The 67,310-nt window shown below is 57.9% G+C and overlaps 5 protein-coding genes across 5 annotated transcripts; 2 read left to right on the plus strand and 3 right to left on the minus strand.

Annotated features, from left to right (window-relative positions):
• The first annotated feature begins 12,198 nt into the window (after positions 1-12,198).
• Positions 12,199-27,387, plus strand: LZTS1 (leucine zipper tumor suppressor 1). Its single transcript, XM_079328815.1, has 4 exons — positions 12,199-12,329; positions 23,941-24,341; positions 24,911-25,735; positions 26,451-27,387. The coding sequence occupies exons 2-4, from the start codon at positions 24,000-24,002 to the stop codon at positions 27,108-27,110; spliced, it is 1,827 nt and encodes a 608-aa protein (XP_079184941.1). The 5' UTR covers positions 12,199-12,329; positions 23,941-23,999; the 3' UTR covers positions 27,111-27,387.
• A 6,504-nt stretch (positions 27,388-33,891) lies between these two features.
• On the minus strand, positions 33,892-44,350 carry ATP6V1B2 (ATPase H+ transporting V1 subunit B2). The gene is made up of 14 exons (XM_079328823.1): positions 44,108-44,350; positions 41,240-41,295; positions 40,579-40,677; positions 39,731-39,824; positions 39,557-39,634; positions 38,960-39,099; positions 38,766-38,867; positions 38,213-38,310; positions 36,140-36,263; positions 35,459-35,609; positions 35,070-35,152; positions 34,884-34,988; positions 34,337-34,466; positions 33,892-34,237 (listed from the first exon to the last, which is right to left on the minus strand). Exons 1-14 carry the CDS (start codon positions 44,214-44,216, stop codon positions 34,101-34,103), a joined length of 1,506 nt encoding a protein of 501 aa, XP_079184949.1. The 5' UTR covers positions 44,217-44,350; the 3' UTR covers positions 33,892-34,100.
• A 3,166-nt stretch (positions 44,351-47,516) lies between these two features.
• Positions 47,517-51,511, plus strand: MAK16 (MAK16 homolog). Its single transcript, XM_079328836.1, has 10 exons — positions 47,517-47,677; positions 48,023-48,072; positions 48,175-48,284; positions 48,547-48,611; positions 49,299-49,450; positions 49,951-50,005; positions 50,131-50,205; positions 50,478-50,588; positions 50,709-50,765; positions 50,998-51,511. Exons 1-10 carry the CDS (start codon positions 47,663-47,665, stop codon positions 51,184-51,186), a joined length of 879 nt encoding a protein of 292 aa, XP_079184962.1. The 5' UTR covers positions 47,517-47,662; the 3' UTR covers positions 51,187-51,511.
• TTI2 (TELO2 interacting protein 2) lies at positions 51,487-55,442 on the minus strand. The gene is made up of 7 exons (XM_079328825.1): positions 54,907-55,442; positions 54,139-54,325; positions 53,755-53,847; positions 53,322-53,506; positions 52,717-52,860; positions 52,194-52,356; positions 51,487-51,619 (listed from the first exon to the last, which is right to left on the minus strand). Exons 1-7 carry the CDS (start codon positions 55,422-55,424, stop codon positions 51,539-51,541), a joined length of 1,371 nt encoding a protein of 456 aa, XP_079184951.1. The 5' UTR covers positions 55,425-55,442; the 3' UTR covers positions 51,487-51,538.
• Positions 55,443-57,887: 2,445 nt separating this feature from the next.
• DUSP26 (dual specificity phosphatase 26) lies at positions 57,888-63,212 on the minus strand. Its single transcript, XM_079328846.1, has 4 exons — positions 62,446-63,212; positions 59,924-60,196; positions 58,838-59,046; positions 57,888-58,386 (listed from the first exon to the last, which is right to left on the minus strand). Exons 2-4 carry the CDS (start codon positions 60,100-60,102, stop codon positions 58,187-58,189), a joined length of 588 nt encoding a protein of 195 aa, XP_079184972.1. The 5' UTR covers positions 60,103-60,196; positions 62,446-63,212; the 3' UTR covers positions 57,888-58,186.
• Positions 63,213-67,310: the final 4,098 nt, after the last annotated feature.

The raw sequence follows: 67,310 nt of genomic DNA on the forward strand, positions 1-67,310 counted from the left end.
ATCCTGTGTCAGATCCAGGCGGGTCCGGCCAAGTCCAGGGGACGAGCAGCGTCTCCTGGTGCTTCACGGAACACAAAAACAGCCTCTTCCCTAATTATCCCCCCTGGGAATGCGCTGGAGTAAACACTCCAAAACTACACACGGTAATTTATGCCGGCTGCTGCCTTTGTGTTTCAGAACAAGCTGGGCCCTTTTTTGTCTCTCTCTTTTTTTTTCTTTTTTTTCTTTTTTTTTTTTTTAATTTAATTGCTTGATGAAAAGTCCCATCAGTGCTGTCAGCAGGAATAATGTCCCCAAATAAGGGACGCCCACCTGGCACCCAAATGGCACAGAGGGAACTGGAGCTCACAAAGGGGCAGGGGGAGGGTGGGGGGCATGAGGTGACCCCCCAAAATCCACTTCCAGGGCTGGTGGCAAATGATGTTGACCCTCCCCTTGGCAGCAATTCCCAGACATTCCCCAGGTCCCCCTGGATCTGTTTCAGCCCAGCCATGGGGCTGAGTCCTTCCAGGATGTCACAAATGTCACACAAATGTCCCAGCAGCCTCCCAGCCCCTCCCCAGCTCCCCAAAACCGAGCCCCAGCTCTAGGCTGAGCTCTGTGTGCTGGGAACAGATCCTGGCCCAAATCTCGCTTCCCAGTCTGGCTCTTGCCAAAAAGAAAAAAAAAAAAGGCAGAAAAAACTGTCAAGAAAAGCAAAATTTCTTAATAAACCTCTTAATAAACCCCGGGAAGGATTCTGGGTTTGTTTCCCTTTTGTGCTGCACCAGCAGCAGGATGAGGATTCATTAATTCACTGTCTCTGTGCTTGGATAATTCCCCAGGTTTGGGTTTTTTTGGGGTTTTTTTTTGGCTGCATTGCTACAGGTGATTTTTGGAGCAGGAGGATCCTCCTCGCGAGCACCACCGATAATTAATTTGTCATTATTAGGGAGATAATTTACTTAAACTCGGTATCAGGACCCAATTCCATCCTGGGATTAGTGAAGCCTGCTCAGATTAGTGAGGACTCTGCCAGGTCTGGATGCTCCAGGCCATGAGGAGCCTTGGAACAAAACGGTTTTCTGTAAAAAAAACTGGGATGGAATGATCTCAAAAACCATCCTGGAGTTCGGGACAGTTCCCAGCTCTTCCCTCCCTCCCTGGGTGCCTGCTGGGAGGATTCCTCCTTGAACCGAGCGCCCACGGGCTTCTTCAAGGCTCCAAATCCCAAATGATCCGTCAAAAATTGAGTTTTGCAGAGTTTTGTTCAATTCTCGTCATTTTGGAGCTCCCTCGCAGGACCGGCCGGTGCCTGCAGCCCCCTCTCATCACCCCGACCCCCAGCGCGGCTCCAGCTCCACCCGAGGCCGATTTCATCCCTTGGGCTCTTCCAAAATCCTTCGGAAGGGGCAGGAGGGGCAGGAGGGGCTGCTCGGGAGAGGCAGCGCGGGCAGGGGGGGATGCTCAGAGGAAACAACCTCCTTCTCTTCATCCTTCTCCATCTCCTCCTCCTCCTCCTCCTTCTCTTGCTCTTCCTCCTTCTCCTCCTTTTTCTCTATCTCCTCCTTCTCCTCCTCCTCCATCTCTTCCTTCTTCTCCATCTCCTCCTTCTCTTCCTCCTTCTTCATCTCCTCCTCTTCTTCCTCCTCCCCTCTCTCATCTTCTCCTCCATCTCCTTCTCTTCCTCCTCCTCATTCTCCTTCTCCATTTACATGTCCTTCTCTTCCTCCTCCTCTTCTTTCTCTTTCTCCTCCTTCTCCTCCATCCCGTCTTCTTCCTCCTCCTCCTCCTCCTCACCTGTGCCTCCCCCGCCACCCTGGCAGAGCCCCGGGCCGCCCGGCGCTAACAAAGACGTTGTTTAGCAGCTTGTCAGAGCTGTAAATTGGCCGAGCCGCGGAGCCGTTTGCATTCTCCACGGGGCTTGAACTGAGAATTAAACAGTGGCAGCAACTGCTGCTGCTGCCTGATGGAGCAAATCAATTCTCCCTCGCTCCCTCCTCCTCCTCGCGGCCCGGAGTCAGCGCCGCGGAGCCCGCGGAAGGCAGGATTTGCCAGACAGTCCTTGAGGGGCCGGCGCAAAAAGGCAGAGAGAGATCAGGGCAATTAACCTGAAAGGCCCCTGGAGAGCGAGAGAGGAGGAGACCGGGGGGGAAATTGAGGATCCGAGCCCTCCATCTGTCCGCGCGCTGCTTTAATTGATCCGCGAGTCAATCAAAGCAGCGGCGGCTTCTCCTGGGCTGCGCCGGGCTCGGCGAGCACGGGCAGGGCGGAGCGGGGTCCCGGCACGGCTGGGGGCGACACGGTGGCAGCAGGGCACAGCCAGGGGACCCCTGCGGGGTTTTGGGGTGCGGAACAATCCGGGCAGCGGAGCTGCTGAGGGTCCGGAGCTGCTGTCCCTGCCATGGGGACGCTGGGGGATGTTACTCGCTCTGGGAATTGGGAATATCTTGGTTTGCCATCACCAGACACCCGACAGCATCCAAAGGGGACGGAGCAGGGCTTTGAGCCGGGACTGGGAGCACTGGGATATCTCCATTCGCAGGGATGGATCTGACTGGGAGCACTGGGATATCTCCATTCCCAGGGCTGGGACGAGAGGCTGGATCTGATCCCGAGAGAATGGGATATCTCCTCTTATTTATGCGGCTGGGAGGAGAGGCTAGATCCATCCTGAGTGATTGGGAGCTCTGGGATATCTCCCATCATTCCCAGTGATGGATCCGACTGGGAGCACTGGGATATCTGTGTTCCCAGTGATGGATCCGACTGGGAGCACTGGGATGTCTCCATTCCCGAGGATGGATCCAATTGGGAGCGCTGGGATATCTCCATTCCCAGTGATGGATCCGACTGGAAGCACTGGGATGTCTCCATTCCCAGTGATGGATCCGACTGGGAGCACTGGGATGTCTCCATTCCCAGTGATGGATCCGACTGGGAGCACTGGGATGTCTCCATTCCCGAGGATGGATCCAGTTGGGAGCTCTGGGATGTCTCCATTCCCAGTGATGGATCTGACTGGGAGCACTGGGATGTCTCCATTCCCAGTGATGGATCCGACTGGGAGCACTGGGATGTCTCCATTCCCAGTGATGGATCCGACTGGGAGCACTGGGATGTCTCCATTCCCGAGGATGGATCCAATTGGGAGCTCTGGGATGTCTCCCGTCGTTCCCGGGCCGGGAGCAGAGGCTGGACCCGTGCCGCCTGTGCGGCGATGAAAGCAGCAATCAGCGGCTGAAAGGAGCAATCACCGCCTGCTGCCTCCTCTGCGCCTTCCCTGTGGGATCGCAGCCTCCCCTCTGCGGGCTTTGTTCTGCCCCAAATCCCGGCCTGATCCCTCTCCCTGTTTCCAATCTCGGCCTCTCCCCATCTCCGCGCCAGGAGAGATTCCCAAGGCGAGGAATCGGAGCGGGAATCGTTCCTCGTGTTGTCGCTACAAGGTTTGGCACCGATCTCCTCTCCCTTTCAGGTGTTCCAGCATTGATTTTGCATCAGCTGCCTCTCGCTCGGCGCTGGGGCCCGATAATTCCGCACAGAAACCTCGGAGAGCTCCGGGGGAGCCCCATTAGAGCCGGGAGAAGTGAGAGCTGCTGCCAGCAGTCCTAAAAGCCGAGCCTAAGCCAAGGAAAAGTTTTAACAAGGCTCGGAGTGATGGAAATGTTTCCCTGTGCCTCTGAAATGGAGGGAAGGGAAGAAGCTGGAGATGCTTCAGGTGAACTCAGCGCCTCTGGCTCTGGGCTCTTCTCCCTCTTGGAGGGGGCATGATGGATTCCCTTTTCCCAATAAATTCCCAATTTGTTGGGTAGGTATGGAATGATGGCTCAGTGCAGGCTGGGGCTGTGTGTGAGAATTTCTGTAATTCCAGCACTCAGGAATGCCCAGGTGAGGTTATCCAGGGATTCCCAACCACAGATCTGGACTAAAACCGACCCAGAGAAACCCCACAGATCCCAAACCTCACAGATCCCAAACCCCACAGATCTCAAACTCCACTGATCCCAAACCCCATTGATCCCAAACCCCACAGATCCCAAATCCCACAGATCCCAAACCTCACAGATCCCAAACCCCACAGATCCCAAATCCCACACCCCCCACCCCAAGCAGCCGCCCGAGCAGGTCCCGGACCCGTCCCGGCTTTCAAAGCTCCCAAATGCCCCATCCTCGGGGCAGGATTGCGGGAAGGGCGGGATGCGGGGTCCGGGGGTCTCCCAGGAAGGGATTTTGGCCCCCTGAGCGCACCCTGGGGGCGCCTGGGCAGAATTCCAGCCCTGAGCGCGATTCCAGGGCCGGGAGCTCATCCCTCCCTCCCGCGACTGACTCCTGCCACCTAGCGCTGCTCCGGGCCCGGATCCCGCAATTCCCGAAATTCCCGCAATTCCCGCAATCCCTGGCTGCCCAAAAACCTCGCTGCCCCCCAAAAACGCCCCCAAAGATCGCGGGAAAGGCTCGTCCTGACGGGGCACGTGCGGGGGGAATTCGGGGAGGGAGGAGGGAGAGGGGAGAGGGGAGGGGAATGAGGGTCCTGCTCTGCCCGGCACGGGGACCCCAAACCCGGCTGGGTGACCCCAAACCAACCTGGGTGACCCCAAACACATGGGGATGACCCCAAATCTATCAGGGTGACCCTCAAACCTGGCTAGATGACCCCAAATCCACCTGTGTGACCCCCAAACCAACCTGGGTGACCCCGAATCCATCGAGGTGACCCCAAACCCAGCTGGGTGACCCCACTGAAGCCCCCACCCTCGGGATGCTCCTCCCCACCCCTACAAATCCCTTCCCAGGTGCTTTTTCCAGGATAAGTGGGACCATTAGGCAAATTTGTTATTGACTGCATCACATTAGGCCGCGGTTTTTTCGGACTTTCATGGCAACAGGAATAATAAAAATGCACTTTATCCTGGTGGATTTATGGGTTTGTAAAGCAGCTTTGGTGCCCCCCTGGGAATGAGGGGATTAGAGGGGCATTAAACACCTCCAGCGAAAATTCCACTCAGGTGAAAAGGGGGGAATTCAAGGGCGAGGAGTGAGCAGGAGCGAAAATAGGAGTTTAATTTATTATAGAAGGAATAAAAGCCTCATAAAAAAGTAAAAAGAATTGGAAAAAAACCTTCTCGCCAGGCAGGAGGAATCCATAATCTCACTGCTCGTGGATTCCGCCTGGGAATTTCTGGAGATCGGGGAGGAAAAGAGAGATCAGGATGTGCGGGATGGAGAGGGGAGGGAGGAAAATCGGGGGGAAACTCAGGGGCACCAATCCCTCCTCCTTCCGCAGCAAAATTGATGTTGGGGACACAATTCCAGCCGGGAAATTCCCGGATTTCCAGGAGAGAGGGGTGTCAAATGGCCGCAGGTGTCCCCAGAGCCTTGTCCAGCACCGCCATGGTTCTGCTGTTAGGAACATCCCAATTTCGGGAATTTGGGGTGAAAATATCAGGCTGAGAACAAAGCTGCGGGGTTTGTTCCCGTGAGGAGTCGCTGATCCATAAATCCCCGGGATCTGCACGGAATCCCCGTCCCTGCAGCCGCTGATCCCGCCCCAAATCCTGGGGAGTTATCGCGGATTTCTGGAGCAGCCAGAGCCGAATCCTCAGCGCTCCTTAAAAAAATCCTCCAGGATCCGCCTTTTCCACCCGAGCCCGGGCGCTCAGTGCAATTCCCCATGGATTTCAGCTAAAGGAGTGAATTTATGGGATGGTTTTTTCATCCATCCTTTCCAGGACTGAGTCCTGCTGCTGTCACAGCCTGGAATTCCTCCCTCATTCCCCCTGGATGCGTTCTGGTCCCGTTTTTCCCCTCTCCTTTGGCCCTCGGAGAAGTTTTCCCAGAACAAACCCACGCCTGGTTTACAAAGCCTTGGCTCGAGCCCTAATTAATCCTCGGAGGGCGTTAATGGCGCAGGAAGCCTCGGGAGCAGCTTGAGTTATCCGAGGAAAAGCCAATAAACACCGCGGGATGGGGAGAGCTGAAAACACCCCATAAATCTCCCGGCAGGAGCATCCCCGGCTTGGGAATTCCTTCCTTCCTTCCTTCCTTCCTTCCTTCCTTCCTTCCTTCCTTCCTTCCTTCCTTCCTTCCTTCCTTCCTTCCTTCCTTCCTTCCTTCCTTCCTTCCTTCCTTTCCTTCCTTCCTTCCTTCCTTCCTTCCCTTCCTTCCTTCCTTCCTTTCCTTCCTTCCTTCCTTCCTTCCGTTCCTTCCCTTCCTTCCTTCCTTCCTTCCTTCCTTCCTTCCTTCCTTCCTTCCTTCCTTCCTTCCTTCCTCCTTCCTTCCTTCCTTCCTTCCTTCCTTCCTTCCTTCCTTCCTTCCTTCCTTCCTTCCTTCCTTCCTTCCTTCCTTCCTTCCTTCCTTCCTTCCTTCCTTCCTTCCTTCCTCCCTCCTTCCCTCCTTCCCTCCCTCCTTCCCTCCTCCTTCCTCCCTTTTATTAGGATTTAAATCCCACCCAAACCATTCCATGATTTCAGGGCTGCTCTGAGCTCCTCCCAGCACCTTTTCCCAGCTCTCCATCTCCATCCTTTTCCCTCCATCTCCCCTTTTCCCCTCCCTCGCCGGCCAGGGAACATTTCCATTATCGAGGTTTAATCGCGGGTCGTGAAAGGTTTATTGGGAGTGAAACCTCCGCCGGTGCCGATAAAACCGCGGAGCTGGAAATCCGATCCTGCGGGAGACAGGAGGAGGAGGAGGAAATTGGGAGAGTTGGGTTCTGAGGGAACCCGCCTGGAATTTTCAGGGAGATTCCGGGATCTGGGAGTTTCCTCCGTGATCTCCAGGGAAGGGAGGCTCTGCTGGTCTCTCCTGGATCAGGATGGAATCCCTGAGAATGGGAAAGAATTCCAAAATCATCAAACCAGGCTTTGGATCCCGGCCTTGTCCCCAGCCCAGGGCAGGGAGTGTCACATCCAGGGAATCCTTGGACACATCCAGGATCCTGGAATCCTGGGCAAGATGAATTCCTGGCAGGGTAGATCCCGGGCAGGATGGATCCCGGGCAGGATGGATCCCTGGAATCCCGGGCAGGATGGATCCCGGGCAGGATGAATCCCGGGCAGGATGAATCCTGGGAAGAATGGATCCCGGGCAGGATGGATCCCTGGAATCCTGGGCAGGATTAATCACAGGCAGGATGGATTCTGTCGGGATGAATCCCTGGAATCCCGGGCAGGATGGATCCCGGGCAGGATGGATCCCTGGAATCCCGGGCAGGATGGATCCAGCAATTCGCGGCTGAATTTCCATGAGAAGGGGAGCTGGGAGTCGGTCCCTCTGCTCGGGAGCAGAGCGCGCTGTAACTATGGCGATGCATCAATCGCATCCGCTGATTCCAGCCCCGGCCCCGCGGCTTTTGGGATTCTCCAGGTTCCCCTTCCCTGTTTTACATCCAGGGGTTGCCATGGCGAGCCCTGCCCTGGGGAATTTGAGGGGTTTTACCTGGGGGGGGTCAGAATCCCCCCCACGCCGTGCCCAGGTGGGGTTTGGGTGCTGGTTTGGGCTCTTCCCGGGAAACGGGAATCCCAAATTTGTGCCATTGCCACCAAGCCCCTCCAGGCGCACTCCCAAAAGAGGACAGGAGGTGACAGAGCCACAGAACCCTCAGGAAAGGAGCAGGACACGGCCTGGGGACCCTGAGGCTGGGAAGGGACAACGGGGACATTGCTGAGGTCACTGCTCCAAACCTGTCCTGGAAAGGGATGGGGGATCCTGGGATTGACAGGATGCTGGAAAGGGATCAGGGAGATCCTGAAAAGGGATTAGGGGACCCTGGAAAGGGACCGGGAGATCTTGGAAAGGGATCAGGAAATCAGGATGGAGCTGGGATTCGGATGAGGTTGGAATTCTGGATAGGATGAGGCTGAAATTCGGGAGAGGATGAGCTGGAATACAGGAGAGGATGAGCTGGAATACAGGAGAGGATGGAGCTGGAATTCTGGGAAGGATGGAGCTGGAATTCGGGAGAGGATGAGCTAGAATTCGGGAGGGATGAAGCTGGAATTCAGGAGAGGATGAGCTGGAATACAGGAGAGGATGGAGCTGGAATTCTGGGAAGGATGAGCTGGAATTCGGGAGAGGATGAGCTGGAATTCTGGGAAGGATGGAGCTGGAATTCGGGAGAGGATGAGCTAGAATTCGGGAGGGATGAAGCTGGAATTCAGGAGAGGATGAGCTGGAATACAGGAGAGGATGGAGCTGGAATTCTGGGAAGGATGGAGCTGGAATTCGGGAGAGGATGAGCTGGAATTCTGGGAAGGATGGAGCTGGAATTCGGGAGAGGATGAGCTAGAATTCGGGAGGGATGAAGCTGGAATTCAGGAGAGGATGAGCTGGAATACAGGAGAGGATGGAGCTGGAATTCTGGGAAGGATGGAGCTGGAATTCGGGCCGGTTCCAAACGGCACCAGCAGCCTCTGGCGGGCACGGCGGGTCCTGCAGCGGAGCCGGGAGTTGCGTCCCGGCTCATTCCAGCCGGGAAAAGCCCGGAGAAGGAAAAGCAGCGAGGGCAGACCCTGAGCTCTGCCCCTTCCAGACGTAGAGGGGAAAAACCCGCTTATCCAGAGTGAAAAAATTCACTTTTCCGAAATAAAACCCACTTTCCCTGAGTTTCTCCCTGCTCAGAAGGGAAATTCCTGTCCCTGCGGTTTTGGGAATCAAAGCCCAGCAGGGCTGTGCCACCCCCGTGTGACCCCAGGAATGTCCCCGCCCTGTCCCCACAGCGCTTCCCACCCCACCTCCAGCACCTGGAGCAGTTTAAAATTTTAATTCAAGGTACAATTTATTTAATTTATTTCCCCGCCACCCCCGGGTGCTGTCGGAGCCCTCTGACCCCTGGAGCCTTTGGAGGTTTTGTTTCCTTTTCCTCCAATCTTCCTTCACGGCTCTTTGGGGGGGAAAAGTCATTAAACACGCACCTACTTCTTGCTTTTATCACTGATCTGATTATTTTGTAATTCCCTCCCCGAGCAGCAAACGAGTATGAACCGAGTTCTATCCAATTTCAACGGATTTGTAAATAATCTGGTGGTAGTAAAAAAAAAGGGGGGGAAAATAGGAGGGGAGAAAATCGTGTCTTTGTCATTTCTACTTTTCCTTTATACTGAAATAAAAGGGATTTTATTGATGTAGCCATGGAAATTCACTTCGTGCTGGTCCAGGGTGAGGGAGGAAGGAGGGAGGGAAGGGATGAGGGAGGGAAGGGATGAGGGAGGGATTCACTCCCCAAAACCGGAGCTGCACCCGGGAACATTTCCCTGCCCAAATTCTCTCCAGGAAAACAAATCCCGGTGGTTCACCCCCTGTTACAGCCAAAGCACAAAAAGTGGATTTTTGTGAGGTTTGGGGTTTTTTTTAATTTTTAATTCCTGGTTGTGCTTTGTTGGAGGAATTTTTAAGCTCTGCTGGAAGGTGGGAGATGGGAATGTCTGGGGGGGAGCAGCTCCCATCATGGGAAATCCAGGTGGGTTCAGCGGGACATTCCAGCCCCTCACCCCAGGTTCCCCGGGAACCCAAACTCCTCCGGGATCCTTCCCAGCTCCTCCCCGGGGCTGAAAATGAATCACCCGCGTTTTCCTGCGCCTCTCCCGCAGTGCAATCCTCTGAACATCTCCGTGCTCACGAAAGCGAATTCGCTTTTTCCTTCCTCTCCTCCTCCTTCTCCTCCTCATTCCTTCTCCTTCTCCTCCTCATTCCTTCTCCTCCTCATTCCTTCTCCTTCTCCTTCTCCTTCTCCTTCTCCTTCTCCTTCTCCTTCTCCTTCTCCTTCTCCTTCTCCTTCTCCTTCTCCTTCTCCTTCTCCTTCTCCTTCTCCTTCTCCTTCTCCTTCTCCTTCTCCTTCTCCTTCTCCTTCTCCTCCTTCTCCTTCTCCTTCTCCTTCTCCTTCTCCTTCTCCTTCTCCTTCTCCTTCTCCTTCTCCTTCTCCTTCTCCTTCTCCTTCTCCTTCTCCTTCTCCTTCTCCTTCTCCTTCTCCTTCTCCTCTTCTCCTCTTCTCCTCTTCCTCCCTTCACTTTGGATTTCCCAAAATAGCCAATTCTCGCCGCCTGCTCTGGCGGCAGCCGCGGGATTGCGGAGCGCTTCTCAGCTCAGCACAGACCGAGGGAGATGCCAGGAAACGGCATCCAAAAAAAGTCAGGGGGTGGATCCCGACTGCCGAGGGGCAGCGCCAGAAATCACGAAAACCAGCACAGAAACCAGCTCAGAAAATCACAGACATCAGCACGGAAATCGGCACAGAAATCACAGGAATCACAGAAATCACAGGAATCCCAGGAATCCCAGGAATCCCAGGAATCCCAGCCCCGTGATTCCTGCCGGCCCCATCCCCGCTGCCCCATTCCCGCTCCTGTCAAACCCCCGGAGCGAGGGCCGGGATTTGGGGTCGCCTCCCGCCCGTTCCCGCGATGCTGGCCCGGCTGCCACTGGGGGAGCGGAGCAAACCCCAGAGCTGAGCTCCCGGGGCCGTGGGACAGCAGCCCAATCCCACGGGACGTGATCCCAATCCCACGGGACGTGATTCTAATCCCACGGGACATGATCCCAATTCCATGGGACACGATCCCAATCCCACGGGACGTGATCCCAATCCCATGGGACATGATCCCAATCCCACAGGACACCGTGATCCCAATCCCACGGGACATGATCCCAATCCCATGGGACATGATCCCAATCCCACAGGACACCGTGATCCCAATCCCACGGGACATGATCCCAATCCCATGGGCACCCACCAGCCAGTGTGAGACTGGTTTAGTTCCTGTCCCTGAGGCCTGGTGTCCTCTTGTTCCTGGCGGATCCTGTGCTGAACGGGGGCTCCCGTTCCAGCTCGGTGCATCCCGTTTCATCTCAGTGGATCCCGTTCTGGATCAGTGGACCCCATTCCGGCTCAGTAGTTCCCGTTTCAGCTCAGTGGATCCCATTCTGGGTGGGCGGATCCCATTCCAGCTCAGTAGATCCCGATCCATCCCTGTAGATCCCGTTCCATCCCTGTAGATCCCGTTTGGCCTCGGTGGATTCCGTTCCATCCCAGTAGATCACGTTCTGTCTCGGTGGATTCCGTTTCAGCTCGGTGGATCCCATTTTGGATCGGTGGATCCCATCCCGGCTCAGTAGATCCCATTCCATGTCGGTGGATCCCGTTTGGGCTCGGTGGATCCCGTTTGGGCTCGGTGGATCCCGTTCCATCCCAGTAGATCCCGTTCCGTCTCGGTGGATCCCGTTTGGACTCGGTGGATCCCGTTTCATCTCGGAGGATCCCGTTTGGGCTCGGTGGATCCCGTTTGGGCTCGGTGGATCCCATCCTCCCTCCCCGCACACCCGGCCCGGCCGCAGCCGCCGCTCCGTGCCCGGAACAGACCCAGATGTGCCGGGACAGGCCCAGATGTGCCGGGACAGGCCCAGATGTGTCAGGACAGGCCCAGATGTGCCGGCAGCTGCCCGCGGATTCCTGAGCGCTGCGTCAGCGCCGCCAGCGAAACTCCGGGCAGGAGAGATCCCGAGCAGGGGAGGGGAACGGGGCCGGGCGTGCAGGGACGGGAGGGATGCGGATGGAGGCTCCGGGGAGCAGCGGGAGCCACACGGAGCCTGGAAAACGCCGTGGGCAGCAGCAGGACAGACCTCACCTGTGGCCAAGCACAACCTGCTCGGGCTCCAGAAATCGGGGCCCAGCCCGAATTGATTTAGTTCAGGGATTTCCTTTAGAGCGTCCCTCGCTCTCCGGTGAGCCCAGGAGGGTTCGGCTACCCCCGGATCGTGTCCCGGGACCGGCTGTGCCATGAGCCGGGCACACCCCAGGCCGGGATTTTGGAGTCTCGGCTCAAAGCGCTCGCTCCGGATCAAGCAGAACAGGAACTTCAGCCCGGACCTTTCCCGGCCGGGCGCGCTCCCGCTCTGGCTGCTTCCCCCGGGCTCTGGGCTCCGTTCCCGCGGAGATTCCCAAGGCGCCAGACCCAAATCCCAGCGCCGGGAGAGTCCAACTCCACCCCCGCGTGTCCTTCTCCCTTCTCCCTTCTCCCTTCTCCCTTCTCCCTTCTCCCTTCTCCCTTCTCCCTTCTCCCTTCTCCCTTCTCCCTTCTCCCTCCGCATCTGCCCCAGAGCGAGCAGCAATCCTCGCTCCTGCCCCAGCCCCGGCCGGGGGCGCAGAGGAGGGGCCGGGGGCGCAGAGGAGGGGCCGGGGGCGCAGAGGAGGGGCTGGGGGCCGGCACACAAAGCCGGGGGCCGCTCCCGGGGCGGTCCCGGTGCGCGGGCGCGGGGTCCAGGCTCCTCCTCCGCCGCCGCGCCGGGGATGCTGCGGCCGGGCCGGCTCCGGGAGCCCCGCGGAGCCCCGCGCCGCGCCGAGGAGCCAGCGGCCACCCGAGGTGGGCACGGGGGGACAGCGGGGAGCCCCGCCCGGGGGGTCGGGGCAGGGGCAGGGAGGGGACGCGCGGGGAAGCGCTGGGGGCACCTGGAGACGCTGCCCCGGGGACCGAGGGGAGCCGGAGGGGCTGAGATGGGCGGTGGGGGCTCCCCAGAGCGCGATGGTTTTGGGGTGACCCCCACCCCTGCACTGCTCCTCTCCCGGTCCGACACGCTGGGGACAAGGGTCGTGGCTCGGGGACAGAGCTCGGGCTCGGTCACAAAGGGTCGGGAGGGCCCCGGGAGAGCGGCTGGACTCGCCCCCGTTCCCCGCTCCCATCCCTCAGCTCGCTCGGAGCCACCCGCGGCTCCCCCGCGGCTCAGCTCTGGCTTTTCCCTTCCCTCTGAAGTCTGGAAAACTTCTTTTCACACGGCAGCGAGAAAATTCTGCCTGTTCAGCACCTCGGTGCGGTTTGCTTCAGGTTACAGAGCCCCGGAGCGGCCGGGAAGGAGGGGAAGGAAGGGAAAGCGCGGATGCCTTTGGTTTGTTGTCATCACTCGGAGCCATCCCGGGCAGGGGCTGCTGCTCCCGCAGGAATTCTGCGCCGCTGGAGCAGCGCGGGTGGGAGGGAGGGGATGGGTGAAGGAGCGCGGGGGCTGCGCCTGGCGCGGGCAGCGGGGACCCTGCGGGAAATGCCAACCCATCGCCATCCCGGTGCCTCCGGGAGGGTTCGGCCTTTCCTGAGGCCAGCGGGGTCTGGCGGGGCCGGTCCCGCTCCGTGCCGGGCTCCGCAGCCCGGGGGAGGCGTGGGAGGGGGGTCGGAGCTGCCCGGAGGCTGCGCAGCTCCCGCGGCTGCTCCTGGATTAAAATCCCGCCTGGAAAAGCAGCGCCACAGCGCTGGGCTGTCACCGCTCACCGCGGGGACAGATCTGCACAGCCCGGTGCTCCGTTGGGTGTGGGGACAGGTCCTGGCTCGCGACATTCCCGTCCCTGCTCGCGACATTCCCGTCCCGGCTCGGCCACCTGAGCGTTGTTTGTGCCGTGACATCTCCGGACGCTGCCTGCGCTCTCCCTCCTGGTTCAGGGACAGGTTCCGGTGTGGCCGGAGGGTCCCGGGGTCGTGTGGGACCCCCAGGATGCGCCCCCACCCTCGGTCGCGGCTGCAGGGCTGCCACAGCTCCGTCCCTGCTGTGCATCCCTGTCTCCCGGCGGGATCGGGCTGGGTTTCTGCTGTCCCCTTCTGCCACCACCCCCAGGTCCCCGTGGCTGCCCCGTCCAGCGGTGCCGGGCCCTGGACACCCCCTTGGCCGGAGGGGGTTTCACGAGTGGGGCCGTGACCTTCTCCTGCGCCTCGGGGAGCCAGGAGGGAGCAGGGCCAGCCCCGTTTTTGGGAGCAAGAGTTCCCATGGCTGCCCAAACCCCTCCCCAGAGCTCGTTTTCTGCACCAGAGGCTGCGGGGAAAAGAAAACGAGCATGGAAAAAAAACCCAACACCTCCACCATCAACCATCGCTCCAGACACTGATTTACCTTCCCTGGGAAACCCTGCCAGGGATTCCTGTCCAGCCCAGCCTCCCACGCCAGTCCTGGCCAGTGTCACACTCTGTCCCCTGTGTGTCCAGGTCACCTCCCAGTGTCACACTGTGCCCCCTGTGTGTCCAGTTCACCCCTGCACCCCCAGCCAGGTTTTTCCAGTGTCACACTCTGTCCCCTGCACCCCCAGCCAGGTTTTTCCGGGGCAGCGCAGCCGCTCCGCCCGGGCCATTAATCACCGGGCCCATTAATCAGCGGCACAAAGGGCTGGAAGTGCGAAACCCTCGCAAATCGGCGTTGGGGACAATTAATGACAGCTGCCAAAGAGCACTCAGCGACAAAATCGCAGGTTCAGGGATGCTTCTGGCTCCCTCTGCGGGACTGCCCGGCCCTCGGAGCCCCCCCAGTGCCTGGGTGAGCCCAGCCTGGCCCGGCAGGGCTGCGGAACCGGGCCGGAGCCGTTCCGTCCCTCCCACCCGTTAGTCACCGCAGCGCTGCCGAGAGGGGGGAGGCGAAGCAGGCGAGGCTCAGGCAGCAAAGAGAGAGATGGGGAGCAGCCCCCAGAGCTCAGGAGAGATGGGGAACAGCCCCCAGAGCTCAGGAGAGATGGGGAGCAGCCCCCAGAGCTCAGGAGAGATGGGGAACAGCCCCCAGAGCTCAGGAGAGATGGGGAGCAGCCCCCAGAGCTCAGGAGAGATGGGGAACAGCCCCCAGAGCTCAGGAGAGATGGGGAGCAGTCCCCAGAGCTCAGGAGAGATGGGGAACAGCCCCCAGAGCTCAGGAGAGATGGGGAACAGCCCCCAGAGCTCAGGAGAGATGGGGAGCAGTCCCCAGAGCTCAGGAGAGATGGGGAATAGTCCCCAGAGCTCAGGAGAGCCCCGGAACAGCCCCCAGAGCACAGGAGAGATGGGGAGCAGCCCCCAGAGCTCAGGAGAGATGGGGAGCAGCCCCCAGAGCTCAGGAGAGCCCCGGAACAGCCCCCAGAGCACAGGAGAGATGGGGAGCAGCCCCCAGAGCTCAGGAGAGCTCCAGAACAGCCCCTAGAGCTCAGGAGAGATGGGGAGCAGCCCCCAGAGGTCAGGAGAGATGGGGAACAGCCCCCAGAGCTCAGGAGAGATGGGGAACAGCCCCCAGAGCTCAGGAGAGCCCCGGAGCAGCCCCCCAGAGCTCAGGAGAGCCCCGGAGCAGCCCCCCAGAGCACCCCCGGTGTGTGGATGCCAGGGCCGGGGTCCCGTGCCCAGGGGTGGCAGTGGGGGATGCTCTGTTGTGCAGGGCACAAGGGTCTGTCCCAGGGAGCTCCTGCACCCCTCGCTGTGTCCTCGGCCCCAAATCCCTCCTTTTCCCCGCAGAGAGGCTCAGTCTGCAGTGGGCAGGTCCAGTCATGCTCAGGTGAGGCTCAGGTGAGGCATCCACGGCACGCAGAGATGGGCAGCGGAGCCCAGCCGAGGCTGGGGCAGAAATCTGATCCTTGGGACCGAAATCTGATCCTTGGGATCATCCCAAAAATCTCTGCCAACCAGAGCCGAGCTGCCGGGTCCCTTCCCGGGACAGCGAGTCACCCGCGGCCGCCGGCAGAGCTCGGTGCCTGCGCTGCGTGGCCAAGTGTGAATCCGTAGTAGCACTGCAGCTATTCCTGGAGCTGCTGCTAAACCTGCTGCTAAAACTGCTCCCAAAGCTGCTCCTGGAGCAGCCCAGCCTGGCTCAGACGTGGCTGCGGCCCCACGTGGCTTCATGGCACAGCCCTGGCACCTCAATCCTGCATTTCAGGAAAGCTCAGCCCCGACAGGAAACTCGGAGGGGTTTTTTTTCCCTGTCCCCCCTGTCCATGCCTGGCGCGTTTCTAAATATTCCTGTCTCTTGGGAGGTCTCAAGTCCACCCCCTGCCTGATTGATTCGCTGCTCCACGCTCACCAGCTGCCCTTGGGGGGGATTTTTCCAGGAGCTGCAGACTCTGGGTCAGGGAAGGAGTGAGGCTGGGGGTGGGCAGGAGCTCCGAGCAGTTTCCATTTGGGATTAGTTAAAAATAGCAGGGAATGCACAAAGATTGGGCACGTGGCTTTCCTGGGTTTTGTGCTCCTTCCCTTCCCTGGGAGAAGCCTGAGTGAGCAGCAAGGCTCCAGCAATTCCTGTTTGTTTTTTTTGTTTTTGTTTTTGGTTTTTTTTTTTTGTGGGAAGTGCTGAGCACACCCAGACGTGGCCATTCCCTGGGTTTGGGGAGATGAATCCTGGGGAAGGAGCTGTGCTGGGGTTCCTGCAGCAGCCTCTTCCTCCTCTTGCTCCTCTTCCTCATTTTCCTCACAACCAGAACATTTCCTGCTGGGCTGAAATATTCCCATTTATCCCCAGAAGGCAGCTCCTGCCAAAAGGGTGTTTTTAGTCATTTATGGGACAGCCTGACCCCCAACTCTGACTCTGGGAGAAGGGAGAGGATGCAAGAGAAGGAAAAACCTCTCAGGTGTCCCTGCTGCCACCCCAAGGTGCTCCCTGGGAGCTCTCCCAGCTTCCCTGGATGCAGGGCTGTGGATTTGGGCCCAGTCTGAGCTTCCAGCTCAGCATTTGGAGCATTTGGATCTTTAGCTGCCCCTTTTCCCAGCAGCCAGAGCTTCTCCCCTCCCAAACCCTGAGCTCAGTTTTGGAAACAATTAAGTGACATCTCCGTGAGCCACTGAGGGAAGAGCTCCTTTCAAGGTTAATTAAACATTCCCTGCAACTTTGATGTACATTTCCCTGTTGGGAGAGCTGCTCTGTTTGGCAGCCAGGCATTAAAGGGGTGGATTTCACCACGGGCCAAGTCTGGGAAAGGGAGCAAGAGGAAAATTGGAAGTGAGAACTGAATTTGCCTTTTTATTTTTTTTTCCCTCCTCCCTCTGCTGCTGCACTGGAGCTTTGGGATGGGATGTGAAGCTCTGGGAGGCAGGAGAGGAGCTGGGGGTGAGGAGGCAGCAGCAGCAGATGCTCCTCACAGCGAGGACTGAGCTTGGCTCCTCATCAACCAGCTCAAGTTGCCTTTTCTCAGCTCTGAGCACCAGGCTCAGACAAAATTTGGACAAAAATCCCCGAATTCAGACAACCCAGGGTGTGACTGGCACCACAAACAGGGAAGGGCAGCACAGGGGAGAGATTCTCCCTCTGACTCTCAGTTTTCCTCAGGTTGGGGATGGAGACTTGGGGGTTTTAGCTGCTGCCAGGGCTGGTTGTTCCTCCTCCTGTTCCTCAGGCAGTGTCCAAAAAAACCCCCAAACCAGCCCAGTTTCAGCCCCTGTCCCCTTTCCTGGCCATCTGGGAGGAGGGGACAGCAGAGGGTGGCTCCGTGCCCCACGATGCCCATCTGAACTAAAAGGCTGAGTGAGAACAGCCCAAATTTGCTTCAGGCAGGAGGTGCCCAAAGCAGCCCAGAGAGGGGCTGAAGGAGCAGAAAGGGCACCGGGGGGGTGGGATCGGTGCTGTGACCACCAGGAGCAGGGGGGCAGTGCCAGGGTGGCAGTGCCAGTGCCAGCCCTGCTGCTCCTGGCTGCTTTTCAGCCGCTCGGGGAGAGGGGGAGAGACAATAAAAGGCGCGGAGATTGCAAACACGGCCCCGTCTCCATGGCAGCCTGAGCACCGCTTCTAAATTTTGCCTGTACATGGAGAGGATGCTGCTCCCCTCCCTGTGCCCGGGGGAGGCGTGCAGCACAAAGAGCCCGAGCTCAGGTATTTCCTGCAGGGTTTGGGCGAGCTCGGCGGCTCGTGGAAGGAGCAATTGGTGCCCCCACCTCGTCAGACCCTGAGGGAAACGCGTTTGCTGCCCCTCAACCCGGTTTTATCCATAATTCAGGGGATGGAGCCACGTGCGCAGAGCTGCGGAGGAAAAGTATTTCGGGCTCATCTCGAGTTACAGCGAGTCCCTGCTATTTTTAGCCGGGCAGACAAAGCCTCTCCATCAAGCAGAGCCCGGGGACAGCGCGTGGGAGGCGGGTGGGACACGGGCAGGAATTCAGGGATCCATCCCCGAGCGTTGCCGGGCTGAGCCGGGGGTTTCAGCCCGGCAGATTGTGCCGAGCGGGGCCGGGAATGGAGCGGGAGCAGCGGCCTGGCGGCTCCCGAGCGAGAGCCGCGCTCAGCTGGCACCGCCCCGGCACCAGCTGCCAGCCCCAGACGGCTCCCAAAATATCCCAGGCCGGGCAGGAGGGGCGATCCACACCTGCCTCTGAGCAGGGACGGGCTGGGCGCTGGTCAGGACAAACTCAGGTTCTCTGAATTCTGCTGTTGAGGTTTGCAGTTTATTCCACGGGCGTGGGTGAGAAGGGCTGAGCTGGGAGCTGCCAGCGGCTGCTCAAGGCCCAGAGGAGAAAGATAAAGGGGGTAAAAGCAAAGCTGAGGGGTGCAGGGACAAGAGCAAGGGAGCCAGGGAGTGTGAGAGTGAGAGAGTGGTCTCCTTTTACAGCCTTAAATCTTCTATGCTGAATATTCTAATTTCCACAAACCGATCTAACACAAGATACAAATTCTCCAACATTTACATACAACCTATAGGAATGGCTACATTATTGTGTTTTACTGATTTCTTATCGCTAAACCTTATCTGGGACCCTTCCTGCCATGCCTGCAGAGGGTCTCTGCTGCTCTTTGCTGTGTTTGCATCAACTGGAGTTATCTTAACCAAGGGAGAAGATCTTCAAGCATCCACATTGCTGCTCTCAGCCACTCAGTCCAACGCTGCTTTCATTTCAATCTCCTGCAGTTTCGATATTCTCAGCATTTTTCCTCTGCAATCATATCTACAGGGCATTCCTATTTCTCCCTGCCCTGCAGGACCCTTTGGGGATGGGGTGTCCTTGTCCCCCACAGCATCCCCCAAATCTGGGGAGGGCTGCGAATCCCCCAGGCTGGACGTGGTGCCACTGTCACCCTTCAGGTGTCCCCAAACCTGCCAAAGACCAAAGCGCGGGGAGCGCTGCCAATTAGCCAGGCTCTAATTGCCGTCTCGGTCGCTCATTAGTGCGAAAAGCCAGATGCTGGGAGGAATTACAGGAGCTGAAAGGATCTTTCTCCCCGCCCCAGGAATATTTAACGGCGTCTCACACGCGCTCCCTTTGTACCCGGAGCATGACTGATGTGGCTCGTGTGGGTGCCCTGTGAATCACCGAGATTTATCCCAAATCCCGGTGGCAGGAGCGGGGATGGAGCTGGGGGGCTCTGGCACGTGGGGGAGCCGCGGCTGGGAGCTGAGGGGGGCCTGGAGTGGATTTAACCTACAAAAGTGAGAGGAAGGATTCGGTTCTGCTCTCTGGGCATGGCACAGGCAGGGATGAGCGTTGTTCCACAAATAAAAGTGTCAGGAGGATGGGAAGGAGCTGGAGACCGAGCTGAGGGGGATGGGACAGAGATCCCCGAACTCCAGGGATATTCCCGGGCTGCCCCAAACTCCTGCTGCCATTCCACGCCTGAGGATTAATTATTAATGTAATTATTGATTCTAGAATAGCAGAATGTCCTGAGCTGGAAGGGACCCACAGGGATGAGTCCCACCCCTGGCCCTGCATGGACATCCCAAAATCCCCCTCTGGGAGCTCTGTCCAAACTCCCCTGGAGCTCTGTGCCCATTCCCTGCGAGAGGGAAGAACCTTTTCCAATCCCATTCCCTCATTCCCACTTCCCTGAGGGTCCGGGGGGATTAAACAGCTCATGGTGCTGCTTTGGGCATTTCGAGGTTTGTGTCACTGCCCCTTTCTTTTCTTCTCCTTTTTTTCTTTTTTTTTTTCCTTTTTTTTTTCCCCTATTTTTTCCCTTTTCCCCCTTTCTTTGCCCCTTTTTTTTTGCAACTGAGCAATCTCACCTTCACCCTGCCAGGGCACAGCGCGCCTGGCACGGGCACCGCGGGCTCCCCTTGAGGAGCAGCGGATTCTCCTTGAACTCAGCGCGATGTGACGGACTCCGGGCCCGTTCGAGTGCCTGGAACGTGTCACTGAGGCGGGCGATTCTTCTCGATGAGTGTTCCCCCCCTTTCCTCCCCTCTCTAATGGCAAATCGGGGCGGGACGCACGGAGAGCGCTTTGTGCTCCATTCACCGCCGGCCCGCGATCAAAACCAGCGCGGAGAATGTCCCTGAGCGAGCGGGGACAATGGTGGCACTGAATGAAAGGCTCGTTGTGGGGCCCCGAGGCACAAAGCGGCGCCTGCCCGGGCTGAGCTCGGACCCGGCAGCGCCGGGAGGGGCGAGGGAGGGGAGGGCGGGGGTCTGCAGGGATGGGGGCTGCCGGGGGGTGAAAAGAGCGGGGTTTGGAGGGTGGAAATCAGGGTTTGGAGAGTGGAAATCTGGGTTTGGATGTGAAAAGAGCAGGGTTTGGAGAGTGGAAATCAGGGTTTGGAGAGTGGAAATCAGGGTTTGGAGGTGAAAAGAGCAGGGTTTGGAGAGTAGAAGTCAGGGTTTGGAGGTGAAAAGAGCAGGGTTTGGAGAGTGGAAATCAGGGTTTGGAGAGTGGAAATCAGGGTTTGGAGGTGAAAGAGCAGGGTTTGGAGAGTAGAAGTCAGGGTTTGGAGGTGAAAAGAGCAGGGTTTGGGGGTTAGAAATCAGGGTTTGGAGGGTGAAAAGAGCGGGGTTTGGAGAATAAAAGGAGATGGGTTTGGGGATTAAAAGGAGCTGGCTTTGAGGGGTGAAAAGAGCAGGGTTTGGGGAGTAAAAATCGGGGTTTGGAGAGTGAAAGGAGCAGGGTTTGGGGAGTAAAAGGAGCTCGGTTTGGAGTGTAGAAAGAGCAGGATTTGGAGAGTGAAAAGAACAGAGTTTGGGGAGTGAAAAGAGCAGGGTTTGAAGAATAAAAATCGGGGTTTGAAGAGTGAAAGGAACAGAGTTCGGGGAGGAAAAAAGAACGGGGTTTGGAAGGGAAAAGAAGAAGAGTTCGGGGAGTAGAAAGAGCAGGGTTTGGGGAATGAAAATCAAAGTTTGGGGAGTGAAAAGAGCAGGGTTTGTAGGGCAAAAGGAGCAGGGTTTGGAGAGCAAAAGGAAGGAGGTTTGGAGAGTAAAACGAACAGGGTTTGGAGAGTAAAACGAACAGGGTTTGGAGAGTAAAACGAACAGGGTTTGCCGGGCACACAAGAGCAGCAGGAGCTGGAGCAGAGCCGGGCAGAGCTCACACAGCCCAGAGCAGCTTCCTATCCTCAGCCCAGGGGGGTTCAGCAGCGTTTGGGGGTCCTGGGGCCTCAGCCCGGGTTTGGTGCAGCTCCCAGACCCAGCACTGAGCCATCCCCTGCATTAAAGTACAGCTCAGACACTCCAGATAACACTTCTCACCATGGAAATGCCCAGATTTCCCCCCAGGGCCACATTGCCGCTGTCCCCAATCCCCGGGCGGGACAGGGACACAGGGACTGGCAGCGCTCGAGGAAAGAGGAAAGAGGCAGAGCCCTGAGCCGGGCTCTTGGCAGCTGCTCCGTGTTATCTCCCAACAAACACCCAAATGTGTGGGAGCATCTGCACGGCGAGGATGAATAATAAACCAGGAGGGAAAAGGAGTGGGCGAGAGCAGAAGGAAGCGCTGGCATTCCAGAGGGGGGAAGAACAGGATCGGCAGGAGCAGAGCAGCACGGCGAGGGCAGGGGGAAAGCAGGGGCGCTGGGAGGGCGCCCTGCTGGGGAAGGTGCGGGGAAAGCTGCTGGAGGGGGATCAGCCGGAATTCCAGCGGGAAGGAGCCGATGGGAGAGCGGCCGTGAGGAGATGAAATTCATTTCTTATCCCCCCTCTGGTTCTGCACAAGCCCGAGTGGGTGAATCCACGTGTTTTCCCCGATCCTGCGGGAGCAGCCCGTGCTGTTTGTGGGGGTCTGATCCCCAAAACCCCCACGCTGAGATCTCCAGAGAGATTTTCACGCACCCACGGCGCGGCTGGGGCGGTTTGATCCTTTCAAGAGCTCGGAGCTGCTGCCCTGGGGGTGCCAGGCTCCCCTTGCACGTGCCCGTGCATTTTTGGGTGCCTGTGGGAGATGGGGGAGTGAGGAGGCAGCGTTGGAATTTTGCAGCCCCTTGGCAGGAGGCGTTTCCATCACCCCCATCCCTCCCACACACACCCGGCCCGCTTTCCTTCTCCTCCCCTCCTAGAAATGAGCATTGGGAAGCCGTGGAGGAGCTGGAATTGACGGGAAACCATGGCAAAAGGAGGGAGGCTGTGGAGACAGCAGGGCTGGGAGGGGACAGGCTCCGGCTCAGCTGTGGGGAGCTCCAAAAAGGGCCAGACTTGTCCCCTTTCCTTGCCCAGCACCTTCCCTGAGTGAAATGCGGGGATGCTGAGGCTCTGCAGGCAGCCAGAGGGGTTTGCTGAGCCCCCAAAACTCACCACTGGGGACATTCACACGCAAGAATTGCCCGGATATGTCGGGGTTGGGTGTTTTAGGCTCTCTCCACAGCCTCCCTCCTTTTGCCATGGTTTCCCGTCAATTCCAGCTCCTCCACGGCTTCCCAATGCTCATTTCTAGGAGGGGAGGAGAAGGAAAGCGGGCCGGGTGTGTGTGGGAGGGATGGGGGTGATGGAAACGCCTCCTGCCAAGGGGCTGCAAAATTCCAACGCTGCCTCCTCACTCCCCCATCTCCCACAGGCACCCAAAAATGCACGGGCACGTGCAAGGGGAGCCTGGCACCCCCAGGGCAGCAGCTCCGAGCTCTTGAAAGGATCAAACCGCCCCAGCCGCGCCGTGGGTGCGTGAAAATCCCGCTGGGTGTGAAATAAATACACGGGGAGGTGTCACAGCCCGGGGCTGTCACTGTGACACCGCCACCCCCTCCCGGCAGCGTGTGGGGACAATTATTATTATGTGTGGGGACAATTGCGTCCCCCGCAGCCATCCCTCCCCTCCTGCCCTTCCCAAACAGCATCAGCAGCATCCCGGCAGCCGCTCGGGCCTTTCTGGCTTCTCTTAATCTTCCAAAAAAATGGATTTGGGGATTACGGAGGGTTGGCTGTTGTCTTGCCGGGAATTTCCCTGGTGCTTTACCCATCCCAGTCCTCGGGGCACGGGGGAGGAAAACAAATAAAGATGAGAGGGGAGAGCGGAGAGGGTGGAGCCAGGAGCGGGAAAAGAGGAATGGGAAAAGAGAGAAGTGGGAAAAGAGAAGTAGGAAAACAGGAGTGGGAAAAGAGGAATGGGAGAAAAAAATAAAAAAAAGAGGAATAGGAAAACAGAGGACTGAATCTGGGATTGAGGATGGGGCAGCGAGGAGGCCCCAGCAGAGCTTCCTGCACCGCCCAACCCTCTCCCACCCCCAATTTAATTCCCAGATTCCCGCTTGGACCGTGGGAACTCGGTCTGAGGAGTTCTGGAGAGGGTTGGAGCTCCCAGCGCGAGCTCTGAGCTGTTCCAAACGCAGCAAAAGGAGAAAAACGTTCCCTCCCTCCTCCTCCAGTGGGAACAGGATCCTGCTCACTTTATTGACGGCGCCTTCTCCCAGCTCACCCCGAATTGTCGCGATGGATCTGCATCCCCATCAGTGGCACAGAGGCTACCAGGAGCTGGGGCTTTATTTTATTTCTGTTTTTTTTTCCCCCCTCACAACAAGGCGGATGAGCAGAGAGCCCCGCGTGCCTCTGATCGCAGCACTCAGCGCTCCCTCTTGTCCCCTCGAGTGCCGCTCGGCCATTAACGCTAATTGAGCCTCTCGGCGTCTCTTTTCAGGCAGGTTAAGAGGGGCGCTGGAAATTGGAGAGGAATCCGGGAGCGCCAGGGATGAGGGAGAGGTTCGGCTGCGGCTCCTGGCGCGGAGGAGCCAGGAATGGGCAGGATTGTTGGGATTGTTGGGACTGGGGACTTGTTGGGATTACACCTGCCAGGTACCCAAAATCGCCGCAAATCCCTTTTTCCCCCTCTGGCCATTCTGAGACGCTCCTGTAGTGAACTTTCCTGGCTTTATCCAGGATGCTCCCACCACCAGCAGTGCCCGACCACCCTCTGGGGAAGAACTTTCCCCTGATGTTCATCCCGACCCTCCCCGGCTCCAGCCGCTCCCTGGGTGCTGTCCCTGTCACGGACAGCTCAGGAGGAGACTGAATCCCCCCAAATCTCTCATCCCATCTCCCGCCCCCAACGCGGGGAGCCCCAGGTGGTTTCTCCCGCTCACGCCGTGTCCCCGCGTCCCCAGGCTCGGCGCTCCCGGCCGCTGCGAGGGCTCTGCTATGATCTGCGGGCGCCGGGAGCAGCATGGGCAGCGTCAGCAGCCTCATCTCCGGCCACAGCTTCCACAGCAAGCACTGCCGCGCCTCCCAGTACAAGCTCCGCAAGTCCTCGCACCTCAAAAAGCTCAACCGCTACTCGGACGGGCTGCTCCGCTTCGGCTTCTCGCAGGACTCCGGCCACAAGTCCGGCTCCAAGAGCAGCAAGAATGAGGATTTCTTTTACATCAAGGTCAGCCAGAAGGCGCAGCGGCCCGACTACACGGCGCTGGGCGGGGGCGAGCTGGGCGTGCCCGCCGGGGGCGGCGGGCTGGACTTCGGGACGCCCGCGCCGCAGAAAATGATGCCCTTCCCCAGCCAGCTGGAAGTGGTGAGTGGGGAAAAGTGACCCTGAGAATGGGGGATGTCCCGTTAGAGCCCTTCTGTCCTCAGGGGGTCTGCAGGTCCCACAGGGCTGTGCTGGTTGTGGTCCATGAGGAAAACAGGGATAACAGGTGGGGGGCGGCTGGGGGCACCCTCTGCTTTTGGGAGTTTGGATCAGCAGCACGACCAGAAGGATTTGCATCCTTTAATCTCCAAACCCAGCAGTCTGAGCCAGCAGCTCCCCCGTGAGAATCCCCCCGAGCCCTCGGGGGACACGGGAACCGTCCCTGGGGACAAATAAAGGTGAAGGGGGGACAGCAGGGCTGGGAGGAGCAGAGAGGATGGAGCCAGGAGTGGGAAAGAGAAATGGGAAAAGAGAGCAGTGGGGAAAGAGAGGAGTGGGAAAAGAGGAATGGGAAAGCAGAGCAGTGGGGAAAGAGAGGAGTGGGAAAGGAGGAATGGGAAAACAGAGGAGTGGGAAAGGAGGAATGGGAAAGGAGAGCAGTGGGGGCGCTGCCCCGGGGGTGGGAGGACACCCGAGGCGGGGTCGGTGCTGACGGGCTCTGCCCTCTCCAGGCCGGGGAGAAGCCGCTGCCTCGTCCCACGGCCTTCAAGCCGGTGCTGCCCCGCTCTGGAGCCATCCTGCACTCGTCCCCCGAGGGCGGGGGGCCCCTGGCCCAGCAGCTGCACCCCCCGGAGAAGGGCAAGGAGCAGGAGCTGCGGCCGCTGCCCTGCTCGGGGGCTCTGTCCGACTCGGGGCGGAACTCCATGTCCAGCCTGCCCACCCACAGCACCAGCAGCAGCTACCAGCTGGAGCCCCTCGTCACCCCCATGGGCCCCATCAGCCGCTTCGGGGGCTCTGCCCACAACATCCTGCAGTGTGCCATCATCCAGGACAGCAACATGATGAGCCTCAAGGCCATGTCCTTCTCCGACGGTGGCAACAAGATCCTGAACCCCGGCAAGGCTCCCCACCACCGCCCCGGCGCCGAGAAAAGCGCCTGCGTGCGCTCGCCCATCGCCACCGATGAATCCACCATCCAGCAGCTGGAGCAGAAGCTGCTGGAGAGGGAGGGGGAGCTGCAGGAGCTGCAGTCGAGCTTTGAGGAGAAGGAAATCAGCTCCTGCCAGGCCTACGAGGAGAAGCAGCGGCGCTGCAAGGAGGAGCTGGAGGGGCTGAAGCAGAAATGCAACAGCAAACTCAAGCAGACGTCGCAGAAAACGCAGAGGACGCAGCAGGTGCTGCACCTGCAGGTGTTCCAGCTGCAGCAGGAGAAGCAGCAGCTGCGGGAGGAGCTGGAGAAGCTGGTGAAGGAGCAGAACCTGCTGGAGACCAAGCTGAGGTCCTACGAGAAGGAGAAGACCAGCTTTGCCCCGGCGCTGGAGGAGACGCAGTGGGAGGTGAGAGGCAAAGGGGGTGTGGAGTGGAGGGGGAGAGCTCCAAACCACCCAGCCCTTCCCTCCTCTGGGGCTGGGAGCATCTCAGCCTGTAGGAAATGGAGGTAAAATCCCAGGAGAGCTCCAAACCACCCAGCCCTTCCCTCCTCTGGGGCTGGGAGCATCTCAGCCTGTAGGAAATGGAGGTAAAATCCCAGGAGAGCTCCAAACCACCCAGCCCTTCCCTCCTCTGGGGCTGGGAGCATCTCAGGCTGTAGGAAATGGATATGAAACTCCAGGAGAGCCGTGGGGAGCTGGGATTTGGTTCTCACCATCCCTCTGAACCCTTCCCCTCACCCAAGGGAACAAGCACTGCATAAAGCCCTTCAGGCATTAAAATAACTCTGCATTCCTGGCCTCCAGCTCGGGGTTTTCCTGCCCCACAGGAGCTGTAAAGTTCCTTCCCACAAGGAAATAGGAACTCCTTGGGCTTGCTATGGCCATTTGTTAGGGAGCAGTAAAACCTCCCACCCTCTACTTTAGCTTAGTTTACTCACTCTGTGGAATGGCTGAGCAAATACTGTTCATCTGCTAGAAATTCCAGCGTTTCATCTGAGGTGTTTGCAATATTAATTATGAATAATAATTGTAATTGTAAAAAAGTTAAGTTCAGTGTCTCCACGTGCTCACAGGAGGTACCCTGGGCTTTGCCCTAACTCAGGTGTTCACTCCTCCCCAGGTGTGCCAGAAATCCGGGGAGATCTCTCTGCTGAAGCAGCAGCTGAAGGAGTCGCAGACCGAGCTCACCAGCAAGACCACGGAGATCCTGAGCCTGAAGGCGCAGCTGAAGGAGCTGAGGCTGAAGATGGAGGGGCTGGAGATGAAGAGCCAGGAGCTGGAGGTGTCTCTGCGCACCAAGGCCATGGAGCTGGAGGTGTGCGAGAACGAGCTGCAGCGCAAGAAGAACGAGTCGGAGCTGCTGCGGGAGAAGGTGAACCTGCTGGAGCAGGAGATCGTGGAGCTGCGCTCCGAGCTGGCCGCGCTCCGGGAGCAGCTGGGCCAGCCCCGGGAGGGGCCCCGGCCGGGCGGGGACGATGCCCAGGCGCTGCAGGGGCAGCTGGAGAGGCTGCGGGCGGAGCTGAAGGCGGAGCGCGACAACAACGAGCAGATGAGCAGCAGCTTCCAGCACGAGCGGCAGACGTGGAAGGAGGAGAAGGAGAAGGTGATCCACTACCAGAAGCAGCTGCAGCAGAGCTACCTGCACATGTACAAGAGGAACCAGAGCCTGGAGAAGATGCTGCAGCAGCTGGCGGCGGGCGAGGACGGCAAGGAGCCCATCGAGCTGGAGATCCCCGGCGCCGACGTCCCATACGAGGACATCATCGCCACCGAGATCTGAGCCGAGCCTGACCGAGCCTGACCGAGCCTGAGCCGCTGCCCCGTCCCCTCCTCGCTGTTCAGGCCCCCCTGTACAGCCGAGCTGAGCCGTGTCCCCCCCGTCCCTCCGTCGTGTTCCAGAGGTGACCAAGCCACTCTGCCAATGGTGACGTGCCCGCAGCTCCCCCGCCCCGGCACTGCCCCCTCTGCCCCCGAGGGGAGGGCAGGGACCAGGACTCCAGGGAATTCTCTGCCATCCGTGCCCTGAGCCCAGGGGATGCTCTGCTCCCGAGGGAACCCGGCCTAGAAAGCCCCGGGGATGGCACAGCACAGTCCTGCCCGGGACAGGAATCAGCCCCAGTGTATGCCCAGTCCCGGGGATGGCACAGCCCCAGTGTGTGCCCAGTCCCAGGGATGGCACAGCCCCAGTGTGTGCCCAGCTCTGGGGATGGCACTGCCCCAGTGTGTGCCCAGTCCCGGGGATGGCACAGCCCCAGTGTGTGCCCAGTCCCAGGGATGGCACAGCCCCAGTGTGTGCCCAGCTCTGGGGATGGCACAGCCCCAGTGTGTGCCCAGCTCTGGGGATGGCACTGCCCCAGTTTGTGCCCAGTCCCAGGGATGGCACAGCCCCAGTGTGTGCCCAGTCCCGGGGATGGCACAGCCCCAGTGTGTGCCCAGCTCTGGGGATGGCACTGCCCCAGTTTGTGCCCAGTCCCAGGGATGGCACAGCCCCAGTGTGTGCCCAGTCCCGGGGATGGCACAGCCCCAGTGTGTGCCCAGTCCCGGGGATGGCACTGCCCCAGTGTGTGCCCAGTCCTGGGGATGGCACAGCCCCAGTGTGTGCCCAGTCCTGGGGATGGCACAGCCCCAGTGTGTGCCCAGCTCTGGGGATGGCACAGCCCCAGTGTGTGCCCAGCTCTGGGGACAGCCCAGCACAGGACAGGAATCAGCCCCAGCTCCCTGGAGGAAGCTCCCTCACCCAGGGCACTGTGGGGTCACAGAGCCACCTCCTGCTGCTGCCACACGCTCCCCCAGCCCCTGAGGGCCTCAGGAAGGTCCCACCTGCACACACCCACCGAAATCCCTGCTCAGTCTGAGCACAGCCCCTGCTCTGCACCCACACCTTCCCCCTGCCCAGCATTCCCAGCTCCCCCCACCAGGACTCCATCCCCTTTCCTGCTGCTGGACCCAAGAACTCCCAGCAATGTCCCTGCCATGGTCTGACCAAGGAATGGGGTTTGTGTTCACCCCACAGCACTCGCTGGGGCTGTCCCTCCTGGGATCCCTGGCTGCCTTATCTCTTCCCGTGCCCTGATCCCATCAAGGGAAGATAGAAAACCCCAAAACAACCACTTTCACCTTAATTTTTACCCCAGCTCTTAAAATTTCCTCCTGCCACCAGCGAGTGGCTCCATGGATAACGAGGTGTTGCTGCTGGTTCCCCTCGTTCCCCCTGACTGGGAGGGAACCAGCAGGACCCAGTTTGTGGGGTGGGGGCTCCAGCCTGGACCCCTCTGTGCCAGTGCAATGATATTTTTGCTGCAATTATTTACCCACTGCCCCATTCCAGGGGTCTTTGGGGAAGGGGGGGGGAGGGTCTTGCACAATCCCAACGCCGCCAATTCGGCCAAGGGCTCCGAGCTGTGCAAAATTCCACATCCCTCGAGCCATTCCAGCCTGGAAAGGTGACACACAGGAACCAGTCTGTGCCTTCTGCACCCGGCCCTGAGCACCTCAAACCACTGCCCCCCTTCTCCCAGCTGGGCCTGGCACTGACCAGTCAGTTCTGGCACTGACCAGCCAGTTCTGGCACTGACCAGTCAGTTCTGGCACTGACCAGCCATTCATGACATTTACAGCCAGCCCTGGCACTGCCCAGCTGGGCTTAGTATTGCCCAGCCAGTTCTGGCATTTCCTAGCCAACTGTGGCATTTCCTAGCCAGTTCTGGCACTGCCCAGCTGTATCTGGCATTTCCCAGCCATTCATGACATTTGCAGCCAGCCTTGGCTCTGACCAGCCAGCCCTGGCACTGCTCAGCTGGTCCTGGCATTTCCCAGCTATTCATGGCACTGCCCAGCCAGCTGTGGCGTTTCCCAGCTGGTCCTGGCACTGCCCAGCTGGTCCTGGCACTGCCCAGCCATTTATGACATTTACAACCAGCCCTGGCACTGCCCAGCAGGTCCTGGCACAGCCAATCCTCACCCATAGCCCGCTGGAAAAATCCAACCTCAGCTCCTGTGTGCCCATCCCATTCCAATCCCGTTCCCATCCCGTGCCCGTCCCGTGCCCATCCCGTGCCCATCCCGTGCCCAGCCCGTTCCCATCCCATTCCAATCCCATCCCATCCCGTTCCCATCCCGTGCCCATCCCGTGCCCGTCCCATTCCAATCCCGTGCCCATCCCATTCCAATCCCGTGCCCATCCCGTTCCCATCCCGTTCCCATCCCGTGCCCGTCCCGTGCCCATCCCATTCCAATCCCGTTCCCATCCCGTGCCCATCCCATTCCAATCCCGTTCCCAGCCCGTTCCCATCCCGTTCCCATCCCGTGCCCATCCCGTGCCCATCCCGTGCCCAGCCCTGCCCCGCTGCCCTGGCAAACTCCAGGGCTGCCGGTGCCCGCAGGGATCCTGCGCCTCCCGCAGGCACATCCCGAGCCAGGCTCGGCTCCCGAGCCCTCCCGAGCCGGGGGAGCCGCGCCCGCCGCGCCCCCGCCCCATCCCGGCCATTCCCGCTCCTGCTCCCCGGCCTCGGTGGCACCGTCGCTGTCCCCCGCGCCCCCGTGTCCCAGCTGATGATGTGATTTCCAGAGGCCTCGCCGTGCTGCCTTTGCACAACCTTTGCTCCGTGTGCCCGTCGCATTCCAGGTGTGTCCTCCAGGTGGGAGCCGCGGCCCCACCCTGGACAGAGAATTATTTTTCTGCAGGTTGGTTTTTTTTTTTTTTTTTTTTTGGATGTTCTTTCTGGTGACTGATGTAAACTACTGGTTAATTTTATGTTTTTATTTATAAATAAATTTGTAAAAACTTCCCCAGCCTCTCTGGGTGCTCGGCGGCGTTCTGGGGATTTTCCATCAGAATTTATCAGAGCCCACCAGGGTCCCCTCTGGGGACACCCCTGCACCTGGCCCTGCTTTCTGCAGCCCTGACTTATCTCTGCTCTGCAGGTGGGATAACCCGAGCATGGAAAAGCAGGGATTGGGCTCTGGGACCAGGGAGAGTGGGATAATGGGATAATGGGATAATGGGATACTGGGATAATCCACCCAGCCCAGCTGAGCCCCCCAGCTTCACCCCCTGCCCTGCAGGTGAGGTTGATTTCTACCCTCATCCCCATCATCCCTGAGCAGGTCCCAGTCCTGAGGAGAAAATTCCCGAGGGAGATGTGAATTATGACTGCTGTGACAAACCCAAGGTCATATTTTGACTATTTCAGTTGTTTTGCTCCAAACCAAAACAACTCCACAAAAAAAAAAAAAACCCAAAAAAACCAAAAAAACACCCCAAAAAACCCCCCCCAAAAAAATCATTGTGGGAGAAGGCAAAGGAGGATGAGGGAGAGCACCAGTGTGCAAACTGGCATGCACTGGGATGTAAGCTGGGTACTGGGAGAGGAGCAGAAAGCTGCGACCCCGCTCCTGCGGCAGAGCCGAGATAACCCAGGGGGAAAATCGTCCCTGGGGACAGTCCGGGCAGCCGCGGGGACAGCTCAGGATTTGGGGGGCAAAGAGGAGAAGGAGCCCGGGCTGGGGGTCCCCGCCCGCCTGGACTAAGGAGCGCATGAAAGGAGCGGAGAAAAGCTGAGCAGCGACCCCCAAACGCCCCGCGGCACCGCACGCGTCTGGCGGGGTGTGGGGCAGAACCAGACCCGAACCCAAACCCAAATCCAGCCCCGAACCTGAACCCAAATCCAGCCCCGAACCTGAACCCAAATCCAGCCACAAACATGAACCCAAATCCAGCCCCAAACCTGAACCCAAATCCAGCCACAAACATGAACCCAAATCCAGCCCCGAACCTGAACCCAAATCCAGCCCCGAACCTGAACCCAAATCCAGCCACAAACTTGAACCCAAATCCAGACCCAAACCCAAATCCAACCCCGAACCCAAACCGAAACCAGCCCCGAACCCAAACCCAAACCAGCCCCGAACCCAAACCCAAATCTAGCCCCGAACCCGAAGCAGCCCCGAACCCAAACCCAAACCCAAACCCAAACCCGAAGCAGCCCCTCGCCCCCCTGCGCGGCGCCGGCCGGGGGGGGCACGGGCGGTTTTGGGGTCGAAAAGCCCTTTTGATGTGCAGATGAGCCCGGCAGCTCTGCCCGCCCGCCCGAGCCGCGCATCTGCCGCGGCCCCGCCGCGCCGCCCCCTCCCCTCCCGCGGGGACAGCTGGCGAGTGCCAGGGACCGGCTGCAGAGCCCCCGGCCATGCTCGTTACTCATTATGGGATCAAAAAATCGCGATTTAAAAAAGCACCGGCCTGGAAAAGCCCGACGGCGGCAGCTGGGAGAGCAGCACCGCGCTCTGGGGCGGGACGGAGCCGAGGCAGGAGCTGGCACCGCAGTGCCAGGGGCACGGGGACACCCCAAAACAGCGTCTGGGCACCCCGGGGACACCCCAAAACAGCGTCTGGGCATCCCAGGGACACCCCAAAACAGCGTCTGGGCACCCCGGGGACACCCCAAAACAGCGTCTGTGCATCCCAGGGACACGGGGACACCCCAAAACAGCGCCTGGGCATCCCAGGGACACGGGGACACCCCAAAACAGCGTCTGGGCACCCCAGGGACACCCCAAAACAGCGTCTGGGCACCCCAGGGACACGGGGACACCCCAAAACAGCGTCTGTGCATCCCCGGGACACCCCAAAACAGCGTCTGGGCATCCCAGGGACACCCCAAAACAGCCCCTGGGCACCCCACAGCAAGTCTGGGGTAAACCCTGTGCTGAGCTGGGTTTGGGCTCTTCATTCCTGGGTTTGCCATTCCTGGTTTTGCCCATTCCCATGTTTCCATTTCTGCATTTGCCCATTCCTGTTTTGTTCATTCCCATGTTCCCATTTCTGCATTTGCCCATTCCTGGTTTTGTTCATTCCCATGTTTCCATTTCTGCATTTGCCCATTCCTGGTTTTGCCCATTCCCATGTTCCCATTTCTGCATTTGCCCATTCCTGGTTTTGTTCATCCCCATGTTCCCATTTCTGCATTTGCCCATTCCTGGTTTTGTTCATTCCCATGTTCCCATTTCTGCATTTGCCCATTCCTGGTTTTGTTCATTCCCATGTTCCCATTTCTGCATTTGCCCATTCCTGGTTTTGCCCATTCCCATGTTCCCATTTCTGCATTTGCCCATTCCTGCTTTTGCCATTCCCATTTCCAGGGCCCTGGGCCAGGCTCTGTCCTAACCCTGGACCCTGCCCAGGGGAGGGGAAGGCCCTGGGGGTCCCTGGCTGACCCCCTCCCCACTGCTCACATCCAAACCCAACCAAACTGGGGCTAAAGCTCCTTTCCAGCAGTTTCAGGTTTCCAGCTGCCCCTGGAGAGGGAGGGTGTGAGGACACAGGATCACATTCCTGCAAAGCCTTTCCTTGTGACTGCTCTGCTGAGGCTGAAGGTCAGGCCCTCCTCCTCCTCAGCCACCAGCTCCAGTGACCCTCAATCCACACTCAATTCCCATTCCCTGGGGACAGGAACACCCCCAGTGCTTTTTCACCCCCCAGAATCACCAAATCCCCCATTTGTTCAACACCTTCCATATTTAATTTATTTAGAGATTCTCTACATTAAAGTATTTTCATGCCTCCCATCCTGACCTGGGGGGGGAAAGAGACTGGACACAGCTTTGGGTGGAATGCACTGGAATAAAGTTGCTGTTGCAGCCACAGAGAACACAGAGAATTGCACATGGGAGATGTCAGGGAAAGCTGGAATTAGCACATTCCAGTCATGTTAGCACCTTCCCAGACAGGCCTGAAGGCTGCAGGGAGGTGCAACATGCTCTGGTGAGGCAGAGCAGAGCTCAGACTACAGGAAAAGCCTGGGAAAAGCCTGGAATTCTGCCAGCAGCAGAAGCAGCAGCAGCCCCAGAGCCTCAGCTGAACCTGCTGGAAAAGGAACAGCACAGAACTGCCCAGCCAGGACTGCAGAGCTGGGAATGCTGAGCTCAGGCTGAGGCAAATCCGTGCCTGGAGTGCAAACCACAACAGCTCCAGCCTTGGCACGGGCCCAGCACCTCCAGCAGGTGGGAAATATCCTTTCTCAGGTTGAAAGCTGCCTTTTCTATGAGCTCCTCTTGCCTGCTGTAGTACAGGCCATGGTGGAAGAGCTGAGCTCACCTGGGCCAGGTTTTAGGCTGGTTTTCAGCTCTCAGGATCCCCTTCAGCAGCAGCACAAAGCCTTGAAGCACCAACAGCTGTGGTGACACTGCTGAGCTGCTGGCTCTGTTTGGCATCTTCAGAATTCAACCAAAAATAGGGTGAAGGAGGAAATGTACCCTGCAAACTTTAATTTTGAACCTGTAATTCAATATTTAAGCTTTCAGGTAGCACCTCACTGGCCTTTGTCCTCTGAAAGGATGAGGATTTTTCCACCTTTGCTCCCCAGTGTCACCTCCCTGTCTCCAGCTCACACAAACCCTTCAGAATGTGCAGCCCTGCTCAAAACCCTGCATCTTTCACCAAGGAATGTTGTGCTGCAAGTCACATCTCCTGCCTCATGTTTTTGGTTTGAAAGTGAAGATTTGCAATTTCTGGTCATGCCCAACCTTAGAGAACCCCATCAAAGGCTCCTTTCAAAACCCAAACCTCGTGGTGGCTATTGCACATTTTTAAAGCTGGCCTAAACACCCTCCTGGAGAGCCAGGCTTTGGGAGAAGGGATATTTCCAGTGGGAACACTGCCACAGGTGTCACCTGCTGCTGCTCGGAGCTGGGAGGGCGACAGGGAAAAAAACACCAACACATGGAAAAGGAAACCAAACCAGCATCTCAGGCAGCAGGGGAGCAGGGAGCCAGGCTAGTGCTTGGCATCCCGAGGGTAGAACTCAGCCAGGGTGCTCTGGGGGATCCTCTTGAGCATCTCCTTGGGGAAGATCCTGAGCAGCTGCCAGCCGATGTCCAGGGTCTCGTAGACGGTTCTGTTCTCGTAGGGCCCTGCAGGGACAGCCCGGGGTGGGTGGGGAGGGATCAGCTCTGGGATCAGCTCTGGGATCAGCCCTGCTGAGAGCTGCCCAGGGAGCTCTGGGAACTCACCCTGAGCGATGAAGTTCTTCTCAAACTTCTGCAGGAACTCCAGGTAGAGGAGGTCGTCCGAGGTCAGCGCCTCCTCGCCCACCACGGCCTTCATGGCCTGCACGTCCTTGCCGATGGCGTAGCAGGCGTACTGGGGGCAGGGGGACATGGAGGGGCTGCAGGGCCTCCAGCCCCCCCCCCAGCCCAGCCCTGCCAGGCAGGGACACCCCCTGCTGCCCCAGGTTATCCCAGCCTGGCTGTGGGTACTGACAGGCATGGATTCTCTGGGAATTCCTTCCCAATATCCCACCCAGCCCTGCCCTCTGGCAGTGGGAGCCATTCCCTGTGTCCTGTCCCTCCATCCTTGTCCCCAGCCCCTCCCCAGATCTCCTGGAGCCCCTTCAGGCTCTCAGCTCTCTCCTCTCCAGGTGAGCACCCAATCACTCACAACACCTGTTCCAACTCAAAACCTCTCCCTGAACACTCAGCCAAGGCCCTAAAGCAGCTTTAGGAACGTTCTGGATCCCAGCTGATGCTGGCCCCTGCTCCCAGAGGGGTTTGCACCCACCAGCTGGTTGGACACATCGGCGTGGTCCTTCCTGGTCATGCCCTCGCCGATGGCCGACTTCATCAGCCGGGACAGGGAGGGCAGCACGTTGATGGGGGGGTAAATCTGGGGGGAAAAGCACCCAGGAGTTACCAGGAATCCTAAAAACATCAGGATAAGCCCAAGCAGCCTGTGAGCAGCACACACCTGCCTGTTGTGCAGCTGCCTGTCCACGTAGATCTGTCCCTCAGTGATGTACCCAGTCAAGTCAGGGATGGGATGAGTAATATCTGCAAAAAAAAAAAAAAAAAAAAAAAAATTGTTTTGAATTTTTCAGCCCTTTTATATCCATTTCAGCACTGAGCTGCAGCTTTCTGTTGCCAGGTGATTGCAGCAATTGTGACTGCAGCAATTACTCCCTGCACCAATCCCAAGTGCTCCTGCACTGGGGCTGCGAGCACCAAACCCGAGGCTGCAAAGGGCAAAGTGTTTTTACCAGAACGCAGCCAAAACCTGCAAGCTCCAGGGGAGCTGAAGGCCCCAGGAGTGCTGTGTGGGCCAGGGAGAGGAGTGTGGGCCCCCAGGCTGTGGCTCACCGTCGTTGGGCATGGTGAGGATGGGGATCTGGGTGATGGAGCCGTTCCTGCCCTCCACGCGCCCGGCGCGCTCGTAGATGGTGGCCAGGTCTGTGTACATGTAGCCCGGGAAGCCACGGCGACCTGGCACCTCCTCCCTGGCTGCTGACACCTGCCACAGCCAGAAACAGGGCCAGGGAGTCACTGCCTGCCCTGCCCACTGCCCTGCCCACTGCCAGCACCTCTTCCCACTCAAACCCTGCTTGTCAGCACAGCCACGTGTGACAGGACAGGGCAGACCCACAGAGCAAAGTGCTGCTGCATGGAACTGGGGAGTGGTTTGGCTTGGGAGGGAATTTAAATAGCAAAATATCATCCAGTGCCACCCCTGCCATGGTAGGGACACCTCCCACTGCCCCAGGTTGCTTCAAGCTGGCCTTGGACACTGCCAGGGATGGAATAATTAAATGTGAAATAAATCTCAACCAACCAAGGAAAAACAACTAAAATAAATAAATAGTGAAATAAATCCCAGTCAACCAAGGAACAAGTCAAACCCTCTCTGGCTGTTCCCACCCACTCCAATGAATATCAATTCCAACAGCTTGAGCAGCAGCTTAGCTCCTCACTTCACACCAGCCCTTTCTGCCAACACCCAGCCTGGCAATAAACACATTAATTAACCCCTTAACGAGCACACACCTCTCTGAGAGCCTCAGCATAGGAGCTCATGTCTGTCAGGATGACCAGCACGTGCTTCTCACACTGGTAGGCCAAAAACTCAGCTGTGGTCAGGGCCAGGCGGGGAGTGATGATGCGCTCGATGCTGCAACACAGCTGGGTCAGGGGCTGGGCCAGGGGCAGCCAGAGCTGCCAGGGGCACCCAAAACTGCCAGAGACACCCAGAGCCACCACCCAAAACTGCCAGGGACAGCCAAAACTGCCAGGGGCTCCCAAAACTGCCAGGGACACCCAGAGCCACCACCCAAAACTGCCAGGGGCTCCCAAAACTGCCAGGGACACCCAGAGCCACCACCCAAAACTGCCAGGGGCTCCCAAAACTGCCAGAGACAGCCAGAGCCACCACCAAACTGCCAGGGGCTCCCAAAACTGCCAGGGACACCCAGAGCCACCACCCAAAACTGCCAGGGACAGCCAAAACTGCCAGGGACAGCCAGAGCCACCCAGAGCCACCACCCAGAGCTGCCAGGGGCACCCAAAACTGCCAGGGACACCCAGAGCCCTGCAGCAACTGCAGCACCACTGCACCTGGAGCTGCACCAGGACTGTCACCTGCAGCTCCAGCACTGTCACCTGCAGCACTGCTGCCACAACCCAGCACAAGTGACACATGCAGGAGTCCCCACCCCCAGCTGCTCTGTCCCCCCCCAGGCTGCTCTGTCCCCCCCCAGGCTGCTCTGTGTCCCCCCCAAGGCTGCTCTGTCCCCCCCAGGCTGCTCTGTGTCCCCCCAGCTGCTCTGTGTCCCCCCAGCTGCTCTGTGTCCCCCCCAGGCTGCTCTGTGTCCCCCCAGGCTGCTCTGTGTCCCCCCCAGGCTGCTCTGTGTCCCCCCCAGCTGCTCTGTGTCCCCCCCCCAGCTGCTCTGTGTCCCCCCCAGGCTGCTCTGTGTCCCCCCCAGCTGCTCTGTGTCCCCCCCAGGCTGCTCTGTGTCCCCCCCCCAGCTGCTCTGTGTCCCCCCCAGCTGCTCTGTGTCCCCAGGCTGCTCTGTGTCCCCCCCAGCTGCTCTGTCTCCCCCCAGCTGCTCTGTGTCCCCCCCAGCTGCTCTGTCTCCCCCCAGCTGCTCTGTGTCCCCCCCAGGCTGCTCTGTGTCCCCCCCCAGCTGCTCTGGTCCCCCCCCAGCTGCTCTGTCTCCCCCCCAGGCTGCTCTGTGTCCCCCCCCGGCTGCTCTGTGTCCCCCCAGCTGCTCTGTGTCCCCCCCAGGCTGCTCTGTGTCCCCCCCAGCTGCTCTGTGTCCCCCCCAGGCTGCTCTGTGTCCCCCCCAGCTGCTCTGTCTCCCCCCAGCTGCTCTGTCTCCCCCCCAGGCTGCTCTGTGTCCCCCCCAGGCTGCTCTGTGTCCCCCCAGCTGCTCTGTGTCCCCCCCAGGCTGCTCTGTGTCCCCCCAGCTGCTCTGTGTCCCCCCCAGGCTGCTCTGTGTCCCCCCAGCTGCTCTGTGTCCCCCCCAGGCTGCTCTGTGTCCCCCCCCGGCCGCTCTGTGTCCCCCCAGCTGCTCTGTGTCCCCCCCAGGCTGCTCTGTGTCCCCCCAGGCTGCTCTGTGTCCCCCCTGTCCCCCCAGGCTGCTCTGTGTCCCTCCAGGCTGCTCTGTGTCCCCAGGCTGCTCTGTGTCCCCCCAGCTGCTCTGTGTCCCCCAGGCTGCTCTGTGTCCCCCCCCGGCTGCTCTGTCCCCCCCAGGCTGCTCTGTGTCCCCCCAGGCTGCTCTGTGTCCCCCCAGGCTGCTCTGTGTCCCCCCCAGGCTGCTCTGTGTCCCCCCCAGGCTGCTCTGTGTCCCCCCCCAGCTGCTCTGTGTCCCCCCAGCTGCTCTGTGTCCCCCCAGGCTGCTCTGTGTCCCCAGGCTGCTCTGTGTCCCCAGGCTGCTCTGTCCCCCCCAGGCTGCTCTGTGTCCCCAGGCTGCTCTGTGTCCCCAGGCTGCTCTGTGTCCCCCCAGGCTGCTCTGTGTCCCCAGGCTGCTCTGTGTCCCCCCAGGCTGCTCTGTGTCCCCCCAGGCTGCTCTGTGTCCCCCCTGTCCCCCCAGCTGCTGTCCCCCCAGCAGTGGGGCTCACGTGGGGTCGTTGGCCAGGTTCAGGAACAGGCACACGTTGTCCATGGAGCCATTCTCCTCAAAGTCAGACTTGAAGAAACGAGCAGTTTCCATGTTCACCTAAAGCACAGCCCTGGGTTTAACCTGGCACCTTTCACATCCAATTAATTAATGATGAGCTCATTAATAACACACAGCAAAGATCTCCATCCATCAGGCTCCTCTATGAGGAAACCCTGGGATTCCAGGCTGGAGGTGAGCTCTGAGGTGCTTTATCCTGATCAGCCACCTTTGCCAGGATCATGGAACCATGGATGACTCCAACATGGAATCAGAGAAGGGTCTGGGGGTGGGAAGGGACCCCAAATTCCCCCCTCTATCCCAGGGTGCTCCAGCCTCCTCCAACCCTGGGCACTCCCAGCCACAGCTTCTCTGGGCACTCTGCTCTGAGGCAGATCCCAGCACTTCCAGCCTTTGGGATTGTCACCCATTCCTTAATCCCACCCCCACAAAACCTGCTCAGGCTCCAGCCACCCTCAGAATGCCCCTGATTCCCCCCAGCACTGTGGGCTCACCCCCATGGCAGCAAAGACAATGGCAAAGTTCTCCTCACTGTAATCCATCACATCTTTGGATTTCTTCACCAAGCCAGCCTGGCGACAGATCTGAGCTGCAATCTAGGCAAGAAACACCCCAGGCTTTGCATTGATGCTGCTCCAGGGACCAGAATTCAATCCAGTTTTGATTCCCAGCAGCTCTGAGGCCTCACCTCGTTGTGGGGCAGCCCAGCAGCTGAGAAAATGGGGATTTTCTGGCCCCTGGCAATGCTGTTCATGCCATCTATGGCTGAAATTCCAGTCTGGATCATTTCCTCTGGGTAGATCCGACACTGGGGGTTGATGGGCTGGCCTGGGGATTTTGGAGAGAACACAGTGTTACCCCCTGGACATGCTGGGAGCTCCCTCAAACACCCCCTGATAAATGGGGTGTGCAAACCAACCCCAGGGTGACACCAACAAAAAGCTGCAGCTGGTCACAGCTGAGCCTTTGAGACCCCAAGGCTCTGGTGTAAAATGTTCATGTCAGTGCTAAGAATGATTTAAAACCCTCCAGATTATCAGCATTTCACCTTTAGGTGGTGTAGAATAATAAAGAACAGATTCCAAACCCTGCAGAAAATTCTCTGCTCCCTCATCTCCCTGCATTTGGATAATTTAATTGCAATTTGATGCCACATACAAAGTCAAAACTGAGATGAAGCTTCTCCCAAGTTAGATCTTGTGTTCTAAACCAAATATGTAAATTCAGAAAGTTGAAACAACCAGGTTTGACTTTGCTCCCCCTCAGAAAAGGATTAAGAACAAACCCATGATGTCCAGGAAATCCTCAGCCAAGACAATGGGGCCTCTGTCTATGGGTTTTCCTGATCCATTGAACACTCTGCCTGTAGGGAACAACAATAAAAATGAGAATTATTGTGAGAAGCAGCTAATTTGGGATAAAACCTGTTCATTCCTCACATCCATGTGTAAACCCTCACCAAGCATGTCCTCTGAGACTGGGGTTCTCAGGATGTCCCCAGTGAACTCACAGGAGGTTTTCTTGGCATCAATCCCTGAAGTGCCTTCAAACACCTGCAAATGCAGCAAGAAAAAAAATAAAAATGAATCCCAGGACACAAGGTTTGTGCTCCACAAAATAACCCCTGAGTGCTCCACCTGCAGCCCCAGGGCACAAAGCAGGAGCTGGTACACAAAAACCTGCTTAAAAAAAAAATAAAATCATGAATTGTATCAACAACCACCAAACCTGGTGCAATTCCTTTGATCTCAAGAATTTTCTCCTTTTTATCCTTCAGATAAAAATCATATGAACAAGAAACAGCAGCACAGGGCTGAGCTGGAATCCAAAACTGCAAATTCCAGGGGATTCCTTTAATCCAGCAGCAAAGGAATAAACCCAGAGGGGGTGGGAATAAACCCAAAGGGGGTGGGAATAAATAAAATGGGTGGGAATAAATGCAAAGGGGGTGGGAATAAATGCAAAGGGGGTGGGAATAAATTAAATGGGGGTGGGAATAAATGCAAAGGGGGTGGGAATAAATTCAATGGGGTGGGAATAAATGCAAAGGGGGTGGGAATAAATTAAATGGGGGTGGGAATAAATTCAAATGAGGTGGGAATAAATTCAAAGGGGGTGGGAATAAATCCAGAGGGAGTGGAAATAAAATTGTCAGCATGCACTGCCAGGAATCTCCTGCAATTATTGATGCAATAAGCAGGTGATTGGCTGTTTTCAGTGAACAAGAACACATCTCCAGACTGGTTTGGTTTGGCCCAGGGCTCCCCCTGGTTGATAGAGGATGGAAAAGGAGCCTCCTGCTCCTACCTGAACCACAGCTTTGGAGCCACTGACTTCCAGCACCTGCCCACTCCTCCTGGTGCCATCGGGCAGGGTCAGGTGCACGATCTCAGCATACCTGGGGAACTGGGGGGAAAGGGGAGAGGGATTAAAATCCACCCAGCAAAGCTCCAAACCTGCACAGCACTCCCTTCTTAAGGATAACTCAATCATCAGAAGCAAGCTCCTTCCCAGATTGTTGAATTAAAGCAGTTTTTAAGGGAATATTTGTGTGGTTGGAGCTGCCAAAATCAGCTCTTAAAGCTCTGAGCTCCAAATGGGGGCAGAAAGCCCCAGAGGGGAAGAAAAACCTGCAAGTTCTGCCCTTAAGAGCAGCCTGAAAAGAAGCCAGGAGTGTCCACAGCTTCCTTTTCCAGAGCACTGGTGTGGAAACAAAAACTGGGAACAAAAGCAAACAGGTTCATTTCAGCTGGGAGTTTAATCAACATCCCAGTTTGAGTTTTCCCAAACTCAAACTCTGTTTTTTTTCCTTCCCCAGCAACTCTCCCTTTATTTGGAGGGAGGAATTCCCACACTCCCATTTATCCCAGCAGTCAGAAATTTATCCAATTCACCCTGGGGAATTTCCAGCAGCCTGGATTTTACTTTTTCCTGTCAGCTCTCCCTCCAAAAGCAGCTGAGAATTTACCTTGACCTGGTCCAGGATCACCAGGGGTCCATTCACACCTGACACGGTTTTGTAAGCTGGAAAAAACCCACAAGGCACCAGTCAGGAACATCCCACATCCCATTTTCCATTTCACTTCATCTGCAGCCTGATTTCTGTTTATCAGGAGCTCCAAAAGAAGGCTCAGGGATAGCACTGGGTGTCCAGGATTTTTCCTGCTCCCTGGAAGTGACTCTGACACAATCCCAGTGTTTTCCTCTCCATGAGAGGAATTCTTGGAGCATTTTTCCTGCTCCCTGGAAGTGACTCTGACACAATCCCAATGTTTTCCTCTCCATGACAGGAATTCATGGAACATTTTTCCTAATCTCTGGAAGTGACTCTGACACAATCCCAGTGTTTTCCTCTCCATGAGAGGAATTCTTGGAGCATTTTTCCTAATCTCTGGAAGTGACTCTGACACAATCCCAGTGTTTTCCTCTCCATGAGAGGAATTCTTGGAGCATTTTTCCTAATCTCTGGAAGTGACTCTGACACAATCCCAGTGTTTTCCTCTCCATGAGAGGAATTCTTGGAGCATTTTTCCTAATCTCTGGAAGTGACTCTGGCACAATCCCAGTGTTTTCCTCTCCATGAGAGGAATTCTTGGAGCATTTTTCCTGCTCCCTGGAAGTGACTCTGACACAATCCCAGTGTTTTCCTCTCCACAGCAGGAATTCCCTGCTCAGGTTGAAGGTGTCCCCATGCCAGGGGTGGCACTGGATGGGCTCTGAGTCCCTTCCAGCCCAAACCATCCCATGACTGTGATTCCAAGGGAGGATTTTGCTGTCAGCCCAGGGGAAAAAGCATCACCTGACCCTCAGATGGAGGAAATCCTGAGTCAGAGCTCCCTGAGGGTCACGAGGAGCAGCTGGGGCTGTTCCTCCCTGGAGCAGGAGGGGGAATGGGGCCATGCAGAGCCCAAGCAGGATCCCAAATTCTGCAGCAGAAATGAGCAGGGCCAGCCCAGGCCTGGCAGCTCCCCAGGGCTGTGGAAACTGTCAACACTCCGTGTTTACCCTGCAATAAAACTGCTGAAACTGTTGCAAAGTCAGAGCTTAACAGGCAATAATCAAACTGCCCCGGGTCAGGCAGCTGGGCTGGAACTCCAGCTCTCAGTTCTGCTCCTAAAATCCTTCTCAACACCCTGAGACAGGGCTCTGACCCTTAATGACTTCTGATCATCCTGTACCCTGAGCAGGGAGAGTCCCCAGGATTATCCAGGGGAGGGATCAGCTCAGAGCCCCAGGTTTGGGATCAGCTCAGAGCCCCAGGGTTTGGGATCAGCTCAGAGCCCCAGGGTTTAGGATCAGCTCAGAGCCCCAGGGTTTAGGATCAGCTCAGATCCCCAGGGTTTAGGATCAGCTCAGAGACTGAGGTTTGGATCAGCTCAGAGCCCCAGGTTTAGGATCAGCTCAGATCCCCAGGGTTTGGGATCAGCTCAGAGCCCCAGGTTTGGGATCAGCTCAGAGCCCCAGGGTTTGGGATCAGCTCAGATCCCCAGGGTTTAGGATCAGCTCAGAGCCCCAGGTTTGGGATCAGCTCAGAGCCCCAGGTTTAGGATCAGCTCAGAGCCCCAGGTTTGGGATCAGCTCAGAGCCCCAGGTTTGGGATCAGCTCAGAGCCCCAGGGTTTAGGATCAGCTCAGAGCTTTGGAAATCCTGCCCCTGCATGAGACATTTCCCCCCGTGACTGTCTCATGAGCTCCTTCCTCATCTCGCTCTCCAGCAGTTCCACGAACCACAAGCAGCCAGGCACATTTTCCATGCCCAGTTTGGTGCCAGTTCATGGAAAAAGCAGAACCGGCAGGGAAATCTGGAGTCACCGCGTGCAGCCGCCGAGCCCGGAGCTCCCGGGGCCATCCCGGGCCTGGCTAAAGCCATTTTATGTAATTCCTGCCTGAGCAATCCCCTCACACTCTGATCTCTCCCCATTCCTGCCTGAGCAATCCCCTCACACTCTGATCTCTCCCCATTCCCGCCTGAGCAATCCCCTCACACTCTGATCTCTCCTCATTCCTGCCTGAGCAATCCCCTCACACTCTGATCTCTCCTCATTCCTGCCTGAGCAATCCCCTCACACTCTGATCTCTCCTCATTCCTGCCTGAGCGATCCCCTCACACTCTGATCTCTCCCCATTCCCGCCTGAGCAATCCCCTCACACTCTGATCTCTCCTCATTCCTGCCTGATCAATCCCCTCACACTCTGATCTCTCCTCATTCCTGCCTGATCAATCCCCTCACACTCTGATCTCTCCTCATTCCTGCCTGAGCAATCCCCTCACACTGATCTCTCCTCATTCCTGCCTGAGCAATCCCCTCACACTCTGATCTCTCCCCATTCCTGCCTGAGCGATCCCCTCACACTCTGATCTCTCCCCATTCCCGCCTGAGCAATCCCCTCACACTCTGATCTCTCCTCATTCCCGCCTGAGCAATCCCCTCACACTGATCTCTCCTCGTTCCCGCCTGAGCAATCCCCTCACACTCTGATCTCTCCCCATTCCTGCCTGAGCAATCCCCTCACACTCTGATCTCTCCTCATTCCTGCCTGAGCAATCCCCTCACACTCTGGCCTCTCCTCCCCGCATTGCTCATTTCACCAAAGCGCCGCATTTCCCCTTTTCCAGCCCATTTCTCCAGGCAGCGCTGAGAACAGAGCCCGTCCCACTGCCCGCTCCCGGTGCCAAGCGCGGCTTGGCGGGGACACGGCGAACCAGCGGGCTGGGCCGCCCCATCCTAATTAACGGTGGTTAATTAGCGCAGCTGCTCTGAGGGCGGCGGGGCCGGGCCGATCCCCTCCCCGCGGATCCCCCGGCTCCCCCCGGTTCCCCCGTTCCCCGCACTCACTGAGGCGCGGCTGGGACAGGAAGTCGCGGGTCAGAGCCGCCGCCTGCTCCCGGTGCCCGCCGGGCCCGGCGCCGTTCACGGCCCCGCGCAGCGCCCGCACCGCCGCCATGTTGGACCGGCTGGGAGGGGGCGGCGCGCGTGCGCGGGGATAGAGCGGAGGCACGCCCAGTAACGTACGGGACACGCCCAATGACGTACGGGACACGCCCAGTGACGTACGGGGCACGCCCAGTGACGTACGGGGCACGCTCAGTGACGAACGGGGCACGCCCACCTACTTATAAAACACGCCCACCTACTTATGGGACACGCCCGGTGACGCATGGGACACGCCTACTACGTATGGGACACACCCAGTTACGTACGGGACACGCCCAGCTAGTTACGGGACACGCCCAGTGACGTATAGGACCACGCCTACCCACGCGCGGGTCACGCCCACCGCCGGTGAGGGGCGGGGCCGGTGCTGTCCCATGTCCTGAATGGGGAAAGGAAAAATAGGAAAAATAGGAAAAATAAATAGGAAAAACAGGAAAAAACAGGAAAAAGTAAAAATAAAAGGAAGAGGAAAAGAAAAGCAAAGGCGAAGGCGAAGGCGAAGGAAAAGGGCAAAGGCAAAAGGAAAAGGAGAAATAAAATGGAAGAGGAAACTGAAGAGGAGGGGGAAGAGGAAGAGGAAGAGGAAGAGGAAGAGGAAGAGGAAGAGGAAGAGGAAGAGGAAGAGGAAGAAAAGGCTAAGGATAAAAAAACGAAAAGTCAAAAGGAGAAAGGGATGAGGGAAAAGGGCAAGAGAAAAGAGGAAGAGGGAAATAAGGAGAAGATTTAAATAATAAGAGATGGGAAAATAGAGAAAAAGAAGGATAAAACCCAAAAGGAATAAAAAAGGAGAGAAAGCAAGAAAAACAGAATTGGATTAGGGTTGTAAATCAATGCCCTCCCTCCTGCTGACTCAGAATGGGAAATATTTGGGGGAAACATCTGCAAAGAGATCAAACCTGGCAAGGAGGGAGCAAAGAGCAGAGATAATTCCACAGAAATGACTAAATGAAGAGAAAGAGATGGAAAAGGGAAAGAAGGGGGAGGTTGGGAGGAGAATTTGGATGTTTCCCCTCCCGGCAGCTCCGGGCGCCCGCAGCAGATGGTGCTGCTGCCCCACTCACACCCCAGCTCAGCTCCAGACCTCGGGAAAGCAATCCCAGCTCAATTCTGCACTCCTGAAATCCACTGGAAGGTTTCAACTCCAGCTCTAATGCTCTCCCAGGGAATTCCCGGGCAGGGAATCTCATCTGCCCCTCCTGGTGATGGTTTGGGGCTGGCAGGAGGCAGATAAATGGCCCCAGATTTATGTGCCAGCAGAGGAAAAGTGAATATATTTTGGATTTATTCCCTCTGCCTGCAGTAAATCTCCGTGTTCCGGATGAAGGATGGTGATGGTTTGGGGTTGAAAAGGGAAATCACGGAGCCAAGTGTCAGAAATTTAGGAAAGCAGAAATGATGGAAGGGAAACCAGGCGTGGGGGGATTTTCCACCCAGCTGTGCCTGGGCCAGGGAACATCCCCTTGTCCCTGGAGGCAGGAAAACAGCACTGGGAAAAGCCATGGAGAGCATCCCCAGGGCAGGAGGCAGCGCTGAGGTGAGGAGGGACCACAACATCCCCCAGAGCTCAGGGATCCAGGGCCAGGTGCCCAAATCCAGGAAGAATCCCCCAGATCTCAGGGATCCAGGACCAGATCTTCAGGATCCAGGGCCAGGTGCCCAAATCCAGGCTGGAATCCCCCAGATCTCCAGGATTTTTGCTCCCAGAAGAGGCCACAGGAGCTTCCCAAGCAAAGCTCCAGCCAGCAGGAGCTGTATTTGCAGTGGGAAGCATGGAGCTAATTAAATTACAGCCCCAATTACCACCCTCATCAGGCTGTAAAGCAAGAGCTCTGTAATGAAGCGTGCTGGAAAATGAAACGTGTGCCCTGTGCCTGTCAAACTTCTGCTTTCATCCTCTGCTCTTCCCCATCCCACTCCTGCCACATCTCCAGGTACCTGAGATTTGGGAGCAGTTTGGATTCAGAATTACTGAGGAAAAATCCCAAATCTATTCCCTAAGATGTTCAGGTACCTGAGATTTGGGAGCAGTTTGATTCAGACACCAACCCACCCCTCTCGCTGCTCTAAACTCAAGGGGCTTCTCTGTTTTGTCTCTTCTTCCCATAATTTTGGAGAAAATAATCCAGAAGAGTTTGGGCTAAACTTCTGTAGCTGCAAGAGGAGAGGAAATTAAACATAAATCAGTGTGTTCCAATAAGGAAACAGTCCCAGGGAAATGGAGCTGATCACTTTTATTTATTGCCAGCAGGAGAGGATATGAAAAATAAACAACTGGTAAAGCAGCAGGGAGAGCAAATATTTAATTGTGAGCTACACAATGATCCCTGAGCTTTTTACTTAAGCAGTTTTATTCCTCTTTATTTAGCAAGGGAAAAGGTGGAAAGCTGCACCCTCACGGAGGAGGCGGAAAACGTGGAATAGCCAGGGTGAGGAATGTGTGTGTTTAATTATAATTATAATTATAATTATAATTATGGTTACAAAAAATGGACAATTTAGCCTCCCCCAGACCCGTGGGAGGCTGAATTTCTTCACCAACCACCAGGATTTGGAGGCTCCATCCATTAATGGGCCTTGACCATGGAATCAGCCGGCAGTAAAGATGTCACTGCAATGTCACCGCTCCTCAGAGGACACTAAAAAACATTTATTTGTGTCTTGGTGTATTCTGATGGATTGTGCTATGTGTGCGCTGCTCAGAGCTGCTCGCGTGTCCTTCCCAACACACATTAAATTAATTTATTCGTTTGAAGAACGCTAAACTGAGGTGGGAATAAGCTTTAGACTCAGACAACAAAGCCGGTTAGATCACTTAATGATCAGATCAGATTAACGTGATTAATGATTAATGTGGATATGTCAGGTGCTGCAGCTGGGGGGTCTCTGGGGGAAGATTTTTCCCTTTCCCCGCCCTTTCCCCGCCCTTTCCCCGCTCTTTCCCCGCCCTTTCCCCGCCCTTTCCCCGCCTTTTCCCCGCCCTTTTCCCCGCCCTTTTTCCCGCCCTTTCCCCGCCCTTTTCCCACCCTTTTCCCCCGCCCTTTTCCCGCCCTTTTTCCGACCTTTCCCCGCCCTTTCCCCGCCTTTTCTCCGCCCTTTCCCCGCCTTTTCCCGCCCTTTCCCCGCCCTTTTCCCGCCCTTTCCCCGCCTTTCCCCGCCCTTTCCCCGCCCTTTTCCCGCCCTTTCCCCGCCTTTCCCCGCCCTTTCCCCGCCCTTTCCCCGCCCTTTTCCCGCCCTTTCCCGACCTTTCCCCGCCCTTTCCCCGCCCTTTTCCCCGCTCTTTTCCCGCCCTCAGGGCGCCGCTCTCGCGAGACTTCGCTCGCCCCGCCCTTTCCTGTAATGGCGGCGCCCTAGACCGCGCGGCCGGGCCCCTCAGCACCGCCAGTCTCCGCCGTCACCGTCCCCGCTGTGCCCGTTACCGCCGTCTCTGTCCCCGCTGTCCCCGCTGTCACCGCCACCATGCACTCGGACGATGTGAGCCCCACCGTTCCTTGGGCCCGTTTCAAGCGGCCGCACGTGGCCCGGGTGCCGTGTTCCCCCGGCGCGGCTGCGGCTGAGGGGGCGGCGGGGCCGGGGGTGTCAGGGGGGGCCCGGCAGGACTGGGGGTGCTGTGCCTGCGCTCTCCCTGCCGGGAAACAGCGGGAAAGCCGCGGTGTTTGCGGGGTGGCCCCCCGGGGGGGCGGGTGAGGGTGTCACGCGTGTCCCCCGCTGTCTGTCCCCCGCTGTTTGTCCCCGCTGTTTGTCCCCCGGTGTTTGTCCCCCGCTGTTTGTTTGTCACCCACTGTTTGTTTGTCACCCGCTGTTTGTTTGTCCCCGCAGGTTGTCTGGAGCATGCTGGGGAACAGGCAGTTCTGCTCCTACAAGATGACGTGAGTTTGGGGGGACGGGGTGGGCTGAGCCTGGGGGGATTCTGTGGGAACAGTGGGGTTTTTCTGCGCTTCCCTCATTCATTCCCTGTCCCTTTGTTCCAGCACCAAAACGCAGAATTTCTGCAGGAACGAGTACAACCTGACAGGGCTGTGCAACCGCTCCTCCTGCCCGCTGGCCAACAGCCAGTACGCCACTGTCCGGGAGGAGAAAGGTGACATGGGGACAGCAGGGGGAATCCGGCCCGGGAAGGGCACTCAGGCTTGGGAAGAGCTGCCCGGGGGGGTTTGGAGTCCTGTCCCTGCTGGTGTCACTGCAGTGCCTGGGTGGGGCACTCAGTGGGATGGGGACAAAGGTTGGGGTGGGTTTGGGGGTCTGTCCCAGCCTGGCTGGCTCTGGGATGGGCAGGGAGGGTGGTGGCAGTGCCCCAGGGCAGCACAGCTCTGGGAGGGCTCAGCGGGTTTGTGTGTTCCCAGGTCGATGTTATCTCTACATGAAGACCATCGAGAGGGCGGCGTTCCCACGGCGCCTCTGGGAGAGGGTGAGCTCAGGGACACGGGGACAGCAGGGACAGAGGGGCATGGGGACACAGGGACAGCAGGGATAGAGGGGCATGGGGACACAGGGACAGCAGGGACAGCAGGGATAGAGGGGCATGGGGACACAGGGACAGCAGGGATAGAGGGACAGAGGGATGGCAGGGACAGAGGGATGTCAGGGGCATGGGGACACAGGGACAGCAGGGATAGAGGGACAGAGGGATGTCAGGGACAGAGGGATGTCAGGGACACAGGGACAGCAGGGACACAGGGACAGCAGGGACACAGGGACAAAGGGATGGAAGGGACAGAGGGACAGCAAGGACAGCAAGGACACAGGGACAGCAGGGACAGAGGGACAGCAAGGACACAGGGACAGCAGGGACAGAGGAACAGCAGGTACGCTGGGACAGCAGGGACACAGGGACAGCAGGGACACAGGGACAGCAGGGACAGAGGGATAGCAGGGACAGAGGGACACAGGAATAGCAGAGACACAGGAATAGCAGGGATAGAGGGACAGCAGGAGGAATTTCCCCATGGGAAGGGCTGCAGGTGCCCAGGGAGGTTTGGGATGCCCGTCCCTGCAGGTGGCACTGGGGACACGGTGGGGATTCCTTGCTGACTCTGTGACTCCTGGAGCGATGCAGCCCCTCCCAAAGGCCCCAAGCCTTCCCCTGGCCCTGCAGGTGCTGCTGAGCAAGAACTACGAGAAGGCTCTGGAGGAGATTGATGAGAACCTCATCTACTGGCCGCGCTTCCTCCGGCACAAGTGCAAGCAGAGGTTCACCAAGATCACGCAGTACCTGATCCGCATCCGCAAGCTGACCCTCAGGAGGCAGTAAGGGACATGCAGGGACCATGGGGACACTGGTGCCTGCTGGGGCCACTGCCCCTCTGGCTCTGCTGGGACACGGAGCTGGTGCCTGTTTCCTGAGGGTTTGAGATGATGTGACATGGATGAGCTGCAGGAATCCCGTGTATGAGTGCACTGAGGGGATGTGCTGAGCTGGAAGGGACTCACAGGGATCGCTGCTCCCAAATCCTGGCCCTGCACAGACTCCCCAACAGCCTCACCTGTCCCTGGGAGCTCCATCCTGGTGCTCTGGCAGCCTGGGGGCTGTGCCCATTCCCAAAGTCCAACCTGAGCCTGCCCTGACACAGCTCCAGCCGTTCCCTGTCACAGAGCAGAGATCAGAGCTGCTCCTCCAGACCCTTCCCCACCATTTAGATCTTTCTTCTGCTGAGGCACCCAAACCTCAGGATGTTCCCCAGGCTGGGAGTGCTGCAGCTGCTGGCTGCTGTCCCAGAGCTGAGATTCCCAGTGCCTGTTCCCTGCAGGAGGAAGCTCGTCCCGCTGCGCAGGAAGATCGAGAGGCGCGAGAACAGGCGAGAGGTGAGGACACTTCCATGTCCCTGCTGTCACTGCTGCTGTCCCTGCTGTCACTGCTGCTGTCCCTCCTGTCCCTGCTGCTGTCCCTGCTGCCCCTGGGTCTCACACAGCTGCTCTGTGCTCCTCAGGAGAAAGCCCTGATCGCTGCCCAGCTGGACAATGCCATTGAGAAGGAGCTGCTGGAGAGGCTGAAGCAGGACACGGTGAGTGAGGGTCACACAGAGCTCACAGTGCTGGCCCTGGGCTGCTGCCTGGAGCCCCAAAGCACAGGGAGCCCCAAACTCAAGGGCTCCCCTCCTGTGCACAGGGCTCCCCAAAACACAGGGTGTTCCCTGTTCCCTGCAGGACTGCAGGGTCAGGGTTGAGCTGTCCCACACCTCAGTCTGGTGCTGCCTCATTTAGGTTTTCAGTGCCTCCCCAGCCCAAAGTGCATCTCCCTGCTGTGGCTCACAGAAAATCCCAATTTCCCTTTCAGTATGGAGACATCTACAACTTCCCCATCCACGCCTTTGACAAGGCCCTGCAGCAGCAAGAGGCAGAGAGCGAGAGCGACTCGGATGCAGAGAGGGAAGAAGATGATGATGAGGTAAAGCTTCCAGTGCTGAGCTGGGCTGCCCCTTCCTGCTGCCTCAGAAAAACCTTGTGGTGGCCTTGGTGGCTCTCCCTTGGCAGTGCTGTGCTCAGTCCCTGCCTCTGTTCCTTGCAGGATGTGGATAAGAGGGAGTTTGTGGAAGCAGAGGACAGCGAGCTCAGTGACTTTGAGGTGGGTGAAGCACCTGGGGCAAACTGAGGCTGAGCTGCCTGGGCACCTCCAGCCTTGGGTGTCTCTGGGGCTGGGTGAGAGGCAGCAAGATCAGAGCTGAATTGTACAGTGGGAGCCCAGCCCAGCTCCCCTGGAGCAGGGACTGTGGAATGGGATCACACACGAGGGGATTTTGGGGAGGTTTAATTCCACAACCTGCTCTGACATCACTGCTCACTCAATTCTTCCTCAGGACATGGATAAGTTGGAGACAAGCAGTGAAGAGGAGCAGGAAGAGGAGGAGGAAGTAGAGAAGAAAGCCTCCCACTCCAAATGGAAAGGGAAAACACCCCTGAAGGGCCCAGCCAGGAGAAAACGGCCCCACATTGAGATGGAGTACGAGGAGGAAACAGAGCCCAGCTCCAAGACAAAAGCAGCCTGAGCCCAGTTTGTAGTGACTGACACAACTCCAGCTGTGCCAGCAGAGTGTGGCTGCAGCATCTGTCACCAGCCCAGCAACTCCTGCTTTGTACTCCACACGTTCTCTGCAACAGCTCTGGGGTTTCTGCCCCCAGCCCGGGCAGCTGCAGTGACTTTGTACAACTCAAAGAACTCCCCCCACCTCCTCTGCAAGCTCAGCCCAGGCTCTGGGGGCTCTGCTGCTCCCTCTGAGGCTGCAGAAACCTCACATGGCCCTGGGGGAGGTGTAGGGCTCACAGGTGGGACAAGAACGACACAGCTCTTCAATAAACACCAATTTTATTGTGCAAGAAGGGCTGAGCAGATCAGGCAGCTCAGGTGCTCTCCTGCACCTTCCTGAGGCACTCCCTCACCCTGCTCTCCTCACAGCTGCTCTGCACCCCCTGCAGCAGCTCCTGCAGGGACAAAAGCAGCACTGCCAGTGCCTGGCCCTGCAGGATGGTGTCACCCACCCCCTGACTCCAGCTGTGCACAGCTGGACTCAGCAGCCTCAGTGCCAACCAGGGGTCCCTGCACTGGCCCCTCCTGGGGCAGGGGCTGCCATCAGCTCATGGAGCATCACTGGGATTTACTTGTTTGGGAAAACAAACCAAAACTGAGCAAATGCTCATAAGCTCTGCCTGGTTTTGGCTAAAAAGCAGCAGATTTATGTGAACAAATGATGAAAATCCACTTTTGTTGAGGAGTCCCAGATGCAGCAGAGTTCTTACTGGCACAGGACAGGAGTTTGTGTTTGGCTGTGACTGATTTGCAAACAACTGCTGAGAATGGACTCAGAAAGTCCAACAACAACAACATAATAATAATAGTAATGATAATAATAATGATAATGTAGCAGTGTTCACAGCCAGCCACAGCATGTCACACACATTGATCCCTGAGTCACTTATCCATCAATTATTGACACTGGGGAGGGGGAAATCCAAAATGCTGCAGGGAAGAGGGACCCAGCAGAGAGCTCTGGCTCACCTTCACCTGGCCCTGGCAGCAGTGATCCAGCAGGATGAGGCACTGGGTGGCCCTGTGCAGCAGGGCAGCTCTGACAGCCTCTGGGGTGGGGCCCCTCTCTGTGTGAACGTCCCAGAGCAGCCTCAGCAGGGCCTTGAGCAGCACTGGGAGCCTGCAGGGCATCCTGCAAGGGAAACACACCCCAGGCATTCCTGAGGCAGGGCAGGGGGCAGGGTGGTGCCAGGACAGCCCTGGGCACACAGGGAGCTGGGGATGGGGGTGGGAATTGGGGATGCTGGCACTGGGGTTGTTTACTCCACACTGATTCATTTGTGCTTTTGGAACAAGCACAAGTGTGATTAAAATGAGGACCCAGCTTAATTTTGGAGCTGGTTTTTCAGTAATGCCAGTGAGTACTTCCTGGGAATTCCCTTAGGATTTCAAGGCCTTTAACTCAGGAAAAAGTAACTTTGGGTCTTAGAGTGGGAACCTCCAGGATAGAATGAATCACTCAGGTCAGGACAGATTTTCTGTGTGCAGGTACCTGGGCCAGGCATGCTCTATGGTGCACTGCAGAGTCTCCAGGATTGCCAGCCTGGCCTCTTCCTTGGGGCCATCAGACACCTCCAGGTAGCCCAGGATGACTCGTTCCAGCCTCTTCAGGTGCCTCACGATGAGGATACCAAGTCTGGAGGCACAAACACACCCTGAGGAGGGAGGACAGATACCCTGGATCCCAAAAACATCCTGAGGAGGGAGGACAGATACCCTGGATCCCAAAAACATCCTGAGGAGGGAGGACAGATACCCTGGATCCCAAAAACATCCTGAGGAGGGAGGACAGATACCCTGGATCCCAAAAATATCCTGAGGAGGGAGCAAACCCTTGGATACCAAACCCTGGGGCTGTCCCTGTGCTCTCACCCCCTCAGGAAGGTGGGAATGGCCCCAGGTACAGCTCCCACCCCAGCAGGTGGGCACAGCTCCCACCCCAGCAGGTGGCACAGCCCAGGCACAGCTCCCACCCCAGCAGGTGGGCACAGCCCCAGGCACAGCTCCCACCCCAGCAGGTGACACAGCCCAGGCACAGCTCCCACCCCAGCAGGTGGGCACAGCTCCCACCCCAGCAGGTGGCCCTGCCCCTCTCACCTGCTGAGGAAGGCAGGCAGGGTCCCTGCGTACACCCTGCGCAGCGCCAGCCCCTGCTCTGCCTCCATGTGGCTCAGCAGCAGCTGCAGCACCTGGTCCCAGGGGGAGCTGGCCCTGGCCTGGCCCTGGTGCCTCTGGCATCTCTCCAGCACGGGTAGCAGGTCCAGCAGGCACAGCAGCACTGCCTGGGGTGGGGACAGATGGGCAATGGGAGCCCCTGTCCCCATAAAAAACCAGCAAACCCCAACCCTGCTGCCACCCACCCTGAGCTGAGAGCTTCAGGCCTGCTCCCTGCCCCCTGGGATGGGGCAGCAGGCACGAGCTCCTCCCTTGGGGAATTCTCATGGAATTTACCCAGTTTGTCTCATTCCAAGGCTCAGCCTTAAACTGAGGGGCTGCCATGAGCCCAAGGCACCTGAAAGCCAAGTCCCACCTGGATGAGAGGAGGTTCCCTTGAGTAGAGGTGGTTGTAGAGGGCGTGGAACAGCACCTGGGCCCTGTTGAACTGGCACAGATCCGCTCCTGGCTGCAGCAACAGAGGCAGGGTGTTAATGCTGGGCAGTGGGGAAACCTGAGCACAGCTCAGACTAAGGAAAGCCAAGCCTGGGGGGAGTGAGGGGCTGGAGATGCACCATGCACAGGAAGGGAAGCTGGAACCTGACCCACAGGAGGGAAGGGCTGGAGCTGTGTCAGGGCAGGATTTTGGGGACAGGTGCTTCCCCCAGGGAATGGGCACAGCTGCAGGAAACGCTCTCAGGATGTGACTGGGGCTGCGTCACACCGTGTGTGACATTCTGTGCTCCCAGCCCTCTCTCACCACGTTGAGCACGATGTGGTGCAGGCAGCGCACGCCCAGCACTTTGTTCTCCTCCTGGAAGTCATCGGAGAGGAGCAGCGCGGGCGGCAGGACCCGCTCCAGGTGCGGGCACAGCCAGGGCCGGCGGACGCGCAGCAGCGACCAGGAGAACACGAGCTTGGAGGCGGGATTGCGCTTCCAGGTGTCCCTGCGGGGACAGGCACGGCTCAGCAGCGCAGACATTACCTGCCCGGCACCGGGGCTGCCAGCAAACTGTGACACTCATCCCCCAAAACCTTGCACTGCTGGGCATTTGTGACAATCGTACCCCAAAACCTTGCACTGCTGGACATTTGTGACCATCATCCCCCAAAACCTTGCACTGCTGGGCATTTGTGACAATCAACCCCCAACACATTTCAGCTGGACATTTGTGACAATCGTACCCAACACCTTCCTGCTGGGCATTTGTGACCATCATCCCCCAAAACCTTCCTGCTGGGCATTTGTGACCATCATCCCCCAAAAGCTTCCACTGCTGGGAACTTATGACAATCATCCCCAACACCCTTCTGGTGTGCATTTGTGACAATCATCCCCAACAGATTTCACAGCTGGGTATTTGTGACAATCATCTCCAACACCTTGCACTGCTGGGCATTTGTGATAATCATCCCCAATCCTTTCCTGCTGGGCACTTGTGAAGCTCCTGGTTTTATTTTATCATCTCTGGAGCCTCAGCTCCGCGTCCCAGCATTTCCTACACGCCGCCCTCCCCTGCCCACTCACTTGGTTAACTCCTGCTTCAGGATCCCCATCACCGCTCCGAATCTTCCTTCCTCATCCCCCTCCTTTCCCTGCAGGAATTCCTCCACGGAGCCGCATCCCGCAGCCCGGACCAGCCCCTCCAGCAGCTCCTGAGCCACCTCCCGGCTCCGGGCCGTGCTCCAGGGGCTCTGCTCCTTGTGCGTGACGGCGAAGATGAACGCGTGTCCCAGCACCCGCCGCAACCCGGGCCCCGCAGCGCCCACCCCGGGCGGCTGCCGCTCCCCGGCTTCTTCCAGCTTCCGCAGCAGCAGCAGGAACACGGCCCCGACTCGCTCCGCCCGCTCCGCCGCGGCCGCCAGCGCCGCGTCCTGCCCGGGCGGCTCGGCCCCGTCCTGCTCCCGGCGCGGCGGCGCCGCCAGCTCGCCCAGCGCCGCCGCCAGCTCGCCCAGCGCGGCGGGGCCGGCCGAGCCCAGCAGCCAGCGCGGATCGGCCGCCCGCAGCAGCTCGCTGAGCTCCCGCAGCGCCCCGGGCTCGCTCATTGCCCCGCCGGCCCGCAGCAGCGCGCTGAGCTCCGGCAGCGCCCCGGGCTCGCTCATTGCCCCGCTGAGCTCCGCGGAGGGGGCGGCGGGCGGCGGCTGCTCCGCGCCGCGCTCCATGGGCGGGACAGCCCCGCGGAGCGGGACCCCGAAAATCCCGGGATCCCTCAGAGACCCCTCTGAAAACACCCGGGATCCCTCAGCGACCTCCGGAACCCCTGAAAAACCCCGCGACCCCCCAAAAACACCCGGAATCCCCTCAGAGACCCCTCTGAAAACACCCGGGATCCCTGAAAACCCCCTGGATCCCTAAAAACACCCGGCATCCCTCATAGACCCCCGGGATCCTTCAGAGACCCCTCTGAAAACCCCCTGGATCCCTAAAAACACCCAGCATCCCTCATGGACCCCCGGGATCCCTCAGAGACCCCCGGGATCCCCTCAGAGCCCCCCGGGATCCCTCAGAGCCCCCCGCGCGCTCCCGGTCCCTTCACAGCGGAGCCGCCGCCACTCGCCGCACGCGCGCCAATTGTCGCAAAAGCCGCCTCGCTGCCGTAAAGCCGATTTCAAAGGGGCGTGGTTTTGTGCGCATAAATTAGCATTGCTAATTAGCGCCCAGAGAGCGCGGCAGAGCGGCGGTGCGGGGCGGAGAGCGATAACGGGGACGGGAGGAAGGGACAGAACGGTTTAGAGCAGGTAGGAGAAGCAGCGGGGAGGGCTGGGTGGGGACAGCAGTGTCGCCATGACCTGCACAGCAGTGGCGCGGCGCTTGGGCCGGGCGCGCAGCGGTGCTTTGCGATCCTTCCGGTTCATGGAAATGATGAATGGGAGCGGCACGCGGCTGCGTGACGTGTGCGCCCTGCGTTACGACATTGCACAGTCCCATCTGACCGCCGGGGGGTCCTGACGTCGCCGTGACGTCATTTCCTTGTTCGCGTCCAAAATAGAATTGGTGGTTGTTGCGATGGGGTGGTTGGTGACGTCATCCTTTCGCCCCGTGACATATTGTGTGATGTCGCTGCTACGTCATCTCGTTCCCGTATCAATAATTAGGGGAAATGAGCAAATCAAGGAGGAGGGTTCGCAGCTGTTGGGCTCTCTGTGATGTCACTGCTGATGATGTCACCTGCTCTCAGAAGTGGGGAATGGGCAAATCGGGGAGGCCACGCTGCCTTGAGACAGTTTTGGGGTCACCGCTGACGTCATCTTCTCATGGATGTGTGAAAAAATGGGGAAAACGGCGAGATCGGGGGGTCCGACTTGCTGTGGGTGCCTTGGGGCTGGGGGGTCAGTGATGTCACTGCTGCCGTCATCTTCCCTCGGTCAAAAATGAGGGAAAACCGGGAGATCGGGGGGTGGGCGCAGCCTGGGGTGTCCTGGCCTGGGGGTGGCAGCAGCTCGAGGCTGTTTTGGGCAGTTTGTCACCACATGTGTCCCCACAGCGTCCCCTCCCCGGCACTGGGGGGGCTCAGCATCCCCCTGAGCATCCCGCAGGATGTGGGGCGGGGCTGCCTCACAGCAGCTCGTCCAGGAGGGCGGGAATAATGCGGGAATAATGCGGGAATAATGCGGGAATAATGCGGGAATTATGCGGGAATAATGCGGGAATGGCGATTCCCGCCGGGAATTCCCGGCTCTGCCAGCCCCGCTCGCTTTCTCTCACCCCCAGCTCCTCCCTCAGCCCAAAATCCTGCAGCAGACGGCGCGGGGCCGCTGTGGGAGGTGAGATGGAGGCTGAGGGCGGGTGTGAATGGGAGACACCCGCCAGAAATGCCGGGAAATCCCAGGAAATCCTGGGAAATGCCGGGAAATTCCAGCCGGGAGCTCAGCCCGGGTCCCAAAGCACCCGCAGGGTGGGAAATTCCCTCCTGGTCCGGGCCCAGCCTGTCCCGAGATTATCCCAGTTAATCCCAGCTCCATCCCCAGCCTGTCCTGAGGTTATCCCAGTTAATCCCAGCTCCATCCCCAGCCTGTCCTGAGATTATCCCGGGTTAATAAAACGGGGAGAAGATGTGAGTGTGGAACCCCAGGACAGGCCTTGAGCGAGGCTCAGTTTTGGGCATTGAATGTGACCTCAGGTTTGATCCCTGGACTGGGAATTTGGGGGCACTGGGGTCCATCTCGATGCCAAGCACTCAGATGCTGCTCTGTCCCCTGTGACAGGTGCCACCTGCGCTGTCCCCAGCCCTGTGGCAGGTGCCACCTGAGCTGTCCCCAGCCCTGTGACAGGTGCCACCTGCGCTGTCCCATCCCTGTGACAGGTGCCACCTGAGCTGTCCCCAGCCCTGTGACAGGTGCCACCTGAGCTGTCCCAGCCCTTTGGCAGGTGCCACCTGCGCTGTCCCAGCCCTGTGACAGGTGCCACCTGCGCTGTCCCATCCCTGTGACAGGTGCCACCTGCGCTGTCCCAGCCCTGTGACAGGTGCCACCTGAGCTGTCCCCAGCCCTGTGACAGGTGCCCAGGCCGTTCCTTAGCAGTGCCTTTATTCACAGGTGACACGAGGCACAGACAACACCCGAACAGCACGAGGGGAGCTGGGCTGAGCCCACAGCAGAGCTGACATCAGCAGGGACACAGGACAGGGGACACAGCCAGGGAGGGACACAAACGCCACGAGGGGGGACAACAAAGCCGTGAGGGCTCCCTGGAGGCCGCAGGGATGGAGAGATGGTGAGAGGGGCCGGGATGGGAGCCATGGGCAGGCCCCCCTGCAGGGCCAGGGGCTGGGGGCACAGCCCCAGCCGGGCAGGGCTGCCAGGCGCCCTCAGGAGCTCCTCTGGAGGCGCAGGGCGTTGTCCAGGGCCACCAGCTGGCGCAGGAAGCCGCGGTTGGGGATGATCCCTCGGTGGTCCTTGACCGTCTTTATGGCTTCCACCAGGGGCATGTGGTGGCGGATCATGAGGTAGGCGAGGACCAGGGTGGCCGACCTGCTGACCCCGACAGCACAGTGCACCAGGATCCTCCCTGGGAGGGGACAGGCACAGCGTCAGCACAGCCTGAGCACTCCCGTGGGAAAGCTGCCGAGCCCCCAGCCGGGCACTGGAGCAGCCAGAGCTCTGGGGGGCACCCAGGTCACCCCGTGGCAAAGGGTGTCACTGTGTCCTGGGGGCCCCAAAGGGACAGAACAGGCCCAGAAGCAGCTCAGGACACAGGTGGGAGCTGTGGCCTGAGGGGACAGTGGTGTCATCCCATGAAGGGACACCACTGGGGTCATCCCATGAAGGGACACTATTAGGGTGATCCCATGATGAGACACCATTGGGGTTATCCCATCCAGCGAACACCATTGGGGTGACCCCATAAGGAGACTCCATCCCAGCCTCAAAACCCTTTTGTTTCCCCACCCCCAGCTCCCACCTCCCCAGGGCAGCTCCCCATCTCCTCCCCTCCCCTCCCCTCCCCATGGCTCAGGAACCTTCATTTAGAGCCTGGTGGATGAAGTCAGCAGCAGGGTAGAAGTAGGGGCTCATGTCGAAGGAGGGGGAGTCGTGTGCCTCGATGCCCAGGTAGCGGATGCCGGTGCCCTGGTAGAGCTCGGCGCCGCCGCGCCAGCGGCAGTGGGAGGCGTTCAGCACGTGGGTGATGCGCAGCTGCAGCAGCTCCCGCCGGTTGGAGGCCATGTCTCTGCGGGGAGGGGACGGCTCAGCTCAGCAAAGTGTCCCCGGCGCCACGGAAAGGGTGTCCCAGGCTAATGGTTCTGGGTGAGGGACGTGGATGTAGAAGTCTGGCGGATTTTGTGGGTTGTTGGGGTTTAGGGTGATTTCACTGTGCTGGGTCTGTGGACATGCTGCCTGCACAGCCCTGTCACCTCCTCCCTCCTTTGTCCCAGTGCTCCAACCCATCATATTCTGCCCCACAGGATTACAGAATTAATTACAGAATTACAGAATCACTGAATTACTGAATCACCTAATTACAGAATCACGCAGTCACTGAATAACCGAGTCACAGAAATCACAGAATCACTGAAATCACTGAAATCACTGGAATCACTGTATCACTGTATCACTGTATCACAGAATCACCCAATCACAGAATCACAGAAATCATAGAATCACCCAATTACAGAATCACACAATCACTGGATAACTGAGTCACAGAAATCACAGAATCACCAAACCACCGAATCACACAATCTCACAATCACTGGATTAGAATCTCAGAATCACCAGGTTGGAAGAGACCTCCAAGATCATCGAGTCCAACCCCTCCCCAGCCAACCCATGGCACTGAGTACTCCATCCAATCTTTTTAAACACATCCAGGCATGGTGGCTCCACCACCTCCCTGGCCTGACCATTCCAGTAAAAAAATTTTCCTGACATCCAACCTAAATTCCCCTCGATGCATCTTAAGGCTGAGTCCTCTGGTTCTGCCAGTGCCTGGAGGGTGAGACCGACCCCACCTGGGCACAGCCACGCTTCAGGGCCCTGTGGGGAGTGCCAAGGTGCCCCTGTGCCCACCCCAGGGTGGCCCCCAGCCCCTCCCCTGCCTCACTTACTGGTCTCCCAGGTAGAGGCCAGGCCACACCTCGTCGGCGTGGTTGCAGGCGGTTTTGCCGGTGTAGAGCAGCCGCTCCAGCTCGCAGACGCTGAGGATGGGGTGGGTCCCGCGCTCGTCCCGCGGCGCCCGGCTCGGGGAGCGGCTGCTGTTCCTGTAGAACCTGGACAGGAACGCCATGGGAGCTGCCCAGAGCCACCAGGCATGCCTGTGGGGGCGGGGAGGCCGGGCGGGGGCCTGGGGGTCACTGCTGCTGCTGCTGCCACCCACGGTCCTGTTGGGAAGAGGGACATGTCAGGAGAGAGGGCTCCTCTCCGAGGGATGGCAGGGATGGAGCACCTGGAGGGGATGAGGGCTGGGAAGGGACTCAGCCTGGAGAAAAGGAGGCTCAGGGGGAATTTCTGGCTCTGCACAACTCCCTGACAGGAGGGGACAGCTGGGGGGATTTGGGATTTCTGCCAGGAACAGGGACAGGAGGAGAGGGAATGGCCTCAGGGGAGCTCAGGGTGAAATCAGCAGGAATTTCCCCATGGAAAGGGTGGGCAGGGATTGGAACTGCCCAGGGGGGTTTGGAGTCACCACGGAAGAACTGGAGGCGGCTCTCAGTGCTCAGGGTTGGGGACAAAGTGGGCACCGGGTACAGCTTGGACTCGATGACGCTGGAGGCTTCTCCAGCCTCAGGGATTTTGGGGTTCTGCAATCTGGGACCTCTCACTCCGTCCCTGCTGTGCAAACACCAGCCCAGAGCAGCCAGCTCTCACCTGCTGGTGTCAGGAGCTGAGCATTCCCTCCATCCCTTCCCAGAGGGAAAACTGCTGGGAGAAGCTCCTGCTGCCAGGGCTGGGGAGGCAGCCAGAGGCTGCACAGCCCCACGGCTTTGGGCTGGGGCCACCTTGGCAGGAGATGCCGTGCCCAGCACCTCCTCCCGTGCCTCTGCTGCCAGGGGCCGGTGCCAGCCTGAGGAGAGGCAGCCAGGTCTGGGCACGGCACCAGCGCCGGGGAGGAAAAACCCCCAACAGGTGGAGGGTTCCAGATGGCAGCAGGCAGCCTGGCCAGGGCCCAGCCTGCTCCAGAGCGGCACAAACCCCGCGGGCAGGGCGGGGTTAACCTCGCTGGGCACGCTCCTGGCGCGGGAAGGGTTAACTGCAGGGCTGTCCGGGGTGGGAAGGGTTAACTGCAGGGCATGAGGAAGCTCCTTTTAGCCAGCAGCTCCTCCTGCTCCCAAAGCTGCGGATCATCAAACATCTGCCAGGACCCTCCCCCGCGCATTCCAGCTGTGTCCAGATGTGCTCGGAGAGGCCTTTTTGTGCTCCCTCAGAAGGAGAAATTCTCCTTCTCGCCTCACGCTGCTGCCCCTGGTGCCCTGGGGCCGGGGCACAGCCTGTCCCTGCTCGGTGACATTCCCGAGCCTCCCGAGCCTCCCGAGCCTCCGGCCATTTCTTGGCAAAGCAGAGAAAAACACGGCAAGGGCAGGAGGGAACCCAGGAGGGACCCAGGGATGTCCCCCTGTCCCTTCCGTATGCCGGGAGGGCAGCTCAGACCCTGCCTGGCACCCCCGGGGTGCTGCCAGCCCTGCCCGAGTGTCACCCCCCGGTCCCCAGCCCTGTCCGAGTGTCACCCCCCGGTCCCGGTGGAACCTGGGCTCCTCCAGGCTGGGAATTCGGGCTTGGCAGAGCCCAGCTGGGAATCCTTGTGTGACCTTGGCTGCAGCACAGCCACTAGTCCCCAGCCCCGGGCAGCGCCGGGATCATGGAGAGGCTGGAACAGCGAAATTCCAGCTCTTCTTATCGCCACAGCTGGCTGAGAAAAACAAAAATCGTCACCCAGCCCTTTTTATTTGCACAGCTGGCTGGAAAAAACAACAATCCCCACCCAGCCCCTCTTATCGCCACAGCTGGCTGGAAAAAACCAAAAATCCCCACCCAGCCCCTCTTATCGCCACAGCTGGCTGGGAAAAACAAAAATCCCCACCCAGGAGGGCTCGGAGCCGCTCGCAGCCCCCCGAGGGCTCCGGGGATCAGCTCGGGGGGCTGGAACGGCCCCGGAGCGCCCCGGGCTGGGCTGGAACCCTCGGGGGAGCGGGTCCGGGGCTCGGGGCCCGGCCGGGAGGGACGGGAGGGTCCGGGGGCTGCGGGGAGAGGTGCGGGATGCAGGGATGGGATCCCATGGGATGCAGGGAGAGGTGGGGGGTTCAGGAATGAACCCGTGGGTTTCAGGAATGATCTCGTGGGTTTCAGGAATTATTCCATAGGATTCAGGAATGATCCCATGGGATTCAAGGATGATCCCGTGGGATTCAAGGATGATCCCGTGGGATTCAAGGATGATCCCATGGGATGCAGGGAGAGGTGAGGGATTCGGGAATGATCCCGGGGGATCCAGGAATGATCCCATGGGATCCGGGATCGCTCCCGTGGGATTCAGGGACGCTCCCGCGGGTGCCGGAGGGAGCCGTGCCGGGGCTCCGCGGCTCAGGGACACGCCGGGAGCCGCGGGAAGGGTTTGGGCCACCGCCGATCGTACCTTGGCGAGCGCCGGGAGCCGGGGCAGGATCGGAGCGGGATCAGCTGCTGTCGGCCATGTCTCGCTGCTGCCGCCGCCGCTGGAGAGAGGCTGATGTAGGAGCAGCTATTTTAAGGCATGACATGGCCAGAGGCAGCGTTGTTTGTGCCAGGCTGGGCGCGGAGGGGACCCAGGGACACCGCGGGCACCAGCGACAACAGCGACAGGGTCCCCAAATCCTCCGGCAGCTCCTGTCCCTCCTCCTCCTCCTCCCGGAGCCACAGGAGCTGCCCCAGTGCTGCTGAGGACGTGATTTCCCTCCCCGGGGATCTGCAGAATATGTGGGTTTTTTTGTATTTTTTTCCCTCTTCTCCCTTTGTACATCCAGGGCTTGGTGAGGATTTTCTCCATTTGCAAAGGAAATAAAGCTTGGGTTGATGCGGGGATACCAAATCAGAGAATGGCTTGGAAAGAATCTTAAAGATCCATGGTTCCATGGCTCCGTTCCAAATTAAGACAATTTACAAATTCCTGTCGGAGTCAGGGAATATAATTTTTTTCCACTGGGGGGAAAAAAAAAAAAAAAAAAAAAAAAAAAAAAGAAAGGGAACGCACGATTGAAGTTTTTTTGTTGTTGTTGTTTTGACAGCTTCTAAACGCCACCATTCATTTCACAAGTGCTGCAATGTTTCAGCTAAACATTTTCCAGGCAGAACATGCAGGATGCTCTCCCTTTCCCTTTGAAGCTTTGCCTTCCCAGAGAAAAGTTTGAGTCAGATCAGAAAGTGGGAGTGCGGTGGGAAAAACAACGCGAGGAAGAATGGAAACGAGCTGTTCCAGGCTGAACATTCCCGGATTCATGCGTGCCCTCCCCCGCTCCGGCTCGGTTGAAACCCAAGAATTTCTCCTGGTTTGTTTTGCAGCTGAGCCTGTGTTTATATCGGGATATAATCCCGGGATTATCCCGAGATTGAACAGGCGGGTCCTGGGCGGGGGCTGCTTCTCTGTCCTCACTGAGGTTTTGCAGTTCTGGGATGCTCCGGGAAAACCAATCCTGAACCCTGGGAAATGGGCTTGGTTATCCTTACCTGCAGAAAAAATGAGTTTTCACTTCAGCCTGTCCACGCTCCTCCAAAAACCAGGAAATTTCTGAGCTCTGCCGGACACTTCAGCAGCAGCCCTGGCCCTCCCTGCCCCGGGGAATCGCAATCCCGGCAGTGTGGGAAACGTTTCTGGGCAGAAGTACCAACAATCCCGGCACAAAAGGTTAAATCTGAATTAAAAAAGAACAAAAACAAAACCACAAAAAACTCCAAGAAGGAAAGGGAGGTGGATGAAGGTTTTGGCAGAGCGTTGCCTGCAGGGAGCTCGCCGGTCAGTTAAACCGGGATTAGCGGTGCTGGGTTTTTGTTCCGGTACCGATGCCGGGGTTGCTTTGCGGAGCGGCCAGAGGTGCCCTGGGAGGCTCCTGGGATGTGACACTGCGGCTGCACCGAGGGGAAACCCCCACCCTGACCCCGATCCTGAGTTTTGAGCTCGGAGAAACTCCTGGAGTCAGAGCCTGGAGCTGGGGGACACCCCTGGGCTTTGTGTCACTGTCACCTGCCCTCTGCTCTTTGTGTCATTGTCACCTGATCCTTATTTGATTTATGAGATCCACGGGATTTATGGGATTTATGGGATTTGATTTATGGGATCCATGGGATGGGATCCATGGGATTGATGGGATTTGATTTATGGGATCCATGGGATGGGATTGATGGGATCCATGGGATTGATGGGATTGATGGGATTTGATTTATGGGATCCATGGGATGGGATTGATGGGATCCATGGGATTGATGGGATTGATGGGATTGATGGGATTGATGGGATTGATGGGATTTGATTTATGGGATCCATGGGATGGGATTGATGGGATTGATGGGATTGATGGGATTGATGGGATTTGATTTATGGGATCCATGGGAAGGAAGCACGGCTGGAAAAGTTCAGGGCTGCAGCCACTGGGGGCTGCTCTGGTTGTTCATAAATCACCTCTGGGCTCTGTCAGACCAGAACTCTCAGCCCGAGGAGGGCAAGGGCAGGGACTGGGGGGCTCCAGGGCTGCCCTTTCATGGCTTTAAACTCTAAATTAATTTCATTAAACTTTTAAAAACGTTTTCCCCACAGCTGAGCACGGCACAGCTCCTCAGCAGGGCAGGAATGGTAGCAGGCCCTTTGGAGAGGCTGGGTTTCCCAAAGCCAGGCCTAGGATGGGTTTTAATCTCAGTTTCACCTCCCCATCCTCTGCCCTGCCTCAGACATTTCCTCACAGCGAATTTCCCAGCTCATGGGAGGGATTTATTTCCATTTTCAGTTTCAAGCACAGCAATAACTCAACGTATCTCATTTTGGGGGGATGAAAGATTGCCCTTATTTTCAGCTCATTTTTGGGTGAGTTTTATTTCCCCCCCACTCTCTTTTATTGAGCTCTGAACATTAATAATCACCCCTCATTAATTCAGTTAATTCCTCAAATCCTCATATTCTTCATGCCCAGCTCTATAAAGCTGAGGAGGAGACTGATGAAAGCTGAGGTGGTTGGAGTTATTAAAAATAAATTTTTTTATTTGGGAGCCCTGGGGGGTGTTCATTTTCTCATCTCACACCTTCCCAGTGTCATCCCTCCCACGGGAATTCCGAGGCTTTGCAGGAAGCAGAGGGGCCCATCCCGAATTTTTGGGATCCCTCAATTTTCAGGTGTTGTGAAAACTCCAACCTGGGAATTGGGAAGAAGAGCTCTGGAGAGAGTTCCCTGCATGGAGGGATTTGGAAATTTTGGGAATTAGGGGATGGACCCCTGGCTTTGCCAGATGGAAATTCCTCCTCTCCTTTTAGGATGGAAAACGCAGAATTTTAAACCCATGGGGCCCCAGAGCTGAGTTTATTCCCATTTTCAGAACTAAAAATGGTGATTTTGGGGTTCCCTCCTGCCTTGGTGTCCATCCAGCCATGCTCCCTCTCCTCTGGCAGCTTTTCCAACTCCTGCATTCCTTTGCACACCTGTGCCAGAGGCTGAACCTCTCTGGGAGAGTCTGGGGGATCCTGGTGAGTCCTGGATGTTCAAAAACTGGGAAAATGGGATGGGAAGAGTTTGGGAATGCCAGGATTTGTGGGATCCTGGTGAGTTCTCGATATCCAAAGGATGAGAAAAGGGATGGGAAGAGTTTGGGAATGCTGGGATTAGTGGGATCCTGGCGAGTACTGGACGTCCAGAGGGTAGGAAAGGGATGGGAAGAGTTTGGGAATGCTGGGATTAGTGGGATCCTGGTGAGTACTGGATGTCCAGAAGGTAGGAAAGGGATAGGAAGAGTTTGGGAATGCTGGGATGTGCGGGGGGCGCTGCTGTGGGATTGCAACTGACCCCAGGTTGCTCCATGGCAACCGCGGCATTCCCATCCCATCCCATCCCATCCCATCCCATCCCATCCCATCCCATCCCATCCCATCCCATCCCATCCCATCCCATCCCATCCCATCCCATCCCATCCCATCCCATCCCTCCCCTCGGGATGCTCCTTCCGCCCCCTTTTTTGTGGAATTTTTTGGAGACAAATCCTGCACCAAATCCACAATTCCACCCTGGGGATGCCCCTTTCCTCCCGGAATCCCTGCCCGAGGGCAGGTCCAGCAGCTGCAGCCCCGTTCTCTGAGTTTGTGGCCGTGTGTCACTCCCTCTCCCCTCCAGGGACATTCCCGTGGCGTTCCCGGGTTCCTGCGGGACTCGCTCTGAAATCTCCTCTCCAAACAGATAATTAAAACCTAATGGTGTTTGCATTGCAGATGGAGCCGAGAGAAAAATAATAATACAATAATAATCATAACAACCACGACTCGGCTGCTCAGGGGACTTTGTCAAATGGCTCCTGGAGAGGCTGGGCGCACTTTAATGGGTTTAAAAATCGGGATTTACACTCGGCAAACTTATTCGATTGTGCACGGGTGACTGCCGAGGTGAAGCTGCTTTCAGGGGCAGCCGGAGCTGTGACTGCAGCAGGACAAAATAAAATAATGATAATAAAAAATAATAATAAAAAAGGGCATTAAAATCCCATCACTTTTACAGCAGCGGATCTGCAGGATGGAATTGCAGCTCTGCAGAGTCCGGGAGTGATTCTGAATTCATGGCTTGGCTTTGCCAGGCTGTTCCAACGGGCTCATTCCATGCAGGATTAATTACAGCACCCTGCCTGCCCTGGCACCTGGGAGAGCTCGGGATAACTCAGGATAAATCAGGAATAACTCAGGATAAATCAGGGATAACTCGGGATAACTCAGGATAAATCAGGAATAACTCAGGGTAACTCAGGAATAACTCAGAATAACTCAGGATAAATCAGGAATAACTCAGGATAAATCAGGAATAACTCAGGGTAACTCAGGGATAATCCAGGGATAATCCAGGGATAACTCAGGATAAATCAGGGATAACTCAGGAAAATTTAGGGATAACTCAGAATAACTCAGGATAAATCAGGATAATTCAGTGATAACTCAGAATAACTCCTCAGGGATAACTCAGGATAACTCAGGATAAATCAGAGTAAATCAGGGTAACTCAGAGATAACTTGGGATAACTCGGGATAACTCAGAATAAATCAGAGTAAATCAGGATAAATCAGGATAACTCAGAGATAATCAGGGAAGGGCATCTGGGTCTGGGGGCTGCAGGAAGAGCTGCACCCACCCCCAGCTGGAATGAAAAGTTCCTGTAAAAGCAAAAAGGACAAAAAGGCAAACTCAGCCCCTAAAGCAGCCCCGTGGAACTGAGGCTTGTGCTGCACAAATGTCTCCTAAAATCGCATCTGGCTTATTTTGTGGGACAAAAAAATTCTGATTTTGT

This window comes from Erithacus rubecula (assembly GCF_903797595.1).
Source record: "Erithacus rubecula genome assembly, chromosome: 29".
NCBI classification, from domain to species: domain Eukaryota; kingdom Metazoa; phylum Chordata; class Aves; order Passeriformes; family Muscicapidae; genus Erithacus; species Erithacus rubecula.

Bases quoted from the DNA above. Each gene is read 5' to 3' on its own strand.
- LZTS1 (XM_079328815.1), top strand. From the start codon at position 24,000: ATGGGCAGCGTCAGCAGCCTCATCTCCGGCCACAGCTTCCACAGCAAG. The intron at 24,342-24,910 runs GTGAGTGGGGAA...TGCCCTCTCCAG, and splicing joins TCCCCAGCCAGCTGGAAGTG to GCCGGGGAGAAGCCGCTGCC. The intron at 25,736-26,450 runs GTGAGAGGCAAA...ACTCCTCCCCAG, and splicing joins TGGAGGAGACGCAGTGGGAG to GTGTGCCAGAAATCCGGGGA.
- ATP6V1B2 (XM_079328823.1), bottom strand. From the start codon at position 44,216: ATGGCGGCGGTGCGGGCGCTGCGCGGGGCCGTGAACGGCGCCGGGCCC. The intron at 40,678-41,239 runs GTAAATTCTCAG...CTTTCCCCCCAG, and splicing joins TGATCCTGGACCAGGTCAAG to TTCCCCAGGTATGCTGAGAT. The intron at 39,635-39,730 runs GTGAGGGTTTAC...TGTTCCCTACAG, and splicing joins AGTCTCAGAGGACATGCTTG to GCAGAGTGTTCAATGGATCA.
- MAK16 (XM_079328836.1), top strand. The intron at 48,612-49,298 runs GTGAGCTCAGGG...CTGGCCCTGCAG, and splicing joins CACGGCGCCTCTGGGAGAGG to GTGCTGCTGAGCAAGAACTA. The intron at 50,206-50,477 runs GTGAGTGAGGGT...TTTCCCTTTCAG, and splicing joins AGAGGCTGAAGCAGGACACG to TATGGAGACATCTACAACTT.
- TTI2 (XM_079328825.1), bottom strand. From the start codon at position 55,424: ATGAGCGAGCCCGGGGCGCTGCGGGAGCTCAGCGAGCTGCTGCGGGCG. The intron at 52,861-53,321 runs GTGAGAGGGGCA...TTGTGCCTCCAG, and splicing joins CTGCCTGCCTTCCTCAGCAG to ACTTGGTATCCTCATCGTGA. The intron at 52,357-52,716 runs GTACCTGCACAC...TTTCCCTTGCAG, and splicing joins ATAGAGCATGCCTGGCCCAG to GATGCCCTGCAGGCTCCCAG.
- DUSP26 (XM_079328846.1), bottom strand. From the start codon at position 60,102: ATGGCGTTCCTGTCCAGGTTCTACAGGAACAGCAGCCGCTCCCCGAGC. The intron at 59,047-59,923 runs GTAAGTGAGGCA...CCCTCCCCGCAG, and splicing joins GGCCTCTACCTGGGAGACCA to AGACATGGCCTCCAACCGGC. The intron at 58,387-58,837 runs GTTCCTGAGCCA...GTCCCCTCCCAG, and splicing joins CCACCAGGCTCTAAATGAAG to GGAGGATCCTGGTGCACTGT.